Raw genomic sequence first — 72,089 nt, 5'->3', positions numbered from 1 at the left:
ACACACAGCCTATAGGTCTCTGTTCTACTTGCTCACCCCTCGAAACATAGTTTGATACACAGATTGAGCCGAAGAGGCTTCCTGATTGGCCCTCAGGGCATGTACTAACTAGGTAGGCTAATGGCTCTATGTTTGCCTCGAACCTGAGGCACTATGTCTGCTACCCAACTAAGGGCAAAACCTTCTCACATGCCTCAACTGCCCACACTGATAATAGGTAGGCAACTACCCTCTTCTCTGACTCTGGCTCTGAGAACAAGCCGCACACGGTGCAGACTGTTGCCCTTCTCCTCTACGTGGGCAAGTTGGAGACTTGTGACCCAATTGGCCACACTTAAAATATGTGAAACCTCCCTAACTAGCTCTCCTGAACCTGAACTCGACACAGGAAAGGTGGATCTCGACTATGCTGCCTAGGACTGTTGTGGGGTGGAACCCCTCGACCTTTTAGTATCTCAGTTCCCTCCCTAAATCTCTTTACTCCTCTACTTGGAGCCCCTCATTCTTTCATGCTCAGTCTGAATCACAGTCTCTAAATGAGTCACTACCTCCATAAGGCGTCCCTAATCCCTAATCATGGACGCGACCACCTTGAAAAGGAGTCTGGTCCTCAACCTCTTCTCAAATTCTAAGCAACAGCGTTCCTCCGTCACTACCAACTCCGGTGCAAATCTTGACAAACTAATGAAAGTAGCCACAAACTCGACCACAGTGTGTTTAGCTGTTTGAGCTTCGAGAACTGTTCCCTCAACTTCTCCCTAACAGTAAGAGGTAAAAACTTGTCCTGGAAGGCATTGACAAAAGCCTCCCAAGTCCCTCTAATGCATCTCTATACAAACTTCCACCATTGCCCCGCATCTCCCTTTAGCTGGAAGGATGCCAAGGTTACTCTCAACCCATCGCCCTTGATTCCAAGCATCTCAAATGTCTTCACCATCTGCTCGAGCCGTTCATCCGCCTTCAGTGGCTCTTTCAGATCACCCAAAAATTCATCTGGATTAGACCGGAAAAACTCCCTCTTCAAGAAAGACAACCCCATTTCAATAACTTGGGCCAGGACTTGATTCTCAGCTCTGAGAATGTCCATGGATACCCACAAAGATTCGGCCATCTTACCAGCCAAAGCGCCCATGGCCTGCTGACTCACTAGTTACGCCACATTGGCCTGACCAACCCCTTTTTCTTGTGCTAGAATTTTATCCGATAATGGCACCTCCTGTCGTCTAGCCCTACCACGTCTATTACCACCCCGTCCACGTCCTGACATCCTAATAAAGGTAACACTGAAGCTTAGCACAGTTATAAATGTGCTAAAGCCGACTCACTCACGTCCTAATGTGATGGACAACAGTAATTCACTACACATAAACACATACGAATTTCGTATCTAGATAATGATCGTCCCGCGACGTTGCAAGAATTCTAATTAGAAATAGCAGTGATCAAGTGCTCTTCTAATAGGACTTCTAGAAACTCGTAGACCCAATCAATATCTTATAAATTAAATCACGTACCCATATAATCACATAAGCATGTTGTCACGTAGCATACTATACATATAAATATCTCTATCAAGCAAGATAAATCGATTGTGATAAGAACTACTTCCCATGTTCCCAAAATATTCAAACCCGGTACGCTCTGATACCAAGTTTTAATGCCCCGAATAAATACAATAGCCCATCCATAACATTGATAAATAATAACAACAGTAAAGTAATTATCTTCCATTAGTTTTTAATTAAGTTTACAAAAGTGTAACATATGCTGAGATATATATATATATATATATATATATTCATAAGCTTATCCCTGAATCTATAGCATTTGTTACATAATAAAATGAACATCTGACAAATAAGAAATGCCCTAAGGACTTACAACTTTCCAAGGTAGTGCTTGGTTATAACAAAATGGATTTAAATCTAATATAGTTAAAGCCCTAGCCTTGTACAATTAAATACAACTAAATAAACAAAATGAAGCCCTTACTTCTAAGTCCTCCCAAGCTATTTCCTTGGTAGAGGCATGTCATCAATACCTAAAAATGGTTGTCCACATATGGTGAGCCAAAACACAGTAGGAATAATCCAACACAATATATGAATCTTAACAAAGATATAAGGGTGAAATGCATATGGAATACTTGTGACAAAACATTTTATATCCTTTTTCGAAACCATGCAATGCCATGTTTATACCACAATTCATAAATCATTTCCATTACATTAGAAAATAGAGGAATGAATCACAACTCTGGGAATCTCAAGGCAAGTATATCACATTTCATGGAAATTTCATCCGCAGGAAACCGTAAACCAGTACCCATTTAAACATAGGCTATACAATCGCTACTATTGCCATTTTACGGATATTTTGTCTGCGGGATCGGCAGCTATGTATATGCGCGGTTTTTGGGACTTACATCCTAAATACACAGGCCAACTTATTTGATGTAACAACAACTCCTTCCCAGATTCAACCCTTTTCTCAAAATAATATACATTTCCATGAAATGAATATACAACAATGCTCAATGCAAATGGATAAGAAATTAGTTTTCAAATAGATGACAATGAAATCATGAACCACTTGGATCAAAAGAAAGCTGTTAACACGATCTACAATCTATTTCAAAAGACCAAGATGAGAAAGTACCTCTAGGTGAGTAGATCTAAAAATCTAGGTGAGAAAAGTTGGGTTTTGAGAGAAAAGGGAGAAGTCACGGTTCAAAGAGAAAAGAGAGAGAGAGAGAGAGAGAGAGAGAGAAGAGACAAGTGAGTGACAAAAGTATGTTTGGGGCCTATTTATAGTGGTAGAATACTAGCCCTAAAGTCAAATGAATGAATAAGTCAAACTCCCAAAAAGTAGGGCCCAACACCAAACCAAAATCTGGAAAAAGACTCACAGGAGTCGACCCTCGGGACAGTGGTGTCGACCATCAAGAAGAAAAGCTAAGACATTAATGTATTGCAGCAGACGAGGGTCGACCCTAGGAGACAGTGATGTCGACCCTATTTTTCAGAAAGAAACCCAGAACAAAACAGCAAGGAGAGGGTCGACCCTTAGAACCCATGGTGTCGACCCTTAATTTCAAAAGCAATTTCCAGGATTGAGCAGCAAGACAATATCGACACCTCCCAGCCTGGTGTTGACCCCAGAGGTCAGTAACAAGGCAAGTGTCGACACCACCAAGGCTGGTGTCGACCCCAAATTTCAATAGCCACACTAAGAGCATAGCAAGAAGGTGGTGTCGACACCACCAAAGCTAGTGTCGATCCTCTCATCAAAATCCAACACGTGAAGAGGGAAGGATGATCGCTACGGATATGGTTACCTGGGTTCTAAAGCAATAAATGGGTCGAGTCTAAGCCCGGATCGCTATATAATTATAATAATAATAATAATAATAATAATAATGATTTTTTACCTGAACTCCACTAATGTAATAGAAAATAGTTTCAGTCAAAAATACTATCAAGTACCACATTGTTCTCTCCATTTCAAATCTATAGTGTGTCTTGCGAAACTACCTTTTTAAAATTATTTCAAAATTTTAATATAATATAATTATTTTCAATCTAAATGTATGATTTTTTTTAATAAAATTGACATTTTTTGTAGAAAAATTCTCGTTCAGATTTATCAAACAAAATTTGTGTTAGTTATGAAATTCTAAAAAAACAACCAAAAAAAATAAATTGAAATTTCACCATTCTAAGTTATTGTTCACACAATAAAATTTTACTATATTAGTTTGGGAAATGAAATTCCACTACAACCATTATTAGCCACCACAATGATCACAAATCTTTTTGTACTTTTTTAATTAAATTTATTTTTATTTTAAATAGAAAAATCAAATAAACAAAACCATTTTTTTTTTCAAAATTAAACTTGCTTAAAAAATTATATAATTAATGAATTCTGGACATTCAAAATAAAGGGTTAATTATACTAACAATCCTTATAGTTTAGAACTCGTATCATTTTGGTCCTTGACTTGTCAATTGTGACACATTTGATCCTAAATTTTGAATCTTATTTCAAATAAGGACAATTGAAGATATCATTGCTCAATTTCAAGGGCAAAGTCGTCAATTTGACAAAATATAAACTAATTTGACAAAAATAAATGTCAAAAAAATATTTTTGAATTTTTAAAAATTATTTCTACCTATTAAAGATAAAAAATATATAAAATTGATAAATTTTTTACATATTTATTTATTTATTCACCAAATTAAATTTTATTACGTGTTTAGATGATAATCATGTAATCAGTGGTTGTTAGGTTTTGAATGTGTAATCGATATATTTAAGGGTGAATTAACGGTCCCTATAGTTTGGGCTTGTATCACTTTGGTCCTTGACTTTTCAATTATACACATTTGATCTTGAATTTTGAATCTTATTACAAATAAGGACAATTAAAGATACCATTACTCAATTTGAAGGGCAAAGTCATCAATTGATAAAATATAAACTAATTTGACAAAAATAAATATCAAAAAAATATTTTTTAATTTTAAAAAATATTTCTACCCACTAAAGATAAAATTATATAAAATTGATAAATTTTTTAGACATTTATTTATTTATTTTACCAAATTAATTTTTATTATGTGTTTGGATGATGATCTTGTAATGGACGGTTACTTTTATTTTCATTAAATTAGTTTCTATTTTTTCAAAAGTCAAATATGTCAACAATTTTGATATTATTATTAAACCAATCCATTAAATCAAAAAAATCCAAAATTAAAAACTTTTCATATATTAAATATATCAATTACATATTAAAAGTCTAACAACCACCCATTACATGATCATCATCTAAACACAAAATAAAAATTAATTTGGTAAAATAAATAAATGTTTAAAAGATTTATCAATTTTACATAATTTTATCTTTGGTGGGTAAAACATTTTTAAAAAATTCAAAAATATTTTTTGACATTTATTTTTGTCCAATTAGTTTATATTTTATCAAATTGATGACTTTGTCCTTAAAATTGAGCAATGATATCTTCAATGGTCTTTATTTGAAACAAAATTTAAAATTTAAGGTCAAATGTGTTACAATAAAAAAGTCAGAGACAAAAATAGCACGAGTCCCAAACTATAGAAACTGTTAATGTAATTTGCCCAAAATAAATGTCTACCGTGCATATGAAAAGTTTTTAAAAAATCAATTTCATTTATTAGATAAAAATAAAAATAGAAAATCTGTATGCACTAACCTTCAACACAATGCCATCAATATAACCACCAAAATGATTACAACACTTTTAATATAAGCATCAATATAGCAATACTCAAATTGATTCAAATATATATTATATAAATATATATGTAATTTCAAGCATAGATATTTTCAACAAATTTTCAAAAAATCACTTACTTTATTATATAAATATATATGTAATTTATGTAAATATAATCAATTTTGTTTAATATAAACATATACTAGCTCAAGGCTTGGTATTACATGGCTACATCAGTTATCAATATATTTAGGGTAAATTATAATTACACTATTAAAATTTATTTAAAATATAAATTATTTCTTGTATTTTGAAAATTTATAAATATTTGATTATCAAAATTTATCATCTAATAGAATAGGCAGAAAAAATAAAATTTTTAACTATGCTCCTATACAATAATGAAATCACCAAAACTATTAATTAAAATATATTGTTGACATTATTAAAATCTATTAATTGACATGATGATTGATTAATGAAATGAATTATTTGTTATGCAATTAAAAATTTTAAAAGATGTGATATAATTTTTAAAATCGCGAAGGACAATATTTTAAATAAATCTTAAAAAATATATTTATAATTTACCCATATATCTAGTACCAAATTAAAAAATTATTTGTGCAATAATTATTTATTTCACAAGTTTAAAACACAAAGAATTGCCCTAGTTTTAATAGGTGTAAGTTCCCAAATAGGGAAATCCTATGGTGTGCACTTCTTTAGGGATAGATATTATATGCATCTTATCACAAAATGTATAACTTTATCACAAAATTTCATAATAATAACTATAAAATACGTAACCTCACCATAAATTGAGGTAACAAAAAATGTCGTAACCAAACCACAAACCTTTATAAAATCAACCACAAAATTTTGAATATTTTGTTATGCCAATTTATAATGAGATTACGCATTTTGTAATTAATATTACGAAATTTTATTGTAAAGTTACACATTTCTAGTGGTAGGGTACAGAGGGTACATAAGATTTCCAATGTAAGTATAGTAGTGACATAAAGTAACCAAACCAAGACAAATCAAATCAAATCAAACCAAACCAAACCAAATCTTAAGTCCCATCAAATGGGATTAACTACATGAATCTTTCTTCTCTACTCGATTCTATCAATGGCCATTTATTTAGTCAAATTAAAGAGATTCATATCTCTATTTGCTACACTCACCCACGTCAATCTAAGTTTGTCCCTTTCCCTAACACTTTGATCTACCATCACTGTATCACATCTCTTCACTACTGTCTCTATTGGCCTCTGTTGTATGACCAAACATCTTAATCTATTCTCTCTCAACTTATCTTTCATCGGTGCTACTCCTACCCATTCATGAATATACTCATTCCTAATTCTATCTTTTCTAGTCTTATCACACATCTACCTTAGCATCCTCATCTCAACAATATTCATTTTAGCTATATGTTATTTCCTACTTGCCCAACATTCCGTTCCATTCAACATCACTAATCTAATAGTCGTTCTATAGAATTTTCCTTTTAGTCTAGTGGATACTCGTTTATCACACAGTACCCTAGATGCACTCCTTCACTTAAGCCACCCTACCTTAATTCTATGGATCACATCCACTCCAATCTCTCATGCCATTGTAATAATCGATTCTAAATAACGAAAATATTCACTCTTAGGTAGTTCTTAGTTCTCAATCTTCACTTCTCCTCTACACCATTATTACTGTTACTAAAATTACACTCCATGTACTCTATCTTTCTTCTGCTTATCTTGAATCCTTTAGATTCAAGTGTTTCTCTCCAGTTTAGTGTTAACTTCTTGTCTAGTCCCATCCACTACTACAGTATCATCTATAAAAAACATACATCATGGCACATCAACCTAAATATTTCTCATCAACTCTTCCATAACTAAGCAAAAAGATAATTACTTAAGGTTGATCCTTGGTATAACCCCACAATAGTTGGAAATTTATTTGTCTTTCCAATAGGCGATCTAATAGTAGTCACCATACGTTCATACATGTCCCTAATTACATCAATGTATCCTTTTATAACGATTCTGGTTTAAACCCGACCCATTCATTGTTTTGGATCCAAGATTTCTCGTCTTGATAGTTGTTTATGTCTTCTTTCATCTCATTTCTTGTTGAGTTTGGTTATTGAAGTGTCTTGGTTGTGTTTGAAACAGGTTGGGAGTTAGCTTTTCAAAATTGTTGTTGCCTAGATTTCGACTCGTTCCCTCGAGCGAACTCTAAGAACTTTTAGTAGTTTTGCAGGTCTGCAAAACTACTGGGAGTATGGCATTCATCGCTCGAGCGGTGTTTCTTGCGCTCGAGCAGTGTTTTAGAACTCAGTACTTTTCCAGGCCTGCAAAAGTATTGGGAGAGTGGTGTTTTTTGCTCGAGCGGTACTTTGTTCGCTTGAACGATTTCTCTTTTTGTGTCTGATCGCTCAAGCGGTGTTTTGGTCACTCGAGCGGTCTGCGCATATATCAATCCATAAAAGTCACTTTTTCATAACTCTCTCTCTCTCTCTCTAAACATTTCAAAACCCTACCCTCTCTCTCTAAAACTCACATTCAACCTCCAAGTACTCTCAATCAATTGATCTTTATACCATAGTCCCTTTGTTAAAAAGGCAGAGCTCAGCTAGAGCTTCATTCTAATCAGAGCAAAGTTAGTTTTTGGCTTCATCAACGTTTCTTCACTCTCTCTCTCTCTCTCGTCTTCTAACTTTGAAGGGATTTCTCCTCATTTTATGTAACGCCTCAATTTCTAAGCCCAAATGTTCATACAACAATCATGGTTCTTTAAAGAAAAACCGAAATAAATTCCCATACTTGCATTACATGACACAAATAGTTCTCATGCGATAATACATTCAATTCAAAACAAAATAAAACAAAAAAATAGATACCCTCAAGGGTATACAAGTTTCCAAGGCTTAAGCCCAGTTACACAAAATGGTTATTCAAACCCACACAAATACAGCCCTTGGCTTACAAAACAGAGTCACGCAAAATGAGAGCATTGTACTCCCAACACACACACTTTCACGCCCCTAGTTGGGTGGAATCACCATATCTTTTCCTACACAAAAATCCCGTAGAGTGAGCATAAAGCCCAGTAGGAAATTCTTAACAAAGTATATACATTTTATACAAATCTCAAGAGATGAAATGCACATGCCATGCTATGCCCTTTTTGAAGATAAATCACATTTTCATCTTTTGAAAACTATCGTGCTCAATGATGTAATGTAATTTCAATTGTTCAAAACTTAACAATTTATTTCAAGAGCAGTAAATACGACTCTGATAATCCCTAGGTCGGTGTCTGCAAGTAGACTATACTAGTACTACCAAATTTTCATTTTTACCGGTATTAACCGGAAGGCTCGACACCTATCCGCTCGGGTTTTCGGTCTTTCACCCCGATCCCTCAGGCCAACTTATTCAATTTCATCTACACCACCTATCATGACTTACCAACGTATTTACCCCAAAATCATTCTATGAAAACTTGTTTTCCCAACATTCCTTTCTCAATGCAAGTTTTCAAATCGACTTTCAAAGTTTAATATAATCAAATGAATTGATATGTCAATGCAACAACAATCAATACAATGTAACAATTCTTCCACATAATACTACCATTGTGATCAAAATTCTCGTTTCTCATTTCAATGTAATTTCACAAGATAAATATAAATACTTTTATCCCAATTCATCATCCAAGGAATAGTACGATTCCCCCTTCTCAAGTATCCTCAACAATTAGTCATTTCTAGACTATAGTAATATTCTGGACAACAATTTCCAAAATGAACAACAATTCTCAAATTCCCTGAAATTCATCATTTATACAAATATAAATAAGAAATTTTCCAAACATCCATTTATTTTGACACACAATATAAATATAACAATATCATTCATGGATTTTCAGTCTCTTAAAAAAAATCCCCAAATTCTAAGTTTTCTCACCAAAACTATACAACTCAAATCTTTTGAAAGAAAACTTTCCAAAATCATCTTTTCTTCATTCAACGAAGATCAAAACCCATAAGATCATTTTAAAAGAACAAGCGACAAACCCACTTTCAAAATCGCTCAACTTCTTGAATCGACAATCAATTTTCAGAAGCTATCAAAGGATGATTTCGAAAATCATTTAGATCTTGCAAATATATATATATAACTCAAAGAAAATCCCTACCTCAAGTTTTGAAGAGAATCTGAGATGAAACCCCAAAATCTACGGTGTCGAAACTCGATCTCCACCTCACACAATGAAGCCCTCGAGGTGATAACAAACTTTGATGAAAAACTCAGGCCTAAATCCCAATGGATTTGGAGAAATCAAAGAGAGAAGATGACTTCTAGAGAGAGAAGCTCTAGATCTGGAAATTTGGAAAGTTTTAGAGAGAGAGGGGGCTGCAAAAAGTGATCTGAAACCCTAATTTACGGACTAATATAACAAGGTCACTCGAGTGTGAAATACACTTTCCCGTAAGCAATTTCGAATGCATTTTGCATTATTGCTTTCGGCGAGCTAACTGGGCAGCTCGACCCCTGAAGTTGACCGGGTCAAAATCGGGATCGCTACAACCTCTCCCCTTAAAGAATTTCGTCCCCGAAATTTCAAATCAAACTACCCAAACAAAAGGGGTTTCTAGCAATCAAAACCATGCTATTTCATTTTTTAATCACAATATTAACTCTCAACCAATTTTTTTGCCATTTCGACCATGATTATCTCATTAACAACAACCGTCCACATCAACCTAAACATGAAGTAAAGAAATGACAATTCGTAACTACTTCATGCTTAACATAACGACATACATAACAACATGTGGTCAACAATTTTAACACATTTCCCTCAAACACTAGGGAATATTACAAGGAAAACAACTTAAGCATTTTCAAACAAATCTGGATACTTAGAGTGGACTTCCGCCTCCCGTTCCCACGTTTCTTCTTCAACCCCATGGTGTCTCCACAACACCTTTACCAATGGTATAGTTTTGCCCCGTAGCACTTGCTCTCGGGTATCTAATATTTGAACTAGTCATTCTTCGTAAGAGGCATCCTCATCTACCTCCAAGTCAACCCAATCAAGCACATAAGAAGGGTCGGGTTCATACTTCCTAAGCATAGCTACATGAAATACGTTGTGAACTCCCGAAAGCTACGGCGGCAAAGCTAACCGGTATGCCACTTCCCCAATTCGCTCTAAGAACTCAAAAGGCCCAATGAACCTTGGAGATAATTTACCACTCTTACCAAATCTCATCAAACCCTGCATTGGTGAGATTTTTACAAACACATGGTCACCAACTTCAAAAGATAAAGGTCGTCTCCTCTTATCGGCATAACTCTTTTGCCGACTTTGGGCCGTAGCTAACCTCTTCCAAATGAGATCCACTTTCTCGGTTGTCTCTCTAACAATTTTCGGACCCAGTAACGGTGCGTCACCCACTTCGGCCCAACAAACCGGTGATTTACAAAGTCGGCCATACAAGGCCTCAAATGGTGACATCCCAATACTAGCTTGATAACTATTGTTATAAGCGAACTCAACCAACAGTAACTGCTTCTCCCAAGGCCCCTTAAAATCAAGGATACAAGCTCTAAGAATGTCCTCCAAAATCTAAATGGTACTTCTGACTGTCCATCGGTTCGAGGAGGATAAGTTGTGCTAAGAGTTAACTTAGTTCCCAACGCCTCTTAAAGGCTTTGCCATAACCTAGCAGTAAAATGAGGATCCCTATCTGACACAATAGTCACAAGGACTCCATGAAGTCGAACTATCTCTCTAATGTACAACTCTGCCAAGCATTCAACTGAGTCCCCGGTGCACATCAAAATGAAATGGGTAGACTTAGTCAACCTATCGACAATTACCCAAACGGCGTCATTGTCTCGTTGTGTTCTAGGAAGCCTAACTACAAAATCCATGGTAACACACTCTCATTTCCATTCGACTATCGATAAGGGTTGTAACAAACCCGCTGGTCTTTGGTGTTCGGCCTTAACTTGTTGACAAGTAAGGCACTTCGATATAAATAAAGCGACATCTCGCTTCATACCCCTCCACCAAAACTGATGACTAAGATCATGGTACATTTTAGTGCCTCCCGGGTGTACCGCAAGGCGTGAGCGATGGAACTCCTGAAGCACTTTCTCTCTACAAGATTCTGGTACAAACAAATGGTCTATGTAACATACACTCAGATCCGAGTGAACGTTCAAACCTTTCTCTTCTTTCCCATTGGAAATCTTAACACGGATTGATTCCACATCACGGTCTCCTCATTGTGCCTCTATGACCTTACTAATCAAGGTAGGTTAAGCATTCAAAGTAAACAAAGTAGCACTCTCTCTAGACTCACCCAAGTGCAAATCAAACTTGCTAATAACATCTAGCATACCCCATTCCTAAATGGCCACACTTGCCAAACTACTCACTGATTTTCAACTCAAAGCATCGGCTACCACATTGGCCTTCCCCAGATGATAGTGTAACTCAAAGTCATAATCCTCCATAAATTCCATCCACCTCCGTTGACGCAAATTCAAGTCTTTTTGAGAAAATAAATATTTTAAACTCTTATGATCGGAAAGACTTCAAATTTCTCACCATACAAATAATGCCTCCAAATTTTCAAGGCAAAAATGATCGTTGCTAATTCTAAATCATGGGTGGGGTAATTCTTCTCGTGAGTTTTCAATTGTCGTGATCCGTAGGCCACAACTTTACCCTCTTGCATCAAGACACAACCAAGTCCATCCCCGGAAGCATCACAATAGACGGTGTAATTCAAACCCCTTTCCGGAATTATCAAGACTGGTGCTATAGTCAATCTAGTCTTAAGTTCTTGGAAAGACTTTTCACAAGTCTCATTCCACACAAACTTGATATTCTTCCTAGTCAACCTTGTCAAAGGTGCTGCCAGTCTAGAGAAGTCCCTTACAAAGCATCGATAGTATCCTGCTAACCCCAAGAAACTTTGGATCTCAAAAACATTCTTGGGTTGTTCCCAATCCTGTACGGCATCTATCTTTGAGGAGTCTACAGTCACTCCTTCACTCGACACTACGTGTCCCAAAAACTTCACCTCGGTGAGCCAAAACTCGCACTTATCAAATTTGGCATACAAGCGGTGCTCCTTAAGCAATTCAAGCACTACCCGCAAGTGAGCCTCATGTTCCCCCTCGGAGGTTGAATAAATTAAGATGTCATCCACGAAAACGACTACAAAAAGGTCCAAGTATTCCTGAAAAATTCGGTTCATCAAATCCATAAAGGAAGCCGATGCATTAGTCAACCCAAAAGGCATTACTAGGAATTCATAGTGGCCATAACACGTACGAAAGGCCATTTTCTGGATGTCCTCCTCTCGGACTCTTAATTGATGATACCCCGACCTCAAATCTATCTTTGAGAAGCAACGAGACCCTCTAAGTTGGTCAAACAAATGATCTATTCTACATACAGGATACATGTTCGTAATGATAACTTGATTCAACTTGCGGTAATCAACGCACAACCGCAATGACCCATCTTTCTTCTTCTCAAAGAGAGTCGGCGCTCCCCAAGGTGATGTACTAGGGCGAATGAAGCCCTTGTCTAAAAGTTCTTGGAGTTGAATCTTCAACTCATACAATTCAGCTAGTGCAAATCTATATGATGCCATGGAAATTGGTGTCGTGCCAAGCACTAATTCAATGGAGAACTCTATCTCCCGGTGGGGTGGCAAACTAGTAAGATCCTCGGGAAAGACCTCCGAGTATTCACGATCTACCCTTGGTAATTCAACAGGGGCCCCGTCACTCTCACCGTTCAAGAGTGTTGCAAGAAGGCCACTAAGCTTGCTCCTACTACGAGGCTCAAAGACTGGCGACAAGACCCTATCAACTCGGTTCCCTAGAAAGTAAAAACAATCACCACCTGAGGTGTAAACTATAACTCTTTGACGGTAACAATCCATCACAACTCGGTACGAATATAACCAGTCCATGCCTAGAATGACATCAAAACTTGACATGTCTAGCAATACAAAAGCAAACGGAAGTCGACGCCCAACAACTTCTATCTCACAATCATGACACCCTCAGTCTAAATCAATCATACCCCCAACAGGCGACTCTACTTTGAGCGAAGACGCTAACTATGCCACCTCTAACCCAATGCAGAAACAAATGCAGTAGATATAAATGAATGAGATGCACTTGTGTCTATCAATACATTAGCCAAAGTATTGCACACATGTAGACACCCCATTTTTGACCGACCTTAAGACTTAAACATCACCAGTTGAGCGCTTGGTGATATTGCATATCGCGCTCGTTCAGAAGTCTCAGAGTCGCGGCCATGAGCCCTGCCTCCGGACTTCCGAACCCTCCCCTGTGCCTTGTCTCGGTTTGCGAACCAGACTCGATTTTCTCGGTTTCTTTTCCTGAGGGAAGGGAGAGGTCCTGTAGACCATCTCTCAATGTCCGTAGGCTACATTTTGTGGTCGTAGGCCATTTTGTCCATTTCGGAGTCCGATTTTTTATTTTTCGGGATCGTTGGCCATGTGCCCCGGTTCGGGACCGCTTAACCATCTCCATTTGCTCTGATTTTTGGCATACATCTTATTTAATCCCTTTTGAGGGACACTGGGGTCTGAGAAACCCACTTTGTGGCCGAATGCCACTTTCGGTGCTTAACAGCCCATTTTCGGGACCCCAAACTGCGTGTTTTGGCCCCCGAACATTCATTTTGCAACGGTTTTCGTTCATTTTTGGCAGGTACCTCTGTTTTATCACCGGGGAGGTCACTGAAGGGTGAGAGGCCAGTAATTGTTGCAGCAACCAGTTATACATCCTCCGACGCCCTCCGGCGCCCGTTTTTCACACTTCCGGGCTAATGTTGAACACCTTGGGGCCATCTTCTTGAACTTTCAACCACATATTTGTGATGTACACACATGGGAGGACCCTAAAAAATGGTGGTCGGCCATTAATGTTACTTGACCCTTTTGACCCCCTCCTTCCGGGCTAATGTTGAACCCCTTGGACCCACTTTCTTGGACTTTTAACCACAGGGTTGTGTTGTACACAGATAGGAGGACACCATCAGTTGGTGGCCGGCCACTAAATCTTCTTGACCCTTTTGACCCCTAGCCGGCCGGCTAGGGGGTGTGGCCGGCCGGCCACCTGGAGCAAAAGTAACTGGCCGGCCGAGTTCCTTGCACTGTGCACTTTACAGCTGTGGAGCTTTATCCCCCAGAAAATATCTTTATCCGGGGGATATTTTGTGGGGGAAAGTTGCTCTCCTTTTCCCCCACCTTTACACCCCCTTTTTGGCCCTTATAACCAGCTGGTGGCTTCACTTGTAGGGGTTAGAAAAATTGTTCTTCAAGCTTCCATACACAAATCCCTTTCTATACCTCTCATTTCCTTGAAAATTCCTAAGTCCCTAAGCACCATTTCTTCTACACCACCAAGCTCTACCACCACCACCTCATTTCCAGCAACAAGGAAGGCTTCTCAAAGGCTAAAGGAGCTTCAAATTGATCCAAGAAGCAACAAAAGCTTTGATCTTCAAGGGTGAGTAACACTTCTCCTCTTTGACCCTTTTTCTTGATCTATTTGTAAGCCCCACATGCTTTTTGTTTCAAGCTCCGGCCCTAACTTAAAGGGGCCCTCTTTTGAGCTCATCTTCACTTTTCATTAAGGGCTCAAGCCTGTTTGAGCCCTCCATGATGCACTTGCTTCATTGATCCTCTTATATGTCATAATCTTGCATGCTATTTTTGGCCCATGAGTAATCTGTTTTTGAGCATGTTGTAAACTGATATTAGGCTTATTTTGAGCCCCTCTTCAACATTGAAGAAGGGATCAACACCATTTGGGACTTCCATGTTGTACTTACCTTTATACTCCCCTTTTGGTCCCATTTTTGCATGCAATGGCAGCCTACCATGCTTTTGTTTTTGGCCATTTTACACTTCTGAAAAAGTGCTTATTTTGGTCCATTATTCATGTTTCATTTAGGTCCTTTCATGGTTTGGGGCCTCCATATTCCACTTCATGTTATATCTCTCTTTTATTCCCCATTCTTGCATGTTTAGTTAGCCTATCATTCTTTTGTTTTTGGCCATTTTACAGTTCTGGAAATAGTCCTATTTTGGCCCATTCTACATGTTTTATTAAGGGTCTTTTGCTGTTTGGTGAATATTTTGCATACCTCATGTTATAGCCACTTTTGAGCCTCATTTTGCATTGCATTTCTAGCATGTTTTTATACTGATTTTGAGGCTTCCATAAACTGTAAATGTGCATATTTTTGGTCCCTCTTCAGTGTTGTAGAAGGGAATTTTTCAGTTTGGATTTTGCTTATATCACTTGCTTCATTACCCCTCTCTTGGCCCCTATTCTTGCATGCCATTTTTTCCCTACTTATGCTTGCTCTTTGGCCATGTTTATAACTGTGAAAGTGCATTTTTTGGGACTGCCTAGCTTCTGTCTTTGCATTTCAGGTCCATATTGTGCATGTTTGGCATAGCTATAGGCCATTTCGGGTGCCTAAATTCGCATTTCGGGACTACTTCATGCATTTCGTGTCATTTCGCCTCATTTCGGGGCTGCTTTCCCCCACTTTTCAGTGCTGAAATCCCATTACCATGTTTGCATATCATTTCCCATGTCATTGCATCGCATTCTATCATTGCCTCGGTTTGCGTGCCCGTGTGCACGCATTTCGAGGCACTCCATTTTTATCCGCCGGCGTCCTATGTGAGTGTGGCTGAGGCTCACTCATGTTGGTATAAGCCCATATCACATTTTCATGTCATTCGCATTGTGTATGCCATCGCCTCGGTTTGCGTGCCCATGTGCACGCATTTCAAGGCACTTCATTTTTCATTCGCCGGCATCCTATGTGAGTGTGGCTAAGGCTCACTCATGTTACTATAAGTCCATGTTGCATTTTCCATGCCATTTTAGTCACTTGCATTGCATATACCATCGCCTCGGTTTGCGTGCCCGTGTGCACGCATTTCGAGGCATCTCATTTTCATAGCATTGTGCATACTAGGTTGTATCTTATATTGCATTCTGCCATTTTCTCAGTTTGCGTGCCCGTGTGCACGCATTTCGAGGCATCTCATTTTCATAGCATAGTGCATACTAGGTTGTATCTTAGATCACATTCTGCCATTTTCTCGGTTTGCGTGCCTGCGTGCACGCATTTCGAGGCATGTCATTCCGTAGCATTGTGTATGTTAGGATTATATCTTAGTTGCATTTCATGCATATCATGCATATTGCATCGTGTTCGGGATAGGAGTTAGCCCGGGCACGGGAAACGAGGTGCGTTTCGTACTTCGAGTGACGGAACGTGTCTCAATTCCCCAGTCACCGACACTCCGGATTATCCATGATGGAGTTAGGTTTTAGCTGTAGTTTCATGTGCATTCATCCTATATTGAGTTGTGCATTTCGACTCCTCGGCCATCATGCCTCGGTATGCGTGATTGGTGGCACGAGGATCGAGACATGCATACATTTGTGAAAATACATTGCTATGCCCCTTTCCTGCTCTCTGTTGCAGCAAAATCAGGAATCAGCAACTTTCCGGGACTTGGCACGCTTTTCAAGAATAACAGGTGTAAACAGAGGCTAATTGGGGCATTCCGGTGGATTTCTGCGCAAGACAACCCGGACATGCATCATCCATCAGAAGCAAGGCAGTCCCTGGCTTGCATGCCAGTTTATTTATTTTCTTAGTTAATTTGTTAATTAATTAGGAATTTGTACATATTCGGACTGTAATATTTGGACTGTACTATTCTTTCATTTGGGACTGTATTATTTATTCGGACCCTCTGCGCGAGGGCATAACTGTAATAAGTGTGCGTGTGTGTGTTGTATGTCTTCCAACCCCACGTCTTTCTCCCTTTTATTTACCTGCTTATGATGGTTAGATTAGGGCATATTTCAATTAGCATACAGTATGACAGCATGTTTGCATCATTCACCTGTTTTGCATGCACCGGGCTCGGTGCACCATACTAACTGCATTGTATTTTCAATTCCAAGTTGAATACATGTTAGCCGTAGCATTCCATATGCCATGTTTAGAATAGCCGAGCCTGCTATAGTTGCATTTTTGCATGTGTTGCATTAGGCATTTTTGTATACTTAGGATCATGCATGATTTCTAATGTAGTTTCTATTTTGGCTTGGAGTACTCGGTAAGCTTTATGCTTTAGCATCCTTGCATGCGTGTGAGTGACTGCCATGAATAGCATGCTTACCATGAGGCTAATTGCTTATGTGATATAACTGCCTGAATGCCTGTGGGTGAAGGTTGGGTTATTTGGATTGGAATAAATCATCAACTATTTGTTTTAAGCCCACTAGATAGTGGCAAAACCATCTTTTCTAAGCCCACCTGCGGGTGGCAAAATCTGCATTTTAAGCCTACTTGCGAGTAGCAAACCATCTTTCAAATAAACAAGCATGAAATGTTTTGTTCCAATTCGGGCGACCCAGTCTATACTTATATGCTGTGTGCATCATATAGTAACCTAGGCTAATAACCGGAATAAGAACACACAAAGTTTTCAAAAATAGATATCATGGTTAGTAGAGGCCGGTCTTTGATCGGGCGAGCGGGGGTGCTCACGAAGTGACCTTCCCCAATCGTACCCAAGTTCCCGAGCCGAGGCAACTTTGGTGATGACGGACACGTGGCCTTTGGCACCGAGTCAGGGTTTCCTAAATTTCCCATTAAAAAATATTTAGGTGGCGACTCTGTATCTGGCAAAGCAGTCCATGTTTGGCACTTCTTTCAAAATCTGTTTTCTCAAAACGATTTGCCGAATTTGGACTCTTTGGTTCAGACTTAGAACCTTGACAATTTGAGAGTCCTGAGCTGTAATGACCCCAAAATGAACGGAACGGGAGCTCACCCTCCCGGGGGCGTTCGGGGACGTCTACAACACAACAAAAATACCTCTCACAACTGAGGTTCCCGGTAACTGCTCTGGCGCGGTAACAGCATACACACGCCATTGTGGCCCCTGATGAACTTGCTCCTCCCTCGGAGCATAGGCCTGGTACACCGACAGAGCCAAAGCGGCTCCCTGGTTAGCTTGTGAGGTCTGTGCAGAATGAACCTGCTAGTGGCTGTGTGTCTGTCTCGACCCTGATGCGCCAGATGTGCCTCCCAATTGTGGGCAAGTCCTCTTCATGTGCCCTAGCTGACCACATTGAAAACAATTAAACCCCTGACTTTTATTCTGGGGCTGGCCTTGAGATCGGTTAGGTGGTGGTGGTGGTAACATCAACTGCCCTCCTCCCTTCTATGGGCATTCAAAGGCTTTGTGACCCAGTTGGCCATACTTGAAACAAGCGAAGCCACTCTGTGTACTCTTTCCCGAGCCAAAACTAGGCAAAGGAAAAGTAGATCTAGACTATTGTGGTTGGGACTGGGATGAGAAGTTGTCCCTGCTTCTCTTATTCTGCCTATAGTCCCCCTGTGGTTCTTAGCCCCTAGACCTTGAACCCCAATGTCTCTCCTCCTCTGCCTGCACTGTAGTCTCAACATGTGCCGCCGCCTCCACAAGACGGTTATAGTTCCGGATCATATTTCCAGCAATTTTGTACAAGATTTTGGTTCTAAACTTTTTCTCAAACTCAAGACAACAGCGCTCTTCCATTGCCACTAACTTCAGTGCAAACCGAGACAAACTAGAAAAAGCCGCCTCAAACTCAACCACGGACATGAAATTTTGTTTGAGGTCCAGAAACTCTTGCCTCAATCTCTCCCTAGCAGTGGGAGGTAAGTATTTATCTTGGAAAGCAATCACAAAAGCTTCCCATGTTGGCTCCACTGAACCCTTGGCGTACTTCCACCATTGACCCGCATCTCCTTTAAGATAGTAACTCGCTAGAGTCACCCTTAGTTCACTATCTTCAATGTGAAGCAGTTCGAATGTCTTCACAGTTTGTTCTAGCCACTCATCAGCTTTCTTGGGCTCGTGACCACCAAGGAACTCATCCAATTTAGCCCACAAAAACTCCCGAGTAAGGAAACCCGCAGCATTCTCTCGGGCTTGGTTCTTAGCCCTCAACAAATTCATAGCCCCTGCTATCTCTCAGGCTAGGGTCCCTATTGTGATGTGACCCACTGGTTTGGCCACATTAGCTTGGCATATCCCTTCCTCTTGTACCGAAACTCCATGAACCGGTACCTCATGCACACCTCGGCGAGCTCTACCACGCCTCCCACCTCTACCACCACGGACTTGACCCCTTCCTGACATCCTAACAAAGGACATAAGAGAAATAATTTAGCACATTAACTCATATGTGCTCGTAACTTGACTCGCACGTTCGACTACAACAATTTCATATATTTCTCTACCATATACACAATTCAATTTCACTCCACATAAGCACTTAATCATGTAAACACATACGGACTATTCTTTTACGATGAAATTCGTTCCACGAAAAATCAACATTTCTTAGTAGAACGAGTATTGATCAAGTACCCTTCTAATAAGACCTCAAGGAATTTAACAGGCACAAATAACATCCCAAAAGTTCAATCCCATACCCATATAATCCCGTAAGCATGTTATCACAAAATCACAAAATGCATAACATCTTCCTATCATGCAACATGAACCTAATGTGGTAAAACAATCACTTCCCAAGAGCTCCAAGTATTCGAACCCGGTAGCTCTGATACCAAGTTGTAACGCCCCAATTTCTAAGCCCAAATGTTGATACAACAATCATGGTTCTTTCAAGGAAAACTGAAATAAATTCCCATACTTGCATTACATGACATGAATAGTTCTCATGCGATAATACATTCAATTCAAAACAAAATAAAACAAAAAAATAGATACCCTCAAGTGTTTACAAGTTTCCAAGGCTTAAGCCTGGTTACACAAAACAGTTATTCAAACCCACACAAATACAACCCTTAGCTTACAAAATAGAGTCACGCAAAATGAGAGCATTGTACTCCCAACACACACACTTCCACGCCCTTAGTTGGGTGGAATCACCACATCTTTTCCTGCCCAAAAATCCCGTAGAGTGAGCATAAAGCCCAATAGGAAATTCTTAACAAAGTATATACATTTTATACAAGTCTCAAGAGATGAAATGCACATGCCATGCTATGCCCTTTTTGAAGATAAATCACATTTTCATCTTTTGAAAACCATCGTGCTCAATGATGTCATACAATTTCAATTGTTCAAAACTTAACAATTTGTTTCAAGGGCGGTAAATACGACTCTGGTAATCCCTAGGTCAGTGTCTGCAAGTAGACTATACTAATACTACCAAATTGTCATTTTTACCGATATTAACCGAAAGGCTCGACACCTATCCGCATGGGTTTTTGGTCTTTCACCTCGGACCCTTAGGCCAACTTATTCAATTTCATCTACACCACCTATGAAGACTTACCAACGTATTTATCCCAAAACCATTCTATGAAAACTTGTTTTCCCAACATTCATTTCTCAATGCAAGTTTTTAAATCGACTTTCAAAGTTTAATATAATCAAATAAATTGATATGTCAATGCAACAACAATCAATACAATGTAACAATTCTTCCACATAATACTACCATTGTGATCAAAATTCCCGTTTCTCATTTCAATGAAATTTCACAAGATAAATATAAATACTTTTATCCCAATTCATCATCCAAGGAATAGTACGATTCCCCCTTCTCAAGTATCCTCAACAATTAGTCATTTCTAGACTATAGTAATATTCTGGACAACAATTTTCAAAATGAACAACAATTCTCAAATTCCCTAAAATTCATCATTTATATAAATATAAATAAGAAATTTTCCAAACATCTATTTATTTTGACACACAAAATAAATATAACAATATCATTCATGGATTTTCAGTCTCTTAAAAAAAATCCCCAAATTCTAAGTTTTCTCACCAAAACTATATAACTCAAATCTTTTGAAAGAAAACTTTCCAAAATCATCTTTTCTTCATTCAACGAAGATCAAAACCCATAAGATCATTTTAAAAGAACAAGAGACAAATCCACTTTCAAAATTGCTCAAATTCTTGAATCAACAATCAATTTTCAAAAGCTATCAAAGGATGATTTCGAAAACCATCTAGATCTTGCAAAAATATATATATAACTCAAAGAAAATCCCTACCTCAAGTTTTGAAGAGAATCTGAAATAAAACCCCAAAATCTACGGTGTCGAAACTCGATCTCCACCTCTACTAAGAAAACAAAACATGTTTGCAAAAACATACATTGAAATTGAAAATACCTAACAAAACTAAAATGTCTCCCAAGTCAAGCCTCGGGATCAGACTCAAGCGGCTCAACGTCCAGTTGCTCGTATGGAATTGGCATGGCCAATGTAACTCCAGCGGCAACAAGGGCTTTGAGCCAACCGTGTTTGAATCCCCGATTCTCGAATTTGGGGACTTCCTCTACATAGTCTTCAAGGGCGGCGCTCTTCCCAACCTCGAACGCCACGGAAGCCTCGAAGTCAGCTTTTTCCTTAGCCTTCTTCAACTCTTCCAATTCAGCCTCCAGCTTAGCAAGCGCCTCCTTGGCTAACTTGAGCGATTCCTCGCTCGCGTTTGCCCTCTCCTCGGCGTCGAATCTAAGCTGGTCAGCAGTCCGAGCCCTCTCCCTTTTAGCTTCGGCTCGTGTACTTTCCATTGTAGCTCTCGCCACCTCGAACTCGGCCCTGCTCCTCTCACCTTCGACTTCCGACTTCAAACGGCCAATTCTTTCAATGGCATCATCCTGACAACGGCCTAGTTCGGCTATGCTTCGAACCGTCTGCAAAACAAGTTGGGATCATCACATACCAAGAAATACCGTATGCAAACCAAATAAGGAGTTAAGATCAAGTCACATACCAGAAGGGCCGACTGGGCAGCTAATGCTATTGCTACCAAATCTGGCTCGGCACGAAAGGTTGCCTTGTCGGCCAGCAAGGAGACCGAGGCAGCCAAGCTCAACGCCACAGCTAGATCTTTCAAAGCCGACGCTTCAGAGGAGATCGGCATGTTTTTTTATCTTTGGTTCAACAACAAAAAGAGCAACCACACCCGACTCCTCTAAGCGTGGCCATTGATCAATGGGGCCCTCCTCAGAGCCAGCCTCGCTCTCGGCGGTACATTTTTCTCCTCGATCTTCTGAAATCTGCCGTTCTTCTGTAATCGGACATTCGGCATCCTTCTCCATCTCGGCCGCATGAACTTGAGCCGTTTCTTCTACAATAATGGGTTCGGAAGATTCACTCGGGGCAGGTCCAGAATGGGTGGCCTCGGCTTTCCGTCGAGCGGCCATCCGTTCGGCATTTTTCTTTCACGCCAACTACGTAAGACTTTCCCTAGCCATACCCTCAGAATAAGCGTCGGGAAGGTCTCCCAAATTTGTAAAAATATCTTCGAAGGCGTCCCATCGGCCTGATGTGGACGGAGGGTCAGACGAGTTCAGTCTGGCTTCCTCAAAGGCCGAGTTAATAGCTTCATCAACTTCCGCTACCAACTGGTCCAGGTCCTCGGCAATTGGTTCGGCTACTTGTTCTTCTACGTGTTCAGAATCAGATGTTTCTAAACCAATCTGTCTCAAGTTTTTGAAGCTGGGGAAGATGAGGGCTGTAAGATGGTTGTCGCCTCGCGGGATCGGAACGTTGTCTGCCGCCGAGAATGTCGTGTAAGTCGGCTCGTACCGTAGGAGAATGTGGGCCACCCTCCCTTGTTTTTGAAGGTTTGGACGGCCGATGAACTGTAGCGCGGTTTTAATTTCTGCAAGCACAACATCATCGTCTGAAACTAACACTCTCTTCAAGTCACTGCCTGCATAAACAAAATGATTAGATGTGTATAGTGTTGAATATAGATATGGAAATAACAGAAACAAAAGTGATCTAATCGGCCACGTGGTTTGCCTTTTCGCCTTGGCACTAGGTCTAGGCGATCTTCACCTTCGCCGAATTCCCAATTGCCGCGGACAACGACCATCACGTCATCGACACGCTTGCCAGAGCTGGCAAGCATAGTCACTAAGTGATGATCAGTATCCTTGGCTCTAAGAAAGTAGCGTCCTAGCCGACCAGTAGATTTGGCTAGGACATAACAGTGTCGAATGGCGGGTATACCTAAATTAATTCTAAGATGCCGATTTAGTTCTACAATTCCCATTATGATGCGAAAGAAATTCACGTTGGGCTGGGAAAGGATTAGACCCCAGTATCGAAGAACGGCCCTCAAAAATGGGTGAAAGGGAAAGTGGACTCCGCCCTCAGTAATTGATAGGAGAGGAAAGACGATTGTGCTCTCATCATCCCTCTCCATATCAGTGGTGCGGTCTACTAAAAGTGACAGATGGACGTCATCGGGGATGGAAAAATGGCGTCGAAAGCTGGAGATTCGATCCGCTGAAAAGAGCTCCTTCAGATGTTTTGCCATTTTGGCCAACCCAAGGATTATGGAAAACTAAAAGCAAACAAGGAAGTGGTATCAAAAATGAAGGAGAAGAAAACTTACAGGAGACGAAGGAAAAAACAAGAAACAAGGAGTTGCAGAGGCCGCGAAGTGAAGGACACTAGAAGGCGAGCCAGATATCTTTGGGTATTCAAAACATACATTCGAAGAGACAATTTCAAATCACATTAAATGGAGGCAGTATACGAAGGGGCGGGAAATCGTTACAATGATCAAAAAGCATGTACGCGTTCTGACACGCATTGGGAAGAGGATTAATCGCTAAATTTTTGACTTCCCAGGCTAGAAGCCAAACACGCTGACTAATTGATGCTAGTGGGGTGTTTTGGGGGCAATTGTGAGAGCCGAATTTACTTGGATCAATAGAGACGAATGGGCCAGTCCGGTCCAGAACATAACCTCTATTCGGCATTGATCCTAATCAATTGAAGAGCCGAATACCAAAAATTCCCAATATCAAGATTTCTTTAAAAAGACAAATAACCAAGTTAAAACCATACTAAAATGTAGCTATCTTGATTTTGACCAGGTCAACTTCGGGGGTCAGCTCGCCGAAAGCAAAAATACAAAATGCATTCGCAATTGCTTACGGGAAAGTGTATTTCACGCTCGAACGACCTTGTTATAACAGTCCGTAAATTAAGGTTTCAGATCACTTTTTACAGCCCCCTCTCTCTCTAAAACTCTCCAAATTTCCAGATCTAGAGCTTCTCTCTCTAGAAGTCATCTTCTCTCTTTGATTTCTCCAAATCCATTGGTATTTAGGCCTAAGTTCTTCACCAAAGTTGGTTATCACCTCGAGGGCTTCATTTTGAAATTAAAATAAGGGCTTTCAAAGTGGGTTCTTGAATATGAATATGGGTTTGTAAATGTGGTTAAGTTGTGATAAAATGATACATTTTTATCCTTGGAGTTAATTTTTAAAGAAAGGGGATTTTGCCCTAAATTGTGAATATTTGATTTTTGTAAAGAGAAATTGAATTGATGTTGGTTTTATGAAATTGGAACGATGATGATGGTGGTGGAGTTGGACATGAATTATCACTCCTATCTTGAAATGTTGGAAAATATATCTTTATTGGAAATTATTTATCTATTTAGAGACATCTATTTTGGGCTATCAATGGAGGATAGTTATGATTGTTGTAGAAATTTCATGAGAATTAGGTGAATTGAAATTGATTTCTCGTCTATTTAACATTAAGCATCGTTATATGTTTAACATATTGAAAATGATTATTGCTTTGAGAAAAATGGGTGAATACCTTGGTGAATCTGCGTAGGGAGTGTAATTATGGTATTAAGTCGGCTTGTGTGTCCTTGGTGAAAGTCCAGAAACCTACGCGGATTGGTGCGGAGCCTTCCAATTAGTATCGGTAAAAGTGGCAATTGGTAATGCTTGTGGTCTACTTGTAGACACATCCTAGAGATTCCCAAAGTTGTATCCACTACCCTATTTTCTATTGTAAAGGAAATGATTTCATGAATTCTAATATAAACCTGGCATTACATGGTTTTTGAAAGGGGATATAAAATGTTTTGGCATGAGCATTACATATGCATTCACCTTATAACTCTATTAAGATTCATACATTGTGCTGGAGTTTCTCTACTGTGCTTTGGCTTACCGTATGTGGAAAACCATTTTCAGGTATTGACAACATGCCTCTGCCAAGGCCGTAGCTTGGGAGGACTTGGAGCCGAGAGCTTCTTGTTTTGTTTTTGTTGTATTTATTTTGTACAAACCTAAGGCTTTACTTGTATTGAGTTTCAAACTCACTTTTATTGTAACCAAGCATCGACTTGGAAAGTTATAGCCATTAAGGCATTCATTTATCTGTTTAGGCCTCATTTGGGAACAGACTTTTTTAGTAACTTTTTGGCAATTTGGCTAAAATGTGATGTAAAAAAAACTAATATGTTTGGGATGAATTTTTGGCTTTTTACGAAAAGATGTGCAAAAAGTAGAGAGAAAAGAGAATCTTTGACTTTTTGGTATGGGTTATTGACTTTTTGGTATGGGTTATTGACTTTTTGGTATGGGTTATTGGCTTTTTGATTTTTTTAGTAACTTTTTGGCTAAAAGGGACACTTGCCAAATGAGGCCTTAATCATGATTTTATATCTTTTGCTTATGACAAATGCTATAGATTCATGGTTGGGACTTATGAATGTATTACTACATGTGTAACATTTTTTTGTAAAATGGAATCATTTGAATGGACAGATATTATGTTCGGAAATGCATTGTTATTTAATAATTGTCTTAGGATAAATAATGGTTATTATTTCAGGGCATTACAACTTGGTATTAGAGCTACCGGGTTTGAATAATTTGGGATCGTTGGAAGTGGTTATTACCACAATGGATTCTCTTGCTAGATGAGATTTGGAATAAACTGGTATGCTATGTGATAATATGCTATGTGATAATATGCTTATGTGACTAAGTGGGTATGAAATTTAATTTCTAAGATATTGATTGGGTCTACGAGTTTATAGAAGTCCTGTTAGAAGAGAACTTGATCACTGCTATTTCTAACTAGAACTCTGGCAATGTTGCGAGGCGATCATTATCTAGAAAGGAAATCTCTATGCGTCTATATGACTATGTGCTTATGTGGAATGAATTAATTGTTGTCTACTACATTAAGACACCAGCGAGTTAGCTTCGGCACATTTGTAAATATGCTAATCTCTTGTGTTACCTTCATTAGGATGTCGGGACATGAACATGGACGTGGTGGTGGTAGGCATGGCAGGCCTAGATGGCAGGAGCTGTCGTTACCGAATAATATTCTGGCACAGGAGAAAGGGGTTAATCAGGCCAATGTGGCCAAACCAGTTGGTCAGCACCCTTGCGATGGCCGGAGCTTTACAGGAATCCATGGACATTCTCAGAGATGAGAATCAAGTCCAAGCCCATGTTGCTAAGAAATGGCCATCATTTCTGAATAAGGAGTTGTTCTGGTTGAATCCGGATGAGTTTTTAGGGGATCCAAATGAGCCACTGAAGGCGAATGAGTGGTTGGAACAGATAGTGAAGACGTTCGAGATGCTTGGCATCAAGGACGATGGGCTAAAAGTGACCTTGGCATCCTTCCAGCTAAATGGAGATACGAGTCAGTGGTGAAAGTATGTGCGTGGGCGCATTAGGGTGACTTAGGAGGCTTTTGTCAACACCTTAAAGGATAAGTTTTTGCCTCCCACTATTAGGGAGAAGTTGAGGAAGCAGTTTTTGAAGCTCAAGCAACTTAACACGCCGGTGGCCGAGTTTGAGACTACCTTTACCAGTTTATTGAGGTTTGCACTAGAGCTTGTAGCAACAAAGGAACACCATTGCCTGGAGTTTGAGAAGAGGTTGAGGACCAAACTCCTTTTCAAGGTGGCAGCATCCATGATTAGGGATTACGGTCGTCTTGTGGAGGTGGTGGCTCACCTAAAGACCGTGATTTAGACTAAGAAGAAGAGGATGAGGGGCTTTAGGCAGAGGAGTCAGGAGGTTTATGGGGAGACTCGGGACAGCAAGAAGCAGAGGGGTTCTAACCTACAACAGTCCTAGGGAGCACGATCTATATCCACTTTTCCTGTACCAAGTTCTGGGTCAAGGAGAGGTGGTCGGGGTGGGATCACTTACTTTAAGGATGGTCAGCTAGGCCACAACTCTATAGTTTGCTCGCAGAGAGGAGGAGGGCAACAGTCTACGTCGTCTTCAACTCATTCTTGAAGCTAGAGTCAGGGGAGAGGACAATCGCCTACCTGTTATTAGTGTGGGCAGTTGGGGCACTTGAGGAGGTTTTACCCTCAAGCAGGTATGAAGTAGACACAAAGCTATCAGCCTACACTGTTAATTCAAGCCTCTTAGGCCAATCAGGGAGCCTCTTCGACTCAGTTAGTGTATCAGACTCATGCTCCGAGGGGTGAGCAGGTGGAACAGAGACCTGTAGGGTGTGTGTGTGTTGTTACCACGCCAGATTTGTTGCCAGCACCTTCAGTAGTGAGAGGTAAGTTCTTGTTGTGTAATTCTATTACCAATGTGTTGATTGATATTGGTTTATCACATTCTTTAATTTTGTCTACATTCGCATTACCATTAGGGTTAGAAGTGGCTCAATTAGCATCTCCACTCAGGGTAAAGTCACTTGTTAATGGTGAGGTTGTATTGGACCAGGGGTGTCAGGGTTGTGAGATAGAGGTTGTTGGTCGCCAACTTTCTTTTGCTTTTGTGTTGATTGATATGTCGAGTTTTGATGTCATTTTGGGCATGGATTGGTTGTCATCCTATTGGATCATTATAGACTGTTACCGTCAGAGAGTTACGGTGTGCACCTCGAGTGGTAATTGTTTTTATTTCCTGGGGGACCGAGTTGATATAACCTTGTTGCTAGTGTGTGATCCACGTGGTCAGGGTGAGCTTAGTCTCCTTCTAGCTACATTCTTGGGTGTTGAGAGTGATGTGGTCCAAGTAGAATTGACAAGGGTAGTTTGTGAATACCCGGACATCTTTCTCGAGGATCTTACTAGTTTACCACCCCACCGTGGAATTGAGTTCTCTATTGATTTTGTGTCTAGCACGGCACCAATTTTCATGGCAGCGTATAGATTTGCACCCGCTGAGTTGAGTGAGTTGAAGATTCAACTCCAAGAATTGCTAGATAAGGGTTTTATCTGCCCTAGTACTTCGCCTTGGGGAGCACCAGCTCTCTTTGCTAAGAAGAAGGATAGCACATTGCAACTTTGTATTGATTACCGACGTTGAACCTGGTAATTGTTAAGAACAAGTACCCATTGCCTCACAGAGGTGACTTGGTTGACCAGTTGAAGAGGCCTTGTTACTTTTCTGAAATAGACTTGAGATCGGGTTATCACCAGTTAAGAGTGAAGGATTAGGATATCCAGAATACAGTATTCCGCATGCGGTATGGCCATTATAAGTTCCTAGTGATGCCTTTTGGGTTAACCAACGCACCAGCCTTTGTTTATGGATTTGATGAACTGAATCTTCCGTGAGTTCTTAGATCGTTTTGTGGTTATCTTTGTTAATGACATCTTGATTTACTCACCCTCTAGGGAGGAACACAAGGAATATTTGCAGATTGTACTTGAGTTACTTAGAACTCACAAATTGTATGCTAAGTTCAGGAAGTGTGAGTTCTGGTTGAAGAAGGTGAAATTCTTAGGCCATATGGTATCTAGAGAAGGGGTAATTGTGGATTCTTCTAAGATAGAGGTAGTGTAGGATTTGAAACAACCTAAGAATGCCTTTGAGATCCAGAGTTTCTTGGGGTTAGTCAAGTATTACTGCCGTTTTGTGAAGGATTTCTCTAGATTAGCCTCATCGTTGACTAGACTGACAAGGAATGGAATTAAATTTGTGTGGAGTGAGACTTGTGAGAAATCATTTCAAGAGCTTAAGGTTAGACTTACCACTGCTCCAGTGTTGATTATTCCGGAGAGAGGTTTGGGCTATTCGGTGTATTGTGATGCATCTTAGGAAGGTTTGGGTTGTGTGTTGATGCAAGAGGGAAAAGTAGTAGCATATGACTCACAAAATTGCAAACACACGAGAGAAAATATCGTACCCATGACTTAAAGTTAGCAACAGTGATCTTTGCCTTGAAGATTTGGAGACATTACTTATATGGTGATAGGTTTGACGTATTCTCCGATCAGAAGAGTTTGAAGTACCTATTTTCACAGAAAGATTTAAATCTGAGGCTAAGAAGGTGGATGGAATTTATGGATGATTACGACTTCGAGTTGCATTATTATCCGGGAAAAGCAAATGTAGTGGTCGATGCCTTGAGTAGGAAATCCACTAGCAATGTAGCTAGTATTGCCATCCGAGAATGGGTGATGTTGGGCCCTATTAGCGTGTATGACTTACATCTTGGCGAGTCTGTTAAGTCAGCACTATGATTACATAACCTACACTTGTGAGTCGAGTTATGAAAGCACAGCGGGGTGATCATGAGGTAGGATCCATCCAGGAGAAGATATCTAGAGCAAAGGTAGAGAAGGGCTTGAACATGTATTCTAACTCTAGTGTTAGGTATCTTGACCTTCTTTTTATGCCAGAGTCTTATAGAGAGGAGGTACTCCGAGAGTTCCACCATTCATGCCATGTGGTACATCCGGGAGGCACCAAGATGTATCATGACCTTAGTCGCTAGTTTTGGTAGAGGGAATGAAGAGAAACGTAACCTTGTTTGTTTCGAGGTGCCTTACTTGTCAACAAGTGAAGGCCGAGCATCAGAGGCCAGCAGGTTTGTTGCAACCCTTACCTATAGCCGAGTGGAAGTGGGAGCATGTCATGATGGATTTTGTTGTAGGTCTTATGAGGACTCAACGGGCTAATGATGTCGTATAGGTAATAGTCAACCGGTTAACTAAGTCAGCACACTTTGTACCTATGCGCATGAGTGACTCGATAGATTATCTTGCTGACCTGTATGTTAGGGACATAGTTCGACTTCATGGGGTCCCTATGACTATTGTTTCGGATAGAGATCAGTGTTTCACGACTCGATTATGGCAAAGCCTACAGAATGTCTTGGGTACTAGATTGACATTTAGTACCGCTTATCATCCTCAAACTAACGGGCAGTCAGAGCATACCATTCAGATCTTAGAGGATATGCTTCGTGGTTGTGTTCTTGACTTTTAGGGGTCGTAGGAGAGGCCCTTGCCTTTAGTGGAGTTTGCCTACAACAATAGCTTCTAGGCAAGTATTAGCATGGCACCGTTTAAGGCCTTGTATGGCCGACTGTGTAGATCTCGTGTATGTTGGATCGAGGTGGGTGACGCACCTATGTTAGGTCTTGAGTTAGTTTGGGAAATGACAGAGAAGGTTGCACTTATTCCTAAGAGGTTGGTTTAGGCTCAGAGTCATCAGAAGAACTATGCCAACTGTAGGAAGAAACCGTTATCACTTGAGGTAAGAGACCACATCTTCTTGAAAGTATCACCTAGACGGGGTTTGATGAGGTTTGGGAAGAGTGGGAAATTGTCTCCTAGATTTATTGGGCCTTTTGAGATCTTAGAGCGCTTTAGAGAGGTAGCTTATCGTTTGGCCTTGCCGCCATAGCTTTCCGGGGTTCATGACATATTTCATATCTATATGCTTTGGAAGTATGAGCCGAACATGTCACGTGTGTTGGATTGAACCGAGTTAGGGGTAGATGAGGATTCCTCATACGAGGAGAGACCGGTTAAAGTCCTAGATACACAAGACCAAGTCTTGCGGGACAAGACATTCCATTAGTAGAGACACCATGGTGTTGAGAAGGCAACTTGGAAGCGTGATGCGGAAGTCCTAAGAAGTATCTGGACCTTTTTGTTAATGTTTGAAACTTGTGATAAAAATCTTGTTATGTTGATCAAATGTAAACACTGTGTATGTTTTGAAAATATAAATTGTATATTCAGTATTGAGAACCTTGTTTATCTAAGGGGGGAGGTTATAACGATTATGGTTTAAACCCTACCCATTCATTGTTTTGGATCCGAGATTTCTCATCTTGACGGTTGTTCATGTTTTCTTTCATCTCATTCCTTGTTGAGTTTGGTTATTAGAGTGTCTTGATTGTGTTTGAAACAGGTTGGGAGCTAGTTTTTCAAAACTGTTGCTGCCCAGATTTTGGCTTGTTCGCTCAAGCAAACTTTCTTATGCTCAAGCGACCTTTGAAAACTTTCAGTACTTTTGCAGGTCTGCAAAACTACTGGGAGTATGGCATTCTTCGCTTGAGCGGTGTTTCTTATGCTTAAGCAGTCTTGGCACGAGCGATTCTTCTTACGCTCAAGTGGTGTTTTAAAACTCTCAGTACTTTTGCAAGCCTACAAAAGTACTGGGAGGATGGTGATCTTCGCTCGAGCGGTACTTTGTTCGCTCGAGCGGTTTCTCTTTTTGTGTTTGGTCACTCAAGCAGCATTTTGGTCGCTCGAGTGGTCTGCGTGTACATCAATCCGTAAAAGTCACTTTTTGAGTCACTTTTTCATATCTTTCTCTCTCTCTAAACATTTCAAAACCCTAAATCTAGACCCTCTCTCTCTAAAACTCACCTTCAAGCTCCAAATACTCTCAATTTATTGATCTTTATACCCTAGTCCCTTTGTTAAAAAAGTAGAGCTCACCTAGAGCTTCATTCTAATCGGAGCAAAGTTAGTTTTCGGTTTCGTCGAGGTTTCTCCACTCTCTCTCTCTCTCGTCTTCTAGCTTTGAAGTAGGGATTTCTCTGCACTTTAGTATGGTTTTTTAACTTGGTTATTTGTCTGTTTAAAGAAATCTTGATATTGGGGATTTTTTGAACAAAGCTAGGGTTTTGGTTTTGAAATTAAAAAGGGTATTTTCAAAATGGGTTCTTGAATATGAATATGAGTTGGTAAATGTGGTTGAGTTGTGATAAAAAAAAAAAAAATTCCTTGGATTTGATTTTTAAAGAAAGGAGGATTTTGCCCTAAATTGTGAGTATTTGATTTTGTAAAGAGAAAATAGAATTGATGTTGGTTTTATGAAATTGGAACGATGATGATGATGGTCATGGAGTTGGATATGAATTATCACTCCTATCTTGAAATGTTGGATGTTGGACAATCTTCACAATATTTAAAAAGATTAAATTCTGTTGTGTACAAAACAACAACAAGAATAAAAGAAATAGATAAAAGGAGAGAATTTGTTTGATTACAAAAATCAAACTCGAAATAATAATAAATAAATAAAACCACAGATTTTATTTTGTTACAAAAACAAAAATAAAATCTGATTAAATAAACAAATAAAAAACAGAATAAAATTAAACAACTTACTTGGTTAATTTATTTGAATAACTTTTCTGATCAAGTCCAGTGTTTAACACTGTGTCCTTAAGACAGATTCGTCCTCTCCACGGTGCTTTCAGAATTTGGACGTCTATCTCCCAAGATGAAATTATCTTACCACAAACAATAGCAGCACTACAAATTGTTTGCCTTACGAACACACTAAGTGTTTACACTCTTTCTTTCGGAAATAAAATGCAGCAAGATGAAGAATATAATTAGCAGAAGTGAAATACGAAATTTCTGAATGGAAAACATTAAATGAGGGTGGTCCTATTTATAGATGTGAAGGTGGCTCTTGGTTTTGAATTGAACAGGTATGATACCTGTTGGTTTTGAATTCAAACAGATAGCAAAACGGGAAGGGCTCTGTTTGGATGAGCAATAAATCCAAATCCGTTTAATTCTGTTTGAAAACGGGAAGGGCCCTGTTTGGATGAACAAAAAATCCAAACAAATTTAATTTGAATTCTGGATTTTATTTTAATAAAAAATAAAATTAAATTCAAATGTTTTTGGCCCAAAAAGATTAGAAGCCCAACCCAACCACACACCACGCACCCGTGTGGTGATTTTTGGGTCCAATGGGTCTAGCCCATTTTGTCCATAACCTCTCCCTCTAAAACACTTGGGTATCCCTTGGGGCACACCCCAAGTATCTCACCCTAAGCCTTATAAACCCTTTCAAAACTTCCCACCAAATCAAAGTGGGACAAGCCAATTTACAACCTTAAGGAATTTCCACCAAAACTCCATTTCCATGGAGCACACTTTGGCTTCAATTTCCCATTCACTCGGTAATGGTTTTGAGCAACCAAATATACCACGTGAATCACAACACGACATAGAACGCGTTACCACTTTGACCCGAGTAAATCGACACTCGGGGCCCACCTAAAAAATAGACCGAACTTAGGAAAAAATTCTGGTTTTATCCAGAATTTTATAACCATTTCCAACATTGGAAAGTATATCTTTATTGGAAATTATTTATCTACATAAAATTATTTATCTTGTACCTTTCTTAGATAAATAATTTTGTACACAAAATTTGTTCATATATATATATATATATATAATCAACAAAAATCTCCCCAAATCTAGCACATGGCTAGCCATCACCCTCTCTAGGCTACAATCATAGGTACTTTAGAGACAAATTCCTTAAATCATGGAAAAAGTATCATTGGTACCCCCATATCAAGAAAAGTTGTCTTGTACTTGTAACTGTCTTGGTTCTAAGCCTAACCCTAACTAGATCATGCCTTAATACATGATTAGGCTCCCTAATGATCCCTCATTCCCTTACATTCCAACTAAATACATCTCAATTCCATTCCATTCCAACCAATGGGCAAAATGGACCTTTTGCACCAATCACTACAACAAAATGCACCTTTGGTGACCAAAATTGGCAACTAAAAAAAATTTAGTCGCCAAAAGTTGTAGAAATGGCGACCAAGAATTTTTTTAGTTAGCAAAAGTAAAATATTTAGCTACTAATTTTTTTCAATCGGGATATATTGGTTATTAGAGACTAAAAAAAATTTAGTCACCAAAAATGCCAGAATTGGCGACCAAAAAAAATTTTAGTCGCCATATATTGATTTTTGGCTACTAAAACCATTTAGTCGCCAAATGGAAAAAAAAAATTATTTTTTACCTTTGACGACTAAAATTTTAGTCGCCAAAAGTTTATTTTCATCTCTCATTCCATAAAGAGCTGCCTACCACCGTCCCTGACCAGCCACCGTCGCACATGAGCACCCATCTCCGACCAGTGACAACATCGCACACCGCGGACAGTTGGTATTTCTTCTTCCTCTCTCTCTTTCTCTCTCTCTGTCTCTCTCTCTCTCTCTCTTTCTAAAAATTTTTTGGGTGCAAATGTTTGAATCTGTGAATAGAAATTTTAATAGGCATAAAAATAAAAAACAGAGCAATCGAAGACAGTACCTATGAAAGGATGTGCTTGCGATGGGTTTTAGAGACACGACCTGTGAAGCAACAAGTTGATAGCCTCCTCATTTATATACCCACCTCTCTCTCTGCCTCTGCTTCTGGGGCTTGAAATTTTGCAAGTGAAGTCTACGAAAATAGAGGGTCCATCCAAACCACCAACCAATCAAACCCCTTTCTAACATTAAATTACCTTTTCGTCATCACATATTCCTTTTGTCTGGGGTAATCCGAAACCCAGATTAAGATAATCCAAGAAATTGGAGTCTAAGGTTGTCTGTGTTAGGGGTGTTCAAGCAACCGAATCATCCGACTAATCTGACCCGAACTGACTGACCCGAATGCATGACGGACGGTTTCAAGCTTAGTTTCGGTCGAAGGCGGGCCTGGTTTCAAAAATAATTTCGATTTTTGGTCGGATTTCGGTTCTACATAATAAAAAATAATTAAAACCGAACCGACCGTATATTATTAATAAATTAATGATACAGAATTCTGATGATGGTTCTATATGTATTTCTCTAATTGATTTGACAAATCACACACACAACTTCCAACACCCTATCTCTCTCTATCTCAAAGAACTCAAAAGACAGACCATGATGATGATCTCACCAACCCCCTTGTCCCTTCTCTCTGTCTCTCTTTGTTTCACAGTGATAGATTTCAAACCATCATCTTGTATCTCAAAAAATCAAACGGAAGATGAAGATGGTCTCTCTCACAAGTACAATTTTATGAAAATGTTGTAATTTTTTTTGTTAATGGTTCATCACTGTTTTAATAATGTTTACTCAAACCTTCCAACCCATTCACAAATTATTCTCTCTCTCTCTCTCTCTCTCTCTTTCTCAAAAGTAAAAACACACATGTATTACGTACATACACCTACGCACTCTCTGTTTTTGTCTTCTCACTGTCTCATTGCATGAACTCGGATTTTCAATTCAGATTTTCAGCCCTTCAAAAGTAAAAACACACATGTATTACATACATACACGTACGCACTCTCTGTTTTTGTCTTCTCACTGTCTCATTGCATGAACTCGGATTTTCAATTCAGATTTTCAGCCCTAGAAACAGAAAGATTTTTCAAATAGGTACTATTTTTTTTACATTATTTTTTTTTCTCGAGATTTTGGTTTTTTTTTTAGTGCTAAAATATGGTAGATATCATATACGTATTTGATTATCATTTCATGAGAACTGAATATGATGGTGCTAAATTTTTCAGTTTCCATTAACAATTTATTTGAACTATTTCTGTTCATTATTTTTCAATTTAAAATGTTTAAATTTTTCAGTAGATATCAATAACAATTTATTTTTCAGTTTAAAATGTTTCTGTTCATATTGATTGTTCTGTTGTTTAACATGTTCTTTATTCAAATTAATAATGCTTGAGTTTTTCAAAGGTTTAATGTGTTCATATTGATTATTAAAGGTTTACTGTGTTCTGTTTGAAAATATGTGTTCATATTGATTATTAAAGGTGTAATGTGTTCTGTTTGAACATATTGATTGTTATGTTCTGTTTAATGTGTTCATATTGATTTGTACAGGTATTGATTATTAAAGGTTTAATGTGTTCTGTGTAAAAAAATAAACTTTGAGCTTTTTGTTTTTTTATTTTTCTCAGGAATTGGTTTTAAAGTAGCTTCAAAATGTCTATTATTTTTTAAATGCAATTATGATTTTTGTTTATTCTGTGTAAAAAAATAAACTTTGAGCTTTTTGTTTTTTTCATTTTTCTCAGGAATTGGTTTTAAAGTAGCTTCAAAATGTCTATTATTTTTTACATGCTATTATGATTTTTGTTTAAGTTTGTCATGTTTTTGTATCATTGCTTTTTAAATTGTTTATGCAATCTTTCATGAGGTTCTTTCTTCTTCTTCTTCTTCTTCTTCTTCTTCTTCTTCTTAATTTGTAATAGATAATGGATCATCCAAATCAGCATATTGCCCAGGATGCTACTGTTATTCCCCCTTCTACTATCCAAGACCCTATTGATAATCCTTCAAAACCACCTAAGGTGCGTACAAAAGGTACTAGGAGAAACCTTCAAGGGCATGGGATCATTTCGATAAAATCAAGGCTGAAGATGGGGTAACTATGGTTGTTTGTAAATATTGTCAAAAGGAGTATTTGACTGATTCGAAGGGGAATGAGACAAGCAACTTGTTGAGTCACTTGACTTCTTGTCGAAAATATCCTCACAAAGATGTGGATAATAATGGACAACAAACTTTGTCTTTTCAATCCAAAAAAGATGGAGATGAGGGTGTTAATCTTGTGGCAATGAGCTTTAGTGTAGAAGCTGCAAGAAGGGCTCTTGCTGAGATGATAGTGTTTGATGAATTACCTTTTAGGTTTGTAGAAAGTGAAGGGTTTAAGAGATTTTGCGCTATTTTGCAACCAAAGTTTAAGAAAATTCCATCTCATATTACCATTGCTAGAGACATTGTAGGGATTTTCAACAATGAGAGGGATAAGTTAAGGAAAGTATTGAAAGGGCGTAGAATTTGCCTTACCACTGACACGTGGACCTCAACTCAAAACTTAAACTACATGTGTCTCACAAACCACTTCATAGATGATGATTGGAAATTGCAAAAAAGAATCATAAACTTTGGTCAAGTGGAAGATCATAAGGGAGAGACAATTGGTAAAAAACTTGAAATGTGCTTACTCGAATGGAATATTGGTAGCATATTTACATTGACTGTAGACAATGCTAGTTCCAACAACACCACAATTAAGTTTTTAAAGTGGAAAACAAGGGACTGGAAAGGGACTGTTTTGGGGCATGAGTTCTTACACATGCGCTGTTGTGCGCATATTCTGAACCTTATAGTGGGAGATGGTTTGAAAGAGCTTCATATATCCATTGCTAGAGTTCGTGAAGCTGTGAGGTATGTAAGGTCCTCTCCCAATAGATATGAAGTTTTTAAGAAGTGTGTTGAGAAACAAAAAATTGTGTCGAAAAGTCTTGCGTGTCTTGAAGTGCCAACTAGGTGGAACTCCACTTACCTAATGTTGGAAGCTGCTAAAAAGTTTGAAAAGGCTTTTGAGAGATTAGAGGATGAGGACTCTAATTACCGAGCTTACTTCAAGGTTTGCGAGGGTGAGGATGGAGATGGGCAGGTGTTTGGGGATGAAGATGGGGATGGGGAAAATGGAAGGAAGAAGTCAAGGAGATCTCCAACAGCAAGAGATTGGAATAATTGCAGAATTTTTTTAAAGTTCTTAAAACTTTTTTACAATGCAACCAAACGATTTTCAGGTTCTCTTTTTGTTACTTCCAATTGCTTCTTTGATGAGATGTTTGTCATCCAAACCAAGATAGAGCAATTAATCAAAAAGGATGACAAACTTTTGTCCACAATGGCACAAAACATGAAAGAAAAATTTGAAAAGTATTGGGGTAATGGGGAGAAAATCAACTTACTTGTGTATGTTGCTGTTTTACTTGATCCTAGGAAGAAACTAAGGTATTTGAAATTCTGTTTTGCACAATTGCTTGTTGAAAAAGTGGTGAATGAGATGACAGGACAGGTAAAGAATTGTTTGTCTCGTTTGTATGAGCATTATGCTTCTCATGATTCGGTAACTGTCGAAATGTCTAATGTGTGTGAAGGATCAACGATGAAGGTTGATGATGATTGTGATGATCCACATCAATTAATTGCTTTTCAATTTAATACTTATTTGGAAGAAGAATGCTCTAGTCTGTGTAAATCTAAGGTTGATAGGTACTTGGCAAACAGGTGTAAAGCTTCCAATGAAGAAAAGTTTGATATATTGGGATGGTGGAAGGTCAATTTTTCCAAGTGTAGCGTGTTGTCCCAGGTTGCACGTGATGTCTTGGCAATACCCGTCTCTACAGTAGCTTCTGAATCAGCCTTTAGTACAGGAGGACGCATTTTAGACCCATTTCGTAGTTCATTATCTCCAATGATGGTGGAGGCTATGATATGTACACAGAATTGGCTTCAAAGCATAGTTCCTATTTCTCTTCGGAAGGCAATGGATGATGTGGAGGAACTTGAACAATATGACCCTGCAGGTAATTTTTTGATTTATTTTTATATTTATGTTTTGTACTAAATACAACATAACATTGTTTTAAATTTGGATTAATTGTTCTACTGCTTGTAACTCTTTCTGAATTGGCATCAACCTCAAACCCAAGCCCAAATATTATCACACTCTAGTATGGCTTGGTAAAGTTACTGAATTCTATATCTTTAATTTTTACTTCTTAATTAATAAAATCTATTTGCAACATGTTCTCATCTTCTATGTTTTTTGTATTTGCAGGCATCGATCTTTTTGGTTTCATAGGGAGTTAACTGACTTTCTTGACTTTTGGTTTTATACAATTAGCATAGATCAGTACTCTTCTTTTTGACTTTATGAACAAATATTTTTGCACATGGATAGTGATTGGGATAACTATACTCGTAAATGTTTTGATGGATTACTGTCTGTAATTATGATAGACTGAAAATGGATGGTGACAAACTAAGTGGTTATTTTTTTGAATGGTGGCAGTAGGTGGAATTTTTTTGGCAATACTGCTTATTGCATTTGATGTATTTTGGACAAATTCTATTTCTAGCATTTGATGTATTTTGGACAAATTCTATTTCTTTCTGCTGCTTCAGATTATTTGATGCATTTGAAGTATTTTGGACAGATTCTATTTTGGACAGATCTATTCCTAGTGCTTCAGATTATTCATTTAGTATTTATTATGTTGGTGCTTCAAATTATTCATTTGGACAGATTCTATTCCAAGTGCTTTAGATTATTCATTTAGTATTTATTTAGTTAGCTTACTTTGATGTATTTTTTTGGCAGCAGGTTGTTTGTTTTTGGATTGATTTTACATAGGTTATTCATTTAGTAAGCCAAACTATTTTTTTATTTTTGAATGAATGAAATATTTTAGTTTGGGCTATTTATGCTTGAATTTATTTTAGAAGTTATTTATTTTATTCATAATGGTCTGTTTGGACTGATTTTAGATAAATTATTAAGTTTTTTTTTTTAATGAGTTCATCTGTAGAAAGGGCTGTTTGGGTCATTTTCCAAAACAAAACATAACTAAATTATAAAATTGGGTTGTTTGAATGTTAAATGGGTTAAAAATAATATTTATTCATAAAGGCCCAAAATTGAAGGCCCAACCCGCCCAACTGATCCGAACCCGATTGTTAAACCGAAAATCATCTACGGGCAATTTCGCCAACAAATCCAGTCGAAATCAATTGATTTTTCACCCACCCACACTATTCCGGTTCGATAGTGGATAGAGCTTCAACCCAATCCGAACCGACCCGTGTACACTCCTACTATATGTTCTTACCTTTCCTTTGATTTTTAGTTTTGATGATTGGATTACTTAGAGCATCTCCATCAGATGCGTCAAACGTACCTGTTAGCTAACTTGGCAAAGGATTTGCAAGAAAAGTCACTCGATCAGTCTCGCTACTTGCCGGGCCAGAATAGCAGCAGTACGGAGGCCTTGTTGCATCTAGCGAGGGTTGAAGTCTGTCTAGATATTAAAAAACTATTTTTTTTCTTCTTCAATACAATGGCTCTCTCTCTCTCTCTCTTTATTCTCCTCATCAGTTTCTTCTCCAAACAAAAATCCAACATAAATTGCAGGTAATTTTCTTTGTTCCTTGCAAGATTTTGATGGCAAAGCTTGTCTTTGTTTTTATTTGTATTTGGCAACATTTTTAAATAGAAAAACATATTTTTAATTGTTTTCAAAAAATCTGTTCAAATTTGTTGTTTATGTTGATTTTGAATTAGATTTTTGTTCAATCTTGCCAGATTTGTTCAAGTTGTTTTTTGTTCACATCTATATTATTTTTGCTCACCAACCGTTCGACATTTGGTTTGTGATATGTAGAAATGAATTCTTTAGGTATATATGGACCCCAAAGCATCTCTAGTTTGCTCACCAACTGTTTGACAGTATATTTGTGATGCATAGGAATGATCTACTGGAGCAATTTTAATTGTGTAGTTTTGTGGATTTTTGTTAATTGTTTTTGTTGATACTAATGTACTCCATAGTAATCTGCTGGAGCAATTTTCTGCTGGCAAGATTGATGCAGATGGTTGAGCAACTTTCTACTGGCAATTTTAATCTGCTCGATAGTAACCTGCTCGAGCAATTTATTGATACTAATGCTCTGTTTGACAATTGGTTTGTGGTGCATAGTAATCTGCTGAATTTTTGTGATGCATAAGATTTTTTTTAAGATGAACAAGTTATGTACTTTTAAGTTGTTTGTGTTTTAAGATGAAAAGTTCTATTTTTGTTGAACAATGCAGCAAAATTGTGGGTGATACTATGCTATCTATGTAATGGTTTGGCTTTGTGGGTGATATTATGCTATCTATGGAGTAAATTTGGTTTACTCTTTTGGTTTATGAATATCTTGAGAAGGGTTTTGATTTCTTTCAAGTATATATATATATATACTAATTACCTGCTTTTTGTGGGAGAGCAATCCAATTCCCTCCAGTCCCATGCTTCTCTATATACTTTTTCAGCTTTGCATCTTCTTCAGGTGCCCATGGCCCTCTCTTCACATTTTCCTTGTCAAAGCAGGGAGCTCTTCCCATCTGTGTGTGTGTGTGTGTGTGTGTGTGTGTGTGTAACAAAGGTTCTTCTAAAATGGGTTGAAGATGCTTGTGGTGAAGGTGGCTTTGTTTCTTTAGAAGACTTGGGTTCTTGGACAGAAAGCAGGATATATTTATTGTGAGACATACACAAGTCAAAGTAAAGACACACCTCTCTAATTTCTTTTATTCATTTTTTTAATTTTTGGTAACTCCATTAATCAAATTTAAAAAAAAAAAAATTAACTTTAATGGCCATCACAATGGTCACACCTTTCTAGAGATATAGGCCAAGCATATAGGCTAATATATTGGTGGAGTAGACTTCATGTGTATATTAGTCTATATTAAAAAGCTAGACATACATGATACGTATAAAAATAAAAGTCGATTGTAATACTATGTATCTACCTCGACTTTGCTCGTAGAAAATTGTCTACTATCCTAACATTTTAAAACTCACATTTCTGATATGTTATTGCAGTATCAAGCCTCTTGTCATGTTAGTTCTGTTGAGAATCCTGTTATTGTTGAATTTATCACTCTCATAAATTCACATTATGTCAATTTTCATGCTCACTTTTATTCATTATGTGAATTTCAACCTTTTTTAGAAGGCCAAGCAATTCAGCAGGAGGCTAATTTGTTCAGTTGCAACATAACCCTTACCAAAGCAAAGTTGAAGAATCCAAAATGGATATGCGCAAAGAAATTTTTCTAAAAGATTACAAGTTGCCTTATTACTACTTTTGCATGGAATTATTATTTTAGATTGGAATATACTTAGTTTGTATGGCATGTGATATTAAAAGTTAACTTAGTTTGTATGGCATTTGATATTAAAAGTTATTCCTTTTTGGATGGTTGGAAGTGAAATGGATGCAAATTGCGAAATGATTGATAATATATGTATTGTTTTGTTTATATACATGGTATAGGTTGCACGGAATGCATACAGGTTATGGACGAATTTAAAATTTAAAAAAAGAAAAAAAAATCATGTTTTTGGCCACTAAATAATTGGTAGCTAAAAAGGAAGTAAATATTTTTAGCGACTAAATAGTTAGTGGCTAAAAAAAAAATTGAAAAAAAACTTTTGACGACTAAAATTTTAGTAGCCAAATAAAAAAATAGACTTTAGGCGACTAAATTTTTAGTAGCTAAAAAAAATTATACTTTAGGAGACTAAAACATTTAGTAGCTAAAAAACATAAGATGAACAAAAAAAACTTTTTGGCTACTAAATAAATTAGTCGTGGAAAATAATTTTAGTTTTGGCGACTTAACATTTTAGTCGCTAAAAATGTGATTAATTTTTTTTGAAAGTTTTTGGTGACTAAAACATCAGTCGCCAATTTAGCCTATCAACGACTAAAGTGTTTTTTTGTTGCCAATACCTTTACTTTTGGCGACTAATTGTTTAGTAGCCAATTTAGGACTTTCGGTGACTAAAATTTTTTGAGTCGCCAATACCTTCCCCAACAATCCTTCCGCGACCAAGCCGGCAATCAAACTATTTAGTCGGGAAAACTTTTCGATGACTAAAATCTGGCTTTTGGCGACTAAAAATTTAGTCGCTAAAAGTGCAATTTCTTGTAGTGAATTTTCCTATAAAAGGAACATCACCCTTAGCATTTTGCACACAAGAACAATGCTTATACACACCTACACATTCAGTTGAGAGAAAGAAATAAGAGGAAGAGAGAGGAGGGTGAGCTTGGTGGAGGATAAGAGAGAAAGAAAGTTTGCTAGCAATTTAATCAAGCCTCAAGTAAGCCACAACACAACTCTCTCTTATTTTTCCTTTCAAATACATGCTCTTAGAAGTTTTAAAAATTCATTTCAGATGTGTTTTGATGGTATTCTTGTGTTAAAAATGAAAGGAGTTGAGCTTTGATTTTACTCTTCTTGTATTTCTCTTAATCGGTATAAGACTATCTTTTTTCATATCAACTCTCATAATTTCCAAAAGCACACATTCACCTTAAATTTCTGAGTTTAATACATATTATTTATCATGTTTTCATCACAAGAGAAGTGGAAAATTTCCCGTAGTTGACCCCTTGTCTCACCAACTTTCTTATTTCAAGAACTATGCTAGAAAAATCTATTTTACAGCCAACTTTCGAAAATTTTAGAAAAATGTAGAAAAATATTCTAGACCTCAGTTTTATGTCAAAATCTTCTCTAAGGAGCTAGCATTCAAGGAAAATTGGTTTCATTGAAAAAGAGTGATCGGTTTGTAAAAAACTCCGATTTTCGTAATGATCAACGAATCTGGACAGCGCTGGAGTGTTTCTTAAATAACTAAAAATCTAGAAAAGCTATCACATTTCCGAAACATATTCTAAAAACTAGATTAAACTCTCTACGAACCATAAGGAGTCCGAGTTCGGGAAAAATCTAAAATCGCCCTCTTGATTTTAATCTTTAAATGGTACTGAATCTGAAAATTTAGTTTTGCATGGGTGTTTTATGCTCTTGTGTTCATGAATATGCTTATTAGTACATGATCATGTCTTGGTATAATATTGAATATGTTATGGTTAAGTTCCTTATCTTCTTCGATTGATGATGCTCATGCTTATGTGGATATTACTATATTATCACGTTATTTTAACCTTAATTGAAGACATCTAACCCAACGGAAACCTTAATTGGGATGGTATTGGGTTTTCGATCACTTGAATAATGAAGGATGATAATGTATTAAGTATGGATTGATGGGATGTGCTCCCTAATTGAATGTTAAGTCTTACGCAAGCGGTTGTTGCGTAAACCCTAGAATAGAACGGATGTATTTGGACTCTTTGCGATGGTTTGATTGGTGAGATAAGGTTGGATCCGGATGGGACATTTAGGAGGATAAAACTTTTTTGGAAGGATAAGGTTGGATTTTGGGTGATATAACATTTTTCTTTTCGCTGTCCCTTTTGAGGCCCTGAGGTTTGCGCTACGCGGTATATAACCGTTGACAGACATCCAAGATAAGTTCTGCAACAAAGCAGCAAAAGAAGGAGTTCTAAATAGTCTGGTGTCCAATTCTTGCGGTTGGGAGAATGAAATCTCTTTGGCGGATTTCTAGACTACTAACATCTAACCTTGTAATCCTTGTATTGACTTGAATATCATGCTTCATTACTTGTTTGTTATAAATGTGATGGTGTATTGGATTGGGAAAATGGGACGGGCTGTGTGTGCGTTTACTGGGCATTCAAAACTCATGGCATTTCATGCTAGGTATTGAAGACTATTAGACCGGTCAAAAGCAAAGCTGAAGCATTTGAGGACGTACGGCTACCCTGGGAGGATTAGAAACTAGTTTGTAAACATGTTTTGAAATTGTAAGTGATAGATCCCATGTTGTATTTAAGACATAATTTTGTAATTATTATATATCTATGCATATCTTTTATATTACTTATTCCTAATTGACTCATCAACTCATGTAGACCCTTGGTTATTATCTTGTTAAGATCTGTCAAAATGATAGTTTTGCTATTTAAGGTGGTTGGACTTTGAAGGGAGGCTATTTCAACTCCTCTAACTTTCCTGGGATCTTGCTTGGTTATTAGCCAAATGACTCATTAGTGACATTTCCTACTCTTGTAACCTTAGATAAATCATGTATTTAATTGTTAATATATTCTCTAATGTTCCCAATTTTTGGGGTGTCACAAAATAATTTCATGAATTGTGATATAAACCTGGCATTACATGGTTTTTGAAAGGGGATATAAAATATTTTGGCATACGCATTACATATGCATTCACCTTATAACTCTGTTAAGATTCATACATAGTATTAGAGTTTCTCTACTAGGCTTTGGCTCACCTTATGTGGAAAATCATTTTCAGGTGCTAATGACATGCCTCCGCCAAGGCCGTAGCTTAGAAGAACTTGGAGCCGAGAGCTTCTTGTTTTGTTTTTGTTGTATTTATTTTGTGCAAGCCTAGGGCTTTACTTGTATTGAGTTTTAAACTCACTTTTGTTGTAACCAAGTATCGACTTGGAAAGTTGTAACCAATAACGCATTCATTTACCTGTTTAACTCTTATTTTATGTCTTTTGCTTATGACACATGCTATATATTCACGAGTATGACTTATGAATGTATTACTGCATGTGTTACTTTTTTTTGTAAAATGGAATCATATGAATGAAAGGATATTATGTTCGGAAATGCATTGTTATTTAATAATTGTCTTGGGATAAATGTTGGTTATTATTTCGAGGCGTCACACCTTTTGTCAAACCTTTCTTCCCTAACACCCATCAGATTATATCCCAAGGCACTCCATCATCTGCTTTCTCAAGATCAATAAAAACCATATGAATGTTTTTTTTTTATTTTCTCTATACTTTTCTATTACTCTCCTCAAAAGATAGATTGCTTCCATTGTTGAACTACCCAGCATAAATCCAAATTGATTCACTGATACCTTTGTTATATCTCGCAATCAACGTTCCATCGCAATCGACGTTTCATTGCCCTCTCCCACACTTTCATTACATGACACATCAACTTGATTGTTCTATAATTGTTGTAATTCTAGACATCACCTTTATTCTTATAGATTGGCACTAAAATACGCCTTCTCCACTCCTCTGACATTTTTCTAGTCAATAAAATCTTGCTAAATAGCCTAGTCAACCAAGTAACTTCCTTTTTACCCAAACATTTCCAAGCTTCAATAGGAATATCATCGGGTCCTAAAATTTTATTCAATTTCATCTTCTTAAGTACAATCTCCACTTCAAAGTTCCTAATCCTGCGATAGAACTTGTAGTCTTGGTTTTTCTTATTACTGGCTACTTCCTCCCCTTTTGATCTTCCTCCATGTTTCTCATTTAACAATTTCTCAAAATAATTCTTCCACCTCTCCTTAATCTCTTCATCCTTCATCAATACCTTCATGTCTTGTATAAATGCATTCAAAATTATAACACTATTTGGTTTGTATTTCAAAAAAAAAAAAGAAGTTAGAATTCTTTTTGAAAAAATAGAAATTAATTTGATAAAAATAAATATTAAGAAAATATTTATAATTTTTTAAAGATTATTTATGTTCTCCTAAAAGATAAAATATATGAAAATGATAAGTTTTTTTTGATTTTTTTATTTCTTTCACCAAATTAATTTTTATTTTTTATAAAATTTTCCGAAAGAAATTTTTGAAAACCAAACCAAGCACATAACCTAAGTATTTGATTCATTAGAATAAATAAGAATGGAATGATCATTCTATCAAAACATTCATTTTTATATTTCGTTTACTAAAATTGATGATGAAAAATGAATTGAAAATGGATTTATTATTCACTAGGGTAAATAAATGGTCATTCCATAAGAACGCTAAACATGTTTGATACGGTAAAATGGACTTGAATGGAATGCACATTCTAACTTTGCATCCATTTTCACCAGTTTTATATGTCTTAGCTAAGTGGGAATAGTCTTTTTTTGGGTAGGTAAAAGTGGGAATAGTCATTTCACTATTCCAACAAAATGTAGGAATGCCTATTACTTTCACCCACTTAAGGAGTAGTCATTTCATTCCATCATAGAATTACCATAAAGCATTATCACATTCTAACTTTGCACCCCCTTTCGTTGGTTTCATGTGTCTTATATAAGTAAGGATAGTTATTTCACTATATCAACAAAATATGGGGAATACCTATTGCTTCCACCAACTTAAGGAATAGTCATTTCATTTTATCATATAATTATCATAAAATATTATCAATTAGCTACTGCCACTATTCATTCCTTTTTGCTACTATCCCTTCTATTACCACCATTACTACCACCGCAAATGCCACAACCACCACCCTATTGCCACCACTACCACCACTTCATTACCATTGTCACTACCACTGCCACCACAACTACAACCACCGTTGCCGCCACAACCACCGCCACTTCCAAAACAACCACACCACCCACCACTACCACCACCACCACCACCACCACCCTACTATGAACTATCGATGTCGTCACTACTACCATTGTCACTACCACAACCACTTCTATAACCACCAAACCACCACCACTATCGCTAGAAACACTACCCAACCACTACCACCATTCTACTACCCTTGTCCACCACCACTACCACACTACCACAACTACTACACCACAACCATTACCATTGTTGCCACAACCACCACAACCCCACCTTACCTCCACCACCACCGCCACTGAAACCATCCTTGTTGCCACCACTATTATAACTCACACCATCACTTCCACAACTCCTAACACTATCATGATCTATATGAAATTTTAACTTGTTTGTTACTAGCTTATTAAAAAAATATATAAATGATAAACTTATTCCATTCTATTAATTTAATAGACATAACCAAACATGAGAATGAGAATTATCATTTTAATTCTATGTCATTTTATGTTGACAATCAAACAATATAATAAGAATAGACATTTCATTCTATTCAACCTTATATTCCATTCTCACTATTATTCCATTCCTTCGTACCAAACATACTCTAAAGGAATAAACATTCCATCCTATTGTACCCTATTCTGATGACCAAACAAAACTTTAAGAATCATCTTTACAAATGCTTTTCTGTTTTTAAATGAATCGCCTCAATTCAACCACATCATTTCGTACCCAAAAAAATAATTTATACTCCCTCCGTCCCAAAATAATGGTTCCTTTTGGAGAATCTAACTTTTTTTGGTAGTACAATTACTGCACTTTAAAAAAATTAATCTTCTAAAACTACCCTTTAATAGTACATTTTTTGAGAAACCTCAATGTCATAATTGTATTTTTTGTTATTAGTGAATTTAAAAAAATGACAAAATAAGAAATTTATATTATTTTTGTACTTAATTTTTGAAAAGAGACTAATATTTTGAAATAATGAAAAATAGAATAAGAGACTAATATTTTGAGACAGAAGGAGTATAACTTTCCAATTTATATAGTATTACTCGTTGGAATGACAATTGGGCGGGTTCGGATGGGTTTGGCCTTTCTTCTTCCATTTTCCTTTCTTCTTTCATTTTTTTATTTTTTTTAGATAACCCATATCTGACTCACTGGACTAATTAATTTGAAGGATTAATCTCACCGTCCACTAGTAAGAGGCTCAACTAAAGTTGGAGCAAAACTCCATACAAACTGGCCAACCCCTTCTTCTCCCATCTTCACGTTTCTATTGTGCCTATTTAGACAATGTATCATATCATTGCCTTGTGTAATCCATATGAAAGTTACATTTGCAACTCATAAATTAGACAGTCAGATTGGAAAGTCAATGAATTTGATCACAAAAACCTAATTGGTAAATTAACATCAGAAACATGGTCAGCTGTCTTTGTGATCATATATAATATATTCATGTTAGAGAAGCCATTGAAAAATCTCAAGTACCTTATTCAAGTTACACAAAGATTGTTTTTGACTAGCAATCACAAAAACATTCTTTACATCGAAACATCCACATGACAAGGCACAAACTTATCTATACGCTGATTATGTATTCCTAAAAGAGAGAATTGAACTATAGCTTTCTAAATCACGCAAATGATGAGTAACTGGCTCCAACTGTAAAGAACGGTATGCCCCTCTTACATACATCAACAAAGATAAACAAGAAGAGAGGAAGAAAAAAAAAAATCATACCCAATTGTTCGGTAGTGAAAAATCATGTAACCGAAAGGAGAATTCTCCCGCAGTATCTCTATCAAGCCTGTTTTCTGTCCTATCATCGAGGACTTCACTCCCACTTGGGACTTCAGAAGGCAATGGTACAAACTGATTCTCATTTGGAAGGTGTACCAATTGAATTTCAGGTGGTAATGGCAACACTGATGGGGAAGTAGCCCTGAACCTCGTGTTGGACCCAGTTGTAGAAGCCAAGTCTCGGTCCCACAAGAACACATGAAGGAGAATAGGCACCCTGGCATGTCGGTGCAATGAGAGCTTTTGGCTGAGCGAAACAGTGTCAAAGCATCGGACAGCCCCTGTTGGAGAAACTATCCAAGGAAGGACTTTTTGGTTAGACACTCTTGAAACCACTAGTAGCTTAGATGCTCTTGTTGCCTCGTTATACAGATTGCTGAGTCCTGATCGTGTTGAAGGTGCATTGTCATCCGAATCGATAACCGAAGAAATGTAAATAAATCCCTAATAAAAAGGAAGATTGAGCAAGACTTAGCAAAGGAAAAAGCAAATGAATAAAGGGAAAAAGCAACTTATTGATTATCAAAGAAGAGCGCATTGTATGTGATTTAAAGCAACTTCAAGAAGATACACTTCTAACAGCAGATTGGCTGATTTTGACAACTACATCTCAAAAGAGAGAAAGCAATATGGCAATGCTTTGAACCTATGGGTGAAGATGATATATATATATATATATGGTTTCTTGATTGAATTACTTTGTCCAACGCTGAAGTGATTAAACCAGTAGACATTCCAGGCATATACTTTCCTCAAAGTCGTGGCTGGCAACCACACAATTTTAATTTAATTTTGCTTCTGACCACCCAGATCTTCTGTGCATTGGCTGTTATAAAAGATCAACATAGGGGGGGAATATGTTGAAAATTTTAATAAAAATTAAGTGTTGATTTATTGCCTCAATAAAATAAATTTAAAAAATTTATGTTGAGCAATATAATAGTGGTCGTGTTTTGTTTATTATTATTACTGATTGTTAGCCCTTCATATAGCAGAATGGCAAAAAATTATTCATTTAGTCGATCTCATTTGATTAAGACAAAAAGCTTACATTGGCTTGGTTTGGTTTATTTTTAATTATTGAAACTTCATTCAATTAGGTTACATTTCTTCCTAAATATACTTGAATCTTCAAACAAGGGTTTGACACAATGAGAATTATCATAGAGAAAAATATGTATTTTGTTTTCCCCCATAACAGTTCATCTATTATTTTGTATTTTCATGGAAACTTTGGTTCGAGATTCATTCATATTCTTCTGGTGGGATCAATGGACTATGCAGGTTGTGAGTACTTGGGTTGAATTTTCGGGTCATGCACTCCGTTAACACCTTCACTTAGGAGGAACAACGACTTTAGAATAATACCTCACATTCTCATGGCTAGATTTTTCCTATTCTGTTCCTTTCATTCTGTTCTATTTTTATATGTTGTTATTTTTACATTTTGTTTTCTATTCTAAATTGTTATTGGCAATTTTAGAATTTCTAGGAAAAATCAATTAATTATCTTTATTTTAATGTTTAAGAAACATGGAAAAGAAAAAAGGCAAAACGGTCAGATAACTATGATAATGGGAACAAATTTTTTCTTGAAAAGATGGAGGCCTGACATGCACTCCTGTCTTAAGTTGCAAAACCAAGCTACAATTGAACAAGAGGCATAAAAAATGAGGGACTAACCTCTTCTGTGCGACTAATGGCAAAACCAAGCTTTGTGTCACTTTCTTTTAGCTTAATCTCAAAAGAAACCTCTCCTCCAAGAGGAGAATACCAGAGACGAACTGCTCTGACTACACCAATGTCCACCCCATGGTAGTCCTCAAAGCCATACAGGCTTGCATTTGCAAGGTTTGATAAATCGGACAATGACCCAGCATTCACAGTAGAAGAAGCCGTCTCTCCGGATATCTGATCCATGATGAAAGAAGAAACACAGTGACATTTCAAATTTTACTAAGGGTTAACAAATTCAAATGGGTAAAACTAACAAATATGAGCACTTTGAGAATATTGTGTATTCATCTGTAAAGAGTTTGATTTTATGAAATGATCAGTCAGTTATATCTTCTCAACTTTTAGTTACATTTAAAAGCATGCCAAGAAAGAATGGCACTTGTATGGCCACTAAATAATTAATGCAAGAAAGAGAAAACAATGCTTTTTGAATGGATGAGCATATATGAAGAAGGAACTTCATTTTGAAATTTCAAATACTTGTTTTAAATTTTAATAAACAAGTCACAAACTACTCTTGTACATAAATATATAATGGATAGGAATAACTAGTAACATCAGTACAGTAATGATAAATAAAAGGGGATTGGGAACTTCTTCACAACTAAAATTAGAAATAACACATGTTTTCCGCCAAGGATGGAACTAGGGTATTTCTATGAAAAATATTATTTGTCATAGCACTTAAAATATATATATATATATATATATATATGTGTATATATCATTTTATACATAAAATTATCCCCAATATAAAATATATATCTCATTGTTTTCTCATTTTGCATTCTCTTTTTATTTTGCATCAAAAAAACTTCATCCTATTAGAGATTGCTTTTATGGTATTTAATTTTTTTTTCTATGTGTATATATAATTTATATATCATATTGTACATACACGTGTGTTAGAATTTACCAATTTACTCCTCCACCTACCATCTCCACTAGCACCCACTTCACTTACCTCCTCCACTACACTACACCTACTACCACCTTCTCTTCTATATATAGGAGTTGTAATACATAACACAATATCAATCAATCTTGTAATACATCAATCAATAATACATAATTCATTCTCTCTATTTCTCTATACATCAAATTTTACATGGTATCAGAGCAGGTTTAGCACCTAGTATTTTTCGTTTCACCGGCGGGCGGCAACCTCACCTTAGCCGTCCGCCGGACCTCAACCTAATCCGCTAGACTTTTCTACACATACCTTGAAATTTATTCGAGTCCACCACCACTGCCCATCCTCTCACTGTTGTCCTCCCATACACCACCGTCTCAGTCGTCTTCATCTACCCCCACTGTTGACCTTAACCCGTCGCTGCAGTCCCTTCATCTACCCCCACTGTTGTACTTTATGTTATGTGGGTTTTGTACCTGAAGCAAAATTTTTAATCGTTCCAGTGGCGCTACAGCAGTGCGTGATACGCCTACGGCTACTCCTCCGGCGACGAGAGACTTGCAGATACTGAGAATCGCATAGCTCGGAGCCTTAACACCTTCTCTCGCGACCCTCTTCCTTCAATAGTGAGAGTCTTGTCCTTGTGAAAAGAGTTTGTTATGGCTTCAAAGAGGATTCATAAGGAGTTAAAGGACCTGCAGAAGGATCCTCCTGCATCTTGCAGTGCAGATGAAAAGATTGGTACGGCAGAGAACAAAAGTCCAAAATCTGAATCATCCTCTATGGACACACAATCAGGACAAGGATTAAGGAATTAGCCGAACAGATAGCACAAGACCCTTCATTTAACCAGATGGCAGAGCAGCTCCAAAAGACTTTTCATGGTGCGCCAGCTGCAGATGGCATCCCTCAATTTGATTCGCAACAGTACTACTCCACAATGCAACAGGTTATGCAAAACCCCCAATTTATGACAATGGCTGAGCGCCTTGGTAATGCGTTGATGCAGGATCCGTCCATGTCCACCGTGTTTGAGAACCTGGCTAATCCTTCACACAAAGACCAGCTTGATGAACGAATGGCGCTCATCAAAGAAGATCCTGCTTTGAAGCCTATTTTAGAAGAGATAGAGACAGAAGGTCCAGCTGCAATGATGAGGTACTGGAATGATAAAGATGTTCTACAGAAGCTAGGTGAAGCAATGGGTCTTGCTGTTGCAGGGGAACCTGCTACCTCTGCTGAAAATGCTGGGCCAGATGAAATAGAAGAGCCAGGAATTGAGGATGAATCCATTGTTCATCACACTGCTAGTGTTGGTGATGTGGAGGGCTTGAAGAATGCACTGGCCTCTGGTGAAGATGGATGGAAAAACTCCCATTGATGTTGCCAAGCTTTCTTTCTTTTTCTCTTCCCTTTTCCAACCTTCTCCACTCATTTATTTTATTATTATTTTGTACAAATCCAACCCATCCTTTTTCTTTTTTCATTCTTTCCACACACTCATGTTCCCCACTCAACTTTTTTACTCCATCTTTTGAAAAGCAACCAACACACCCGCCCACAACTTTAAATCTCCCATTTCTTTTTTATTTTTTTATTTTTTTTACTTTCAAAAAAAAAAAAAAAAAAAAAAAAAAAACAAAGGAAGATCTGCCCACCAAACTCATTTTATTCATGTCAGGGCTCACCCCGATCACCATGTTTCCACATACAAAAAAAAAAAAAAAAAAAACACCCACATTCACAGGTGGGATTTTTCTTCTCTACTCTGCCGCCGGTCTTTTCTTCTTGCCTCCGGCCTGGGCGGCCCTTGACGGTGTTGCCTCCGTGTTTCCCACTCCACTGGGCACGATCACTACTCCCTGCTCCTCCACTGCAGCATATGGCGGCCCTCCAAATCGGAACATCACGGTGGCCTTCCGTTTCAGCTCCTTGTTTTCCGCCCTTAGCACGCTTATCTCTGCTCGCGCATCCTTATACATGCGTTGGAGCAGAGCCAGTTGGGCGTTTAACTGCTGCACCTCATTTGTCCTGCTCTGCAGCCGGTGCGACAAATTTGTGACCGCAGTCATGGTTTCCACGCATGACTTCAGAGTATACTGATTGGCCTCAATATCAGTTTGCACCGCCATTTTTTGCTCCACCGACCGCATCGGAAAGTTCAATGGAGCAACCACAGAGGTGTTTGGTTGAGATTCACTGGCCACCGCACCAGTTATTTCTCCTGTGGGCTCGTTCAGTTCTGGAAAGAGAGTGAGCAGGTTCTGGGTAGCTGGACGGGAAGAAGAGGCCATGTTTTGGGTTGCTAAGTGTTTCCGAGCAGGGTTTACAGAGTATTTCAGACTGCCAAAATTCAGAGGTTTCAAACTGGTTTGCACAGCCTCTGCCTTCGTCTTGGTTATATAGCCAAGGCAGCCACGCGCACCGCGCGCCTCTTGACGCCCGACAAACTGGCACGCCTTTTCATGGCACATCTTTTGATAAAGTGGACACGCTTTTTGATGGCACGCCTTTTGATGAATTGGGCACGCCTTTTGATGGCACGCCTTTTGACAAAATTAGGCACACCTTTTGAGGATGCGACTTTTTAAGGGTCCGACAAGACTCTGTAAACTGTCCCGACATTGATTCCGGTTAGCTCCTTTATGGGTCCGACAAGACTCTGTAAACTGTCCCGACATTGATTCCGGTTAGCTCCTTTATGGGTCCGACAAGACTCTGTAAACTGTCCCGACATTGATTCCGGTTAGTTTCTACAAGGGTCCAGCAAGACTCCGTAAACTGTCACAACAACTGTCACAAAAGTGTCTGCTACAACGGTCCGACATGACCCCATAAACTGTCTTCTACATGGTTATGACACCCCCATACAGTGTCCTCTACAACGTTATGACACAACCATCCAGTGTCTTCACCAATGGTCTGACACGACCATACAGTGTCTCTTATCCTTTTTTATTTTTATGTATTTTCTTGTTTATTTTTATGTATTTTCTTGTTTTGTTCCTCTCTCCAAACTCAAGTTGGTTAGTTTCTATCCTCCTTGAGTTTGCGGGGGGCTGTTAGAATTTACCAATTTACTCCTCCACCTACCATCTCCACTAGCACCCACTTCACTTACCTCCTCCACTACACTACACCTACTACCACCTTCTCTTCTATATATAGGAGTTGTAATACATAACACAATATCAATCAATCTTGTAATACATCAATCAATAATACATAATTCATTCTCTCTATTTCTCTATACATCAAATTTTACAACGTGTCTTTGTATATATGTGAAAAAAAATTATTTGTCTTTGGCCCCTCCAGTGATAAAATCCTGGTTCCATCCTTGTTTTCCACTAAAATATTTCATTACTATGCATTCATAGATTACTCTTCTGCTCAAGCTTATATAAGAAAGTTTTTCTTTACCAAAAATTAAGGATAAACTTAATATTTAATAATTCTTGCATCTCCCAAGATTATTAGTTATTAGAGTGTCGATTGTATTAACACACACCTCTTGCAATCACATCCATACAAAGCTTATGCAGCCGCATTATCACATAATATTTTCAAATGCCTCGTTACTTATCACCTCTGACAGCCCAAGGAGTTCAATAAGTTTTAAGACATTTCTCTCTTAATCTTTTTTTTTTTTTCCCCCTGAAATTACCTTGGTAAGCAGAGATTCAGTCTGGATGTTCATGAAAACTATAGGCACCCCTGATGCCTGAGAGGCATTAAGCCATGCATTTGCTCTAGCAAGTGTGTCCTCCAAATCATTGTAGCGAGAAACAACTCTATCTGAGGCTTTCGGAAGGAGGAGCATAGAAAGAAAACAGCTTGAATTGGGAACTGGTAGCGACTCTTGCATTCTCCTCTCCCATGGATATGAGACATAACCATCTTGAATTTGAGCCCTGGCTAATTCATCCACCATCCTGGACATCCTTGAATCTGCATGAAATTTAGCATCTAACATTGAGGGAAGCAAAGAAAAACATGAAAGATAAATGAAGTAAAACGAATATGATGTTTGAAGAGTTTTATAGGGTCCGTTTCTCATGCAAAAGAAATTAGCCATGAGTTAAGGGCTTAAAATTAGTTTAAGGCAGCAATGTACCAAATTTTGAAGTCCTTATGGCACACAGTCGCCAAGAGATGTTAAGTAACTAATCGTGATAACTAACAAGAGTTCCCTAGAATGAACCTTGACGTAGAAAGATAATTTAAGTTTTGAACTCAAACAGCATCCCTCTGTTGAACTCCAGGAAGGTAGAGTAGAAATTAATATGATAAAGTAGTCAAAATGAATGAACCCATTCATAAAGAAATATTTGTATTAATTGTGACATTAAGTGTAAGAGACTTCTAATTCCTCCATTCAGATCTTAGTAAAACTGCACTCACTTTGTGGACGTAAGTGAACCACGTAAATCTTTTGAGTTGCTTGTGTGTGTTTAATGTTCTTCTCGATTCTAGATTCCTTCTTTGTGAGCATTTGATTGCCCAAGTTCAGTCTTTATTACCACAGTTAAGACAATATGATTACCAGGTCATAGATGCACCTCTTGCTTAGCTACAGAACTTGTCCATCCAAGTCCACGGAAAGAGTATAGGTGGCAAAACCTGTTATTTTCCACTTGTCTTAAGATTCTTAACTGTAAATGAAGAACGTACTACATCTGTAGATGCTACTCCTAAATCCTTTCCTATTTATAAGCATATATGATCCTAAATTATGCCATGTTCTTGACATCTCTATCTATCTTCTCAACAGTTGCCCTAGCACCTAAACTATTGTTATACCCACAAGAGTCCAAATTGTGTTCATAGACAAAAAGAACTTTCCCAGCTGTCAGTATTCAGGACAAGACTTTCCCAACAGCAGCTCAACTTTTGTCACATGGAAATTTGGCGGTGTTTGTTTGAAGGGATTGGACTCCATGTCCATCATATCGAGTAATCTGTTTTTTGGTTGAAAATTTGTAGATTGGACAAATAGTCTAACTGGACTGTTAGTCCCCCATATGTGGGACTATCCTGTCCTAGGTAGAGGGGTGGGATACACAGCCCTCCTCTGGATTAACTAGTAAAAAGACAATTTTTCCCTCCAAATACTTAGGACATCTCATTACCTAACTTTTAATCCCGTGACTAAACAAACATGGGATACACATCATTTCCAACCAAATAAGCAATAACTTGGACTCTTTTAGGCTGTGTTTGGATGATGAATTTTGGTAAGGATTTAGAAAAAAAAAGGAAAATGCGAGAGAAATGGAGAAAAAAATTTAGCTTATATTTCATTCACACTTTCGTCACATTTTCCTTTTCATTTCCATAAATCTATAATCCAAACACAGCCTTAGGGAGTCAAATGATCAAACAAATCTACTCTTAAAGAAATTGGAGAAACAAAACTGAGTCTCATAAAGGTTTTCAATCAACCAATCCAGTCACCATCTCCAAGTGACTACTGGCAAAACTAACAATCCATTTGGATTGATTGATTTGGAGATAAAAGAAAACGAACACTCTCCTTCCTAATCACAATAGCTTTACAAGAGAGAAATGAAGAGAAACCAAATCCTTTACAACCCGGTCTACGCTTGTCAACAAGTTAAATCCACATTTTTGAATCTTTTCAAAGTGGAAAGATTTGGAAAGTAAGGGAACAAGAGTTTAGTTACTAATTTTGTTCCTAATTCTTATGACCACCAGGTTTACTCTCTTTTCTTTTATTTCTTTATCTTTTCCAAACACGATGGGAGGATGACATTTTCTTTACTTTCTTTTTCCACTTTATCCAAACAATAATGAAAGATACCACCATCTTCTATTTTCTTATATTTTATTTTTTTTCTCTGTCTAATCCTTTCTTTATTTTCTCTCCTAATTTCTCAAACAGACTATGAGTGATAGCAATCTCATAACTTTTTAGGTTCCTTTAGGTTGGTTTACGTCTCAAATATGATTTATGTTTGTTAGGTTTTTGTAATTGGCAATCCCGTTTGACAAAACTCCTTTCAGTTGTAATTTTACTCGCTCTTTTGTTTCAGTGAGGATATGAGTGTTTAGATGCAAATCTAATCCAAATTGTGCCTTTGCAGAGAAGTTTGTGATATTGAGCCTTACATGTTTTCCACTTCGCTGATTATGTATGCGCTCGAGCGGTTGACCTATATTCGCGATCTTGTTTTTTATGAAGTGCGTCGTTTGCTGTTTTTAGGGTTTAACCCATCTAGACTTTTAGAGAGAAAGAAAAACCAAAGTGTAGTATATTGGAGGGTGTTTTTTAAGTGTTTCCTTGATGATTTGAGAGTGATCAATGAATCTACGAGCTTCATATTGACTTCATCAAGGGATTGTTTTTACTATTATGTTCACAAAAGAGACAGGTGTTCTTCGGTGGATTCCGGGAAATTTGGACATGAAGCTTTGGTAGATTAAGGATTGGCTCATCGTCGTGGATTCGACATCGGCATTGTAGATTTAACGTTGGGTAAAGCAATTTAGTGGTTACGACATTGTTAGAAGAGGCAGATCGGGGTTTGGTTCAATTCGGGCTTGGATTCACTAGGTAATTGAGAGTTCTCTTGGGTAATTCTTGTTTTTGTCTTCTTAGTGGATTGTTTTGTGACTTTGACGCATGATTTTTTTTTTATCACAATTGGAGGCGCTCCAATTGTATTTTTTTCAACGTTAAATCGTTATGTTGATTTGTTATTGATTGTTTGATTAAGATTGGTATTCACTATTTAAAATTGAAATATAATCACGAATCAATATCTCGAAGATTTTAGTTTTTTCAGTGTTAAAGAAGATAAACGCTGAAACTTGACGATAAAAGAACAACTCTGTCAAGAAACCCAGACACAAATTTGTAATCACACCCCCTCTGTGTCTCACAATCATCAATTGCTATAATATGGATGTTTTTGTTGGAACTTCGAAGAAGTGTGCACTTCTGTGAAAATGTATATTGATCAAATAGAATCTGTTTTAAAAATTTTAAAAACTAGTTTAGCAAAAAATTAAAAAACGCATTATTTTCATATAATTTTCTCTTTTTTAGGACAAGAATAATTTTGAGAATTCAAAAATATATAATATTTATTTTTGTTCAAACTAACTTATAATTAACTTAAAAATTAATGAAGAACCTAAAAAATGAACTAGCACGGGGATTGTAAATGTTCAATTGAATTAGCATATACTTCTTGTAAACTATGTTTTGTGATGTACTATACACATATAATTGTGTATAAAGAAATGCTAGAGACCCACAATTGAGACTCCCAAATTTAGCCACAATAATGATGTGGCAAGAGTGTTGGGCCTTACATAGTTGAGTACGTAATAAATCAAAAATTGACACCTAACAAGCCATGTCATTGTAGGTCAAATTGGAGAAATTTATTAGCGGTCAGATGGAATTTTTAAGTGTCAAATTTTGATTTTTCATACACTCAACTATGCAGAGACCAACACCCTGGCCACATGTGGATGAATTTGAGAATCTCAATTGTGGGAATCTAGCATTTCTGTGTGTATACTAGCAGTAGACTAGTGCTATGCACAGGGATATCTTTTTAAACATAATTTTGGGTGTAACCATTGCATTCATTCCAACACTCTTAGAACACATTTGGTACAATGGAATGGGTTGGAATGGAATGCTCATTCTAACTATGTATTCCATTTCCCTTGTTTTGTACAGCTTTTTTAAGTAGGAATAGTCATTCCAATGAAATGGTCATTCCAACAAAATGAAATAGCCATTCCATTCCATCATAGAATCACTATAAAACATTATCAGTTTGCTAAAACCATCATTCCCTTCTACTACCACCCCTTCCACTACTAACACCACAACCGTTACTACCACTGCCAACACCATGACCACCACCAACACCACGACCACCACCCTATTGCCGCCACCATCACTACACTCTCGCCTTCGCCACAACTATAACCACTAACACTGCCTCCACAACCACCACACCACCAACATCCTATTACCACCACCTCCACCACTATCACTAGGACAATACTATGAAGCACAAATACTCCAAAAACGGTGTTGTACAAGTATCGGATACATATTGGATATGGATACGCATCTAATATGGCGGGATACGTATCGGATACGGCAAATACGTATCCCTTTTTTTTTCTTTTTTTTTTTTAATTTTAGATACAAGAGGGATAGGCGAAGGATACTTGAGGGAATATGGCATGATACGTAAGGGATACACATACACCAAATAAGTATCCAATTTTTTTTTCTAATTTTTTATTTTTTATATTTTAATATGCCAAATAAGTATATAATTTTTTTTCTAATTTTTTTTATTATTTTATATTTATGTTTTTTCAATGGTCAATACTCTCTGCTCTCATTCTTCTTATTCTTCTTCTTTCCCCTTTATCTATTAGGCTACTTCATTTATTTTTTTTCCACTTTTTTTTCCCCTTTACACTACTTTAATGTAAGCATTCATTTACCAAATTTTTAATTTTAGGATGTTTAATGTTAGTATTTCTTCATTTAATAGGAATCCCACTTTTTATTTATTAATTTGGTTTAGGTTTTATTGTCATGCATATTACAATATTAAAATTACAAAAAATAATTTTTTTACGAATGTATAGTCGCCATACTAGTATCCTACTTTTTCAGATTTTGGCGTATTGCCATATCCGTACTGCCGTATCCCATATCCGTATTTGTGCTTCCTAGCTATCCTACCACCGCTCTCACCACCACTACTGCCTCCACCACCACAATCACTACCTTACCACCATTGCCACTACCTTCACAAAAATCACACCATCACCGCCACCATCACAAGAACCACCACTCTACTACACTTACCAACCACCACTACTGCCACAACCACCTTACCACCACCACTAACGCCACAGCGACCTGCCACTACCACCATCCTACTACCACTGTTATCATCAACACTAATGCAATTGCCACCACCACCACCGTGACCCACAGCATCACTTCCACAACTATGAACACTATGTTTGGTTTAGAGTTTTCAAAAAACAATTTTTTGAGTTTTCAATTCGTATTTTGGTATTTTAGTATTTTTATAAATATTTTAATCATTTTTTTTCTACTTTTTAGATCCACCTTAATATACTTAAAAATAAAAAATTTGTACAAAAATCTAAAAAAGTTCATCGAATATAATAAAATACAAAAATGTACTAATTTTTATTTTTTGCATTTTTTGTATTTGGTGACTTTTAAAAAAAAAATTCACGAATATTATACTTTTTAATGTATTCAGATTAGGTGTAATAAAAAAAATGCATAAAATATTTTTTAAAAATAGTAAAAAAAAAAAAAAAAAAAAAAAAAAAAAAAAAAAAAAAAAAACTCACGGCTTGCTTGGTTTAGTTTTCAAATCAATTTTTGAGAGTTCAAAACCCAAAATTTGTTTGGTTTACAGTTTCCTCAAAACTGCTTTCAATCATTTTTTCTATCTCCTCTCATTCTCACACATCTTACACGTCAACCAATCACTTTTACTCTATCCTCTCTCATTCTCTCACATCCTATACATCAATCAATCACTTTTTCTCTGACACCCCCATCTATTAAACTACAAAAAAAATTATAAATCATCCCAAATTACAAAACTCCAAACTACAAAACTATTTTCAAAATATACAGCCAAACAAATTTTCAAATTTTGAAAACTCTTTTCAAAAATTTATCTTTCAAAATTGATTTCAAAGCCAAACTAAACGGGCCCCAATTTTCAAGAAAACAGTGTAAACCAAACAATATATGAATTTTTAACTTGTTTATTACTAGCTTATTTAAGAAAATAAAAATAAAATTATTTCATTCCATTAGTTTAATAGGCATAACTAAACATGAGAATGAGAAATATCATTATATTCCTATGCCGTTGCATGTTGGCAACCAAACAATGGAATGGGAATGGACATTCTATTCCATTCAACATTGTATTCCATTCCCACTCCATTCCATTCCTCCGTAACAAACATGCTCTTACTTTCAAAATGATACAAAATAACAAAGTTGCTCAAAATATAAATTTACTTGGGTGAAACAATTTAGAGACATTTTGTTGTCATTTTAGATTGTAGGAGTATCTAATTGGAGTATAAATAGTTGCGTCCTAATATTCGTACTACCAACATATAGAATGTGTGTAAAAATGATTACAATACTTCCAATTATTTTTTCTTATAATTTATTGATGACAAAAACTACATAAAAACTTACTTAAAAATACAATTATTGATTATAATTTATTTAAGTAAATTAATTACAATGATTATTTTGATTTACATTTTTGTGTGTATTTGGATTTTATGAAAATTTGGTTAAAATGACATACTTTCAGCCAGATTCATGCCTCGTTTGACATATTTTTTTGTTTTTTTATGGAAAAAGTGCAAAAAATAGAGAGAAAATGAAGTATTTGACTTTTCGTATAGTTTGTTGGTTTTGGCTTTCTTAGTAACTTTTTGACTTTTAAACTAAAAAGTGAAGTTGCAAAATAGGCTTAAAAATAAGCACCAATAGCATACTATGGCTCAGCGCTGTAGGGGGAAGGTTTAGCAATCCAGTGGGCTTGCCTTATGGCTCAAAAGCTTAACTTGTCTCCGGTGGAAATCGCAAGTGACAACAAGACTGCTATTTTGCTTTCTTTCTCTGAGAATGCTCCTCCTTGGATCTGCACATCCATCTTTGAGGATATTCGTTTTTTAGCATCTAGACTTAGTGTTTCTTTCCAGGGGTACCCTAGGTCTGCTAATGGTGCCGCCCATTGGATAGCTCAAGAGTCTCTTAAGAATCTCTTGCCTCCTAATTGGGTGCTGTGCCCCCTTGTAGCCTTGCAAAAGGCGTTATCTGTTCCTTCTTATTCTTATTTGTTGTGTTCAAAAAAAAATATCTTCCCAACAAATGTGAAACCTCAAAGACACTGGCCAAAATAGCGCCGGGATTGATCGGAATCAAAATTACTCCCAAATGAAAATAGAAAGTAAAAATTCAGCATAATTTTGAAAAAAATATATTTTAAATTAGTCATAAATTTCACAACCTTTAGTAATTAAAATTAAAGTTAATTTTACTTTCTAATCTTATACTACCAAATGGGACGGTCAAGCTGTGAACTGTATCATTTATGGAAATGCAATCATCATACGCCACATCATCAAAATTTATTTGGTTCACAATTTTTTTCACGCACTACCACAAACACCCTAGCTACATCCGTCTCTCATGGCATCTCTATATAGCCTTCCTCTTTCCCTTGGCACGGACCACAACCACATCCCTTCCAGCACCAACTCCTCCTCTGTCTACCCCAACCCCCACCACCAAACACTATCACCTCTCTCTCTCATCTTCTTTGTCTATTTCCAAATTCCACCACCGAACACCATCACTTCCAACCCCCCTTTTCCTCTCTCCCGCAACCCCCACCACCAACCGATGTTCCAATGCCACCACCACAATGACAGCCCACCCCCAAACACCGATCATCACCACCACAATCTAATCACCACCAACATCAAACTAAGTAGCTAGAATTACGGATGAATTAACCAAAATTCTTCTTGTGACGATTAGAATCAATTACTTGATTTTTTAATAACTCAATACTATTCATTTTTTGCACTACTCTTCAGTTCTTCCCAATCAAACTAGAAGAACAACTAACAAGCAAGTATTAGAGCAACGCGGACCTTTGATTGTTAACAGAGAGATCATAATAATGTTGTTTGAATGGGAGAGGGAAGATGCATAGGGCCATACTGTGGGGAAGGTGGAGGTGGGTTCTGTGGGGTGAGTTTAATGGTGGTGATCCTATGGATGGAGATCTCCGTTCATGTTCTGGCTTTGTATTGAAACAATGTAAATATAGATTGTGAAGCTAGAGAAAGAAGGATGGGTTCAATTGGCGTTGGGAACAAGAAAGAGATTCTACTAACTGGCTAAGGTGGCATGTCGTGATTGGATTTCCATAAATCATGCTATTCATGGCTGAGCCGTGGAAAAGTTAATCCCTTGCCAAATTATCTACTTAGTTTATAAACTATCAATTGAGTCTACCAAATACCTAAATTAAATAAATTAAAGTGTACTTAGTTTCTAAATTATCAATTGAATCTATTAAATCCCTTAAGCATTTAATTCAAACATACTTAGGCCAAAGAAAAATTGTAAAAAAATAAAATATAAGTCCATGAGTACTATAAATTTATAAAAGATCCTATCTAATTAATATTTTAATTTAAAAAAATTTAAATTTTTATTCTGTCTTTAAAAAAAAATTTGTTGTGTTTTAGTTTGTATTACAATCTAATTTTTTTTGTTACTAATAATAAAATTATATAAGTATTACATATACTGAATAAATAGAATAAAATAATTTAAATAAGGAAGCTTAGTCCAAAAGTCTAAATCTCAATTTTGTTTGGCAGAAAATCTAGGCGCTTAAATATTTTGTCCAAAACTACAAGGTTAGATAAAATGACCCAAATACCATTATATATATATCATATACACGGTCCCTTCTACACAGTCACACTCTTTCTTCAAACCCTAATCACATCTCTCTCTCTCTCTCTCTCTTGACTCCAACTGACCCCCTTCTTTGGCAAAAACCCCGCCATCGTCGTCCCCAACTCAATCCCTTATCCTAAACCTCCAATCGTCGCTCTCATCTTCCCCCCTCTCGTTTGCGTTCCACCTCTAAATCATCGTCGTCATCCATCGACCCGCCGCTACTGTTGAGCTTCGGCATTGGTAGAGGGGCATTTCGCGCAGATCATCAGAGATCTGAGGAGAAAATGAAGGTGATAAAGAATATTAGAAAGGTTGAAGAAGGAGACAGTAGTGTTCTCGTTCGAGTCCCTCTGCGCTCGAAATCACCACCAATGGAGGATAGGGCCACTATGGGCGGTGGAGCACCACCAATTATCAATCTCACCGACGATCTCCCTCAAGAATAGTGCAAGATTGAACCACTGCCTTAGATCCTCTCTTTCTCTCCCTCTATATATATATATATATATATGTGTGTGTGTGTATGTATGTGTTGAATGTGGTGGTGGTTGTTGATTTTAATAGATAGTTTTTTTTTTTTTTTTTTTTTTGATCTGGGTTCTTGTATTGCTTGAAAATTTTATGATTTCACACAATGATTTCAGATCACCAGTAACAGAGTTTGAAGATCCATTTGATCTACTCTCTCTCTCTCTCTCTCTCTCACAATGATGGAAGTCGATCTGTGGTTTTTTGTTGTCATTGAACAAATAGCTTCAAAGAGATCTGTGATTTTTTGTTATTGTTGAACAGGTAGGTTTGAAAATTGCACAGATAAAATTGATATGCAGCTTTTTTTTAGATTGAGATTGATATGCAGATTGTTACAAATGTTTTAGGGTTTTTTTTTGTTTTTTTTTTTTTTTTTGAACTGTGTTATTGGTGATAATGATCTGGATTTGTTTTTCATTTTGGTTGTTGCTCTTGTTGATTGCAACACATGAAAAAAAGATTTTAACGGATCTCTTTTGTTTGACAAATAGAGAAAGGGACAGATAGATACAAAATTTCAACAGATAAAAAATTTTTGACAACAGATAGGTTTGATTGAAGATTGTTTGTTAGAAAAATCTGCAAATAGATTTAAACAGAAAAAAGGAAAAAATTGAACAAATAATAAAATTTAGACATATATTTGAACAAATAAGGGGACAATTGAACAGATAGAAAATAATTTGATCATTTATATATAAATTTGAACAGATAATTAGCAAAAAGTCAACAAATAAATTAAGAAATAAAATTGAAAACAAAATATTTTCCCAACACATTGAAAGGATTTCTCACCAAACTATTTATCAAATGATAAACCTCTCAACAATAAAAATATCCACTACTTATACCTTTTTTAAATTGGATTTATCACCAATTCTCTTTAAATAAAAAAATAACATTATGAATAAGTTTGTATTAAATATTTTAGAGTTAATATATTAAATTGATAGTTTAAATATGAAGTAGATTTAGATTTATATTTTAAAATTTATTAAACTCAATTGATAATTTAGATAGATAATTCGGCAACAATAGCTTAATATTTTAATGAAAACAGCAAAGAATGACTTGGTACGTGCGTGAAGTGTAACTCGAGTGAGCGAACCGACAAGTGAACAGAGAGAGAACAGTTATGAAACGAAGAAAGTCAATATCAAAATTCCAGCAGCAGCATAGGAGGAAAAAAGGGAATCTGGGTTGGTGTTGTGCCTATAAAGGCATAGTATGTTTGCGTGTTGTGAGTATGTAATGGTGTGCTTTTAATTTATTTTAATAATTTAAACGGTGTATATTATAAAATTTATTGAATAGATTATTTATATAAAAAAAATTAAATTAATTAGATATTTATAATCTACAACAAAATTATATTTATATTTAAAAAAATATATGGTTAGTATGATTTTAATAATTTCTTAAAATTATTATTTGAGTTATAGTATGGATTTCAAATAAATTATCAAATTTTTTATCAAACATCTCGCATAGGTATGAAACTCACACAAATCACACATGTGTGAGTCTCATACCATGTGAGAAATTTAATAGAAAATTTAATAAATTATTTGGGATTCATAATATTTTCCTTATTATTTGGCTTGATTTATACTTATTTAATTAATTTTATTATTATTTTTTTTAATAGAAGGTAAGGATTCAAATTATCAAAGGCCTATTTTGAGGGTAGGTTAAAATTCAATTATTAATTTTTTGATTTTTTTTCTTTTAAATAAGTGTAAAAAAAATAAGGAAATGATGTGATTAAGACCCTGTTTGTCATTTCTTAAAAAAGTTAAAAAGTCATTATTCTATTTAAGTCACATCACTTCTCTGTCAGATCACTTCTCTATCACATTACTTCAAATCCAACCCATACTTAGGCCAAGTTTGGCTATCCTAAATAAGTACACACTTTTTATCTTTTTATCTTTTTTCCATCACATCATCTCTCTACTTTTTTGCACATCTTTTCATAAAAAGACAAAAAGTGCACTGATTTAGGACATCCCAAACAACCCTCCTAAATAAGTGCACTTTTTAACTTTTTAAACTAAAAAGTTGAGAAAATATGGTTATTTGGGTTAATTTTTTAACTTTTATGAAAAAATGTGTATTAAAAAATTATATAAATTAGTGTGTATAGAAAAAATTAAGATTGGGAATTGTGCAACCGTACTTTTTGACTTTTAATGAATAGTGATAACTTTTTAACTTTTTGAGTAATTTTTTGACTTTTTAACTTTTTGACCACATGTCAAACTTGGTCATAACCCATATTTCATAAAAAATCAAAAAGTATATTTATTTAGAACACCCCAAATAACTCTTAAAAAATCAAAAAAAAAAAAATCAATAAACTGACTTTTAATCTAAGGGACATTTGGAAACATAAATAAAAAGTCAAAAATCAACTTTTAACACATTTTAAACTACATCATTTCTTACATAAAATATTTTTAAAAATAAAATACTAATTTTTAATCATTTTCTCAAAATCCCTCCAATTATCAAAAAAAAAAAAAAAAAAAAATTGATGGGAACAAACCCACTATCAAACCATCAAAATACGATCGGAACAAACCACGGATGGGACATCACGGTGCCTTCACACCATTCAATCCAAATCCGGAAAAGCGAAGGAGGAGGAGAAATACCTTGTAAAGCGAAGCATTCGGCCTCCGTCCGATCGGAGAATCCAACGGCGTAGTTAGGATCAGCGATAGACCTGAGCATATACTGCTTCCTCCCAGCAGAGTCGTTGGGGACAATACAAGCCTGTAACTCGGCAAACTGGTCTCCTTTCCGTCGGACTAAGACCTGGATGGAGGTCTGGTTGGACTTGAAGAAATTGTGTAGAATCTTCTGGACACCAGCCTTGCCATTCTTGAAGGGAGATCTGACGAAACCACCGTAGCTGCTGCCGCCGCTGCCTCTGCTGCCGCCGATCCTCAGCTCTTCAACGATGTCCCCCGTCTGCAACATGTCTCCGGTCCACTCGTCCGCCATCGAGCTCCCTCTCAGACACTCTATCGACAATACTGTACTACTTCCTCCTCCCGTTGAGTTCGTTCTCTCCATAGTCATTTTCCCCCCTCACCTATTTCTCATTCAAAATTCAATATTCAAAATTGAAATTGAAATCAACACTACGCCTACCGAAATTCAGAAGATTGTTATCAGTCTAGACAGAGGGCGCTCTTCACTCTGCAAATTCTGAGTCTTTCAAGTCAACTCTATGGTCTCTCTCTCTCTCTCTCGTGGATGCATTGGAGATGCTCTAAATGATGGGAAAGCTGGTGTTCTTGTTTGCGGACAGCTTGAGGGTCTTAGGTTGGAAAAGTCAAACTTTGTTTTTAAGGGAAAAAACGAGTGGATGTTCACCATTTAGGAAGTTTGGCATTTTTAATAAAAGTCAAAAAAATTATTATTTTATTTAAGTCATATAATTTTATTTAAATTATATTATTTTTTTATCAAATTACTTTAAATTTAATTTATATTTTATAAAAAGTCAAAAAATATACTTATTTACAACATCTCAAACAACTTTTTAACTCTCAAAATATAATTTTTTTAAAAAATTTTAAAACTTCGTTTAATTAAAAAAAATTTAAAAATCTTAAAATTATTTTATTACTCCTACACATTAATTATTTTTTTTTCTCTCTTCTTTCTTTTATAATTATTTTTTCTCTCATATACATTTACTCAATTATAATAAAATATTAAATCATCTCAAATAATCATATTTCAAAACTATTTTCAAAATATATAACTAAACAAACTAAAAAAAATTTCTACACTCTTTCCTCAATAACTTTTTAAAAAATTTATATCCAAAAACTAAACCAAACACGCCTTTAATTTTTTCAATATATGTATGTATGAGAGAGAGAGAGAGAGAGAGAGAGAGAGAGAGAGAGAGAGAGAGACCATGCTCATCGTACTTTAGTGGAAATTCTGTAGGGTTGAGCATCAATTTAATGACTTTTGGGTAGCCTTTCTTTAGGGCTTTGAAGTGGAAAATAGTTCTGCAATTATATTTTGGCTCCGTTGGGAAGAAAAAAACTATGCCTTATTTGGTTTGTGTTTTTTAAAAAATTTTAGAAAAAATTCTCTACAAATAAGTTTTTAAAAGTAATTAAATTAAACAAATTTTCTCAAATTTTTTTTCCAAAACTTGTTTGGTTTACAAGTTTTCCAAACAATTCTCTCTCTCATACACATCAAATCAATCACTTTTTTCAAAACTCTCTCTCAAAATAATTTTTTAAAATATCTTTTGAAAAAAATCAAACCAAACAAATTTTCGTACTTTTTATTTCAAAACATGTTTCTCAAATACAAACTAAACAAGCCCTAGGTTTTTTTGGTTAAAATAATCACAAAAAACAAAATAGGCTATTTTAGTCAAAAAAAAAAACAAAACATCAAATCCAACCTATAATCATTATAATCCTCTCTCACAGAAAAAGTCAAAAAAGTCAAAAAGCCCTTCCCAAACCAGGCTAAAATAGCCCAGGCTAAAATAACCAAAAAGTCAAAAAGCCAACACACTTCCCAAACGGAGGCTTTATAAAATTATAAGTTTTTTTTTTTAATTATTACTATGGCTTATTTTGAAAAATAAGTTAAAAGTTTTTTTTTTTTGGGTGAAAAAATTTATAAAAAAAAAAAAGAAAGGAGAGAAATGATATGACTTAAAAAAGTCAAAAAGTTAACTTTTTGGTTTTTAACCTAATTGTCAAAACAATAATGATAGAGACTCCCACAAAACACAACCTTTATAACCCCAAAAATGATGTGAATCATTCATGTTACTGTCAGACACAACTCTTAAGAAAAATTTAAACACATCAATAATCAATACATCAATGAAATCATGAAGATCTTCTTTTGTGAGGGTCTTAAATATTTTCTTTGTCAAAATAGGCCTGTATATTTTTGTACTTTTAATCAACCTATTTAGTTTTGACTTTTTTTAAACAGTTTAAAATTTTTAAGCTTTTGTTTTTGTGTTGTTTTTTCTTTATTTTAAATAAATTTTTTAAAATTTTTTAGAAGTTCAAAACTTAGAAAGATAAGACTAATTTTAACATAAATTGTCAAAATTAATTTTGTAACCTTAAAACTCTCCATACTTTATCGTTTTTCTCTATTGTTTCTCTATGTCTTTCTCTTGTACCGCCTCTACCATGTTTTTAGCGTCTCCTCAACGACATCTGCTACCACTGCCTCAATTGCATTTGCCACCACCACTATGTTATTTTCACTCGAAATCATTATTGCTACCACTGATCTCTCATTCTCCGTCTCTTTCTAACACCAAATGTGATTTATTTACTTGAAACGGTCTTTGTTGTCATTGTTCCATCAGGTACTGACTTTATTTCTCTTTCTAACGCATCTTACCAGTCAAGATCTAGACGTTGCTTACCTTCAATGTTTCTCAATCTCTATTTTATTTTATTTCTCTATTTGCTAATTTGTTTGTTTTGTAAGTTTTCTCTTATTCTACCCTCTCTTGTGCTCAGAAATTTTTCTCTAACCAAAAGTGAACATTCTCTAACCAAAAGTTTTCTCTTTGTAAAATCAATGAAACTATTATAATCAGTAAAATTTTAGTACCTTATTAAACTAAAAGTGAACATTCTCTAACCAAAGTTAGTGAAAAGTTAGTGATGATAAGAAGACAACACATAAAGACTCATGAATTGTCGAAGTAGAGGAATAATTCTCATGTAACTGAATTAGTTAGCTTAGCTGTTAGATGCGTTGATAGAGTAGTGGTGAGATGGTTAGTAGGTTAGTTAGTTGAGTATCCATATATATATATTGAATAGAGTTGTAATGGATCTTGAGTATGAAGATATTTTGATCAATCTGAGTTGTTCATCATGGTATCAGAACTCCAAAAAGATCCAACGAGCAATCTCATGGTTTCTTCAATGGAGTCATCTTCTTCTTCACCTGAAATTCCTTCAAATCTCAGTATGCTCATTTCGAATCTTAGCTCTCTAGTTACAGGTAAGCTCGATAGCATGAATTTCATTGTTTGGAAGAGTCAAATGCAAAATCTTCTTCGCGCAACTAATCTTCTAAAGATTGTTGATGGTTCACTGTGTTGTCCTATTGAGATGATTCAAAACTCTTCTAGAATAGAGATTCCAAATCCTGAAGCTCTGAAGTAGAAAAAGATTAATGCACACTTGCTCAATTGCATCACAGCTACACTTTCTCCTATAATCTTCACTTATGCCCTTCATTTTCACACGAGCTGTCAGGTATGGCTATGGCTTGATAAACGATTCACTTCTTTGTCCCATTCTCATATCCATCAACTCAAGAACAAATTAACTTCCATTTCAAAAAAAAATCTGACTCAATAGAGGTGTCTTTTAGTAATATCAAAAATATAGTTGATCAATTGAGCATGGCCTCATCATTTGTTGATGATGAAGGCATTATTCTCATCACCTTGAATGCCCTACCGAGTGAATATAATATAGTTAAAACTAGAATTCGAACACAATCATAGAGTATTTCGATAGAGGATCTCTCTTCTTTTCTTTTCTCAAAAGCCATTCATATTGAAGGTAAACTAAAGCACTCTTAAGATTTGATTGTTGCTTATGCAACAATGAAAGAACGTAGTTTTTCTTCAAGGGGATTTAATGCATATTAACAAGGTAGAGGATCTTATCAGCATGATTTAAGAGGATTTCCTTGAGGCAATAGATCTAATCAATCTAGGTCTTCAAACTCTCGAAGCAAATTTCAAGGTAGAGGTAGATTCACTAGTTATGGCACTATTTGTCAAATCTATGGCAAGTCGAACCATTTAACTCTTGAATGTTAGCATCAATTAGATCCTCAGTTTCAACGTTCATCCCTTCCTTAGCACCAAATTTCTCAGCCATATCAGGTTTAGAATCAAGCCTATTAGAATAAGAATTATGTATATCAACCTCAATCTAAGGATTTTGTTGCCTCCATATCTGATGAGTCACATTCTTCTAGTCTTTCTTCTTGGTTTCTGGACTTTGCAGCTTCTAATCACATCCCCAATGATCTTCACGACCTCAACTCTTTTCAACCATATCATGGTGGTGACCAGGTGACCATGGCTCATCTCTTCTTATTCATGACACTGGTTTAGGTATCCTTGCTACACCTCACCATTCTTTCAAGATGAACAAAATTTTACATGTGCCATTTATCTCTTCAAATCTAGTGTCTATACAACAATTAGCTAGGGATAATAATTGTTCTATTATCTTTGATAATTGTTCTTTTTCTATTCAAGACAGCCATTCCAAGGTCATTCTACATAGAGGTCCCCATGCTAATAGTCTTTACCAATTTCTTGTGCATGCTTATTATAATTCACCACATGCT

At 36.7% G+C, this 72,089-nt stretch overlaps 2 protein-coding genes, 1 long non-coding RNA gene and 1 pseudogene across 5 annotated transcripts; 2 read left to right on the top strand and 2 right to left on the bottom strand.

Annotated features, from left to right (window-relative positions):
• Nucleotides 1-18,804: 18,804 nt before the first annotated feature.
• LOC145807230 (uncharacterized) lies at nt 18,805-19,401 on the bottom strand. Its single transcript, XM_082905178.1, has 2 exons — nt 19,219-19,401; nt 18,805-19,167 (listed from the first exon to the last, which is right to left on the bottom strand). Exons 1-2 carry the CDS (start codon nt 19,399-19,401, stop codon nt 18,805-18,807), a joined length of 546 nt encoding a protein of 181 aa, XP_082761304.1.
• A 20,391-nt stretch (nt 19,402-39,792) lies between these two features.
• On the top strand, nt 39,793-42,123 carry LOC114297829 (uncharacterized). 2 transcript variants are annotated; one of them, XR_014351361.1, is made up of 2 exons: nt 39,793-41,377; nt 41,832-42,123. It is a non-coding gene; the product is annotated as an uncharacterized LOC114297829 (long non-coding RNA). The 2 variants fall into 2 exon arrangements; XR_014351360.1 differs by having other exon boundaries at nt 41,702-42,123.
• A 6,447-nt stretch (nt 42,124-48,570) lies between these two features.
• On the bottom strand, nt 48,571-68,070 carry LOC114297830 (uncharacterized). Its single transcript, XM_028242303.2, has 4 exons — nt 67,346-68,070; nt 55,257-55,540; nt 50,623-50,850; nt 48,571-49,383 (listed from the first exon to the last, which is right to left on the bottom strand). The coding sequence occupies exons 1-4, from the start codon at nt 67,773-67,775 to the stop codon at nt 48,874-48,876; spliced, it is 1,452 nt and encodes a 483-aa protein (XP_028098104.2). The 5' UTR covers nt 67,776-68,070; the 3' UTR covers nt 48,571-48,873.
• LOC145807925 (ankyrin repeat domain-containing protein 2B pseudogene) lies at nt 52,199-52,985 on the top strand (annotated as a pseudogene). The gene has a single exon (XR_014351362.1). The product of XR_014351362.1 is annotated as an ankyrin repeat domain-containing protein 2B pseudogene (transcript).
• Nucleotides 68,071-72,089: the final 4,019 nt, after the last annotated feature.

Source organism: Camellia sinensis, chromosome 14, assembly GCF_055761805.1.
Source record: "Camellia sinensis isolate YWXY chromosome 14, ASM5576180v1, whole genome shotgun sequence".
NCBI classification, from domain to species: Eukaryota; Viridiplantae; Streptophyta; class Magnoliopsida; order Ericales; family Theaceae; genus Camellia; species Camellia sinensis.
This window is presented reverse-complemented; position numbering and strand designations above follow the sequence as displayed.

Excerpts from the sequence above, each read along its gene's own strand:
- LOC145807230 (XM_082905178.1), bottom strand. The coding sequence starts at position 19,401 with ATGAATTTGTTGAGGGCTAAGAACCAAGCCCGAGAGAATGCTGCGGGT. Across the intron at positions 19,168-19,218 it reads TTGAAGATAGTGAACTAAGG|TACGCCAAGGGTTCAGTGGA; the intron begins GTGACTCTAGCG and ends CAATGGTGGAAG.
- LOC114297830 (XM_028242303.2), bottom strand. The coding sequence starts at position 67,775 with ATGACTATGGAGAGAACGAACTCAACGGGAGGAGGAAGTAGTACAGTA. Across the intron at positions 50,851-55,256 it reads CTGAATCTCTGCTTACCAAG|ATATCCGGAGAGACGGCTTC; the intron begins GTAATTTCAGGG and ends ATCATGGATCAG. Across the intron at positions 49,384-50,622 it reads CCATTAGTCGCACAGAAGAG|GGATTTATTTACATTTCTTC; the intron begins GTTAGTCCCTCA and ends CCTTTTTATTAG.